Source organism: Malus domestica, chromosome 11, assembly GCF_042453785.1.
Source record: "Malus domestica chromosome 11, GDT2T_hap1".
NCBI lineage: Eukaryota > Viridiplantae > Streptophyta > Magnoliopsida > Rosales > Rosaceae > Malus > Malus domestica.
The window spans coordinates 28,388,053-28,457,845 of NC_091671.1; the positions used below are offsets into that span (position 1 = coordinate 28,388,053).

At 37.7% G+C, this 69,793-nt stretch overlaps 2 protein-coding genes across 2 annotated transcripts; both read left to right on the plus strand.

Annotated features, from left to right (window-relative positions):
• The first annotated feature begins 48,254 nt into the window (after window positions 1-48,254).
• On the plus strand, window positions 48,255-50,243 carry LOC103448336 (probable serine/threonine-protein kinase WNK11). The gene is made up of 3 exons (XM_008387575.4): window positions 48,255-48,370; window positions 48,699-49,196; window positions 49,483-50,243. Exons 2-3 carry the CDS (start codon window positions 48,699-48,701, stop codon window positions 49,867-49,869), a joined length of 885 nt encoding a protein of 294 aa, XP_008385797.2. The 5' UTR covers window positions 48,255-48,370; the 3' UTR covers window positions 49,870-50,243.
• Window positions 50,244-62,495: 12,252 nt separating this feature from the next.
• On the plus strand, window positions 62,496-64,474 carry LOC103430096 (probable leucine-rich repeat receptor-like protein kinase At1g68400). The gene is made up of 2 exons (XM_008368227.3): window positions 62,496-63,675; window positions 63,834-64,474. The coding sequence occupies exons 1-2, from the start codon at window positions 62,496-62,498 to the stop codon at window positions 64,472-64,474; spliced, it is 1,821 nt and encodes a 606-aa protein (XP_008366449.3).
• The last annotated feature ends 5,319 nt before the right edge of the window (window positions 64,475-69,793 follow it).

Genomic DNA, 69,793 nt, shown 5'->3' on the forward strand with positions numbered 1-69,793 from the left:
AGGCCACGGCAAGGGAAGAACCACCCTTTCTGCAGCCCCATATGCCCTTTATGCCGTCCACTACAACCAAGGTAAGCCTAAATTCAATTTGTCCTAACCCTGTTTCACCAAATGTCCTTATTCCTTGCAGGATCATGCAATCCAAGGAAGAAGAGGGTGAGAAAGGCATATTCGAAACCTTTCCAAAGAATCAAAAGCAAGAAGTGGATGGGGAATGTCTAGAATTCATCAAAGAAGATACACTTGAGACGAAAATTCCCAAAGAAGTTGGATTTTATGACACGGGAAAAGTCATAACTCTCAAAACACCAGATCTGGCCAAGTCCCATATCCTTGCAACCTTCAAAGATGTGGTGTTCGTAATTGAGTTTGTGTTGGAGCAAGCAAGTAAACCATCTTCTCCAACTTCGATTTTATTATATACTAACTTGCTGATTTTGATGATTCAGGCACCTACACTAGAATTTAAACCATTGACAGATCACGTCAAGTATCACCTTCCATTCAAGGATCAATTCCATGCTATGGGCCCTATCCAAGTTTAGAAAGAAGTTTCGTCCGGCTGGAAGACGTTAAAGCAAGCGCTTCTTGGGAGGCAACCCATGTATTCAAATAAGGAAGATTTTTGAATTGCTTCACAATCAGTTTTGCATTTCTAAAAACCTTCCCTTTTCTGCAGTTTTATTTTGCCATGATTGTCATTTTTATTTGTTGCTTGTTTAATTGTTTTTCGTGTGGGTTTATTTTTGAAACATTAACAATTATGCAAGGTATTTTTACATTCATTTTCATGAAAAAAAAGAACATTAAGCAGAAAATACAAGAGGGAGCCTTCAAAAAGCCTGCTTAGGAGAAGTCTCAGTAGTCGGCGGAGCCCCAGAAGGAGGAGGCATCGGAGGTTGATCATTTGGAGCTTCATTACGCGGTATAGCCCCAGAAGACGAAGGTAAATGTTGTTGGAACAAACCCACAAACATTTGATGATCAAGTAAAATCTGACCATCAGATTCCTACATCTGGTTAATCTTCCTCTTCATGTTTGTAGCATAGTTATGTGCGAGCTTATGTAGCTGTTTATTCTCATGCTTAAGCCCTCTAATCTCCTGTTTGAGACTCATCACTTCAGCCGCCAATGATTCAACTTGACGGGTTCGAGCAAATAGGCGTTGGGCCATATTAGACACAGAACCTGCGCACTGCATATTGAGAGCCAGAGAATCCTTAACAGCCAACTCATCAGACCGTTTGGCAAGTAGTCTGTTATCTTTGGGAGTGACAAGGTTCTTAGCCATCATCGCAGCTGTCATATCATTCTTCATCACCGAATCCCTAACGGTAAGGGGACCAGTAGGGGATATGAAGGATGGGCGCCATATGTTGTCTGGAGAAGGCGGGACTGCCTCTTCACCAAGGTTTAAGTCAAACCAACGGTCGGAGGGGCCAGACATTTTCAGAGGTGTTAAAGAAAGAAGAGGTCAGACAAGTCAAGATCGTCGAAGTGCAAGAAGGGAGTTTCTACAGGCAGAAATTCAAGTGTGCTTTGAACGTCCTGCGTACCTCTATAAAAATGAGCACTTGATGGGATTTCAGAGATTGAAGAGGCGAGCTCAGAAATCGAAGAGGCCAACTCAAAAATCAAAGAGGCACTAGCTTTCTCAAAAGCTGGGCTTGCTCAGAAACCACGACCAATCTTCTTTTCCAGATTTGTCCAGATTTGTCACATGCAACCTCTGCACTCGACGGGATTTCAGAAATCGAAGAGGTAAGCTCAGAAATCAGAGAGGCATCTGCTTTTCCAGACGTGTCAGCATCTGTCACATGCAGAGTCAGCTTTACAAAAATCACGGGCAGTTTTTCGAAGCGCCGATTCCAGATCTCGGAGAGGCATCTGCTTTTCCAGATGTGTCAGCATCTGTCACATGCAGAGTCAGCTTTGCAGAAATCATGGGCAGTTTGTCGAAGCGCTTTTCCAGACGTGTCAGCATCTGTCATATGCAGAGTTAGCTTTGCGGAAATCACGGGCAGTTTGTCGAAGCATCGATTCCAAATATCGAAGAGGCACTTGTTTTTCCAGACATGTCAGCACTTGTCACATGCACACTCAGCCTTGCGAAAATTACGGGCAATCTGTCGAAGATCTCTTATGAAGTAGAAAGCACGTGAAGTTTACTATTAAATCATCCAACGGTTGCTGGCAATAGTGAAACAATAGTACCGGTTATTAATTCATATAAATGTCACCCTTCACCTTTCATTGCAAGGCATGCATACATAACCCTTCTTCTTCTCCAAGAATGCCTTTCCAATAAACCCTCTCAAGTCACTCAGTGTTCCTTATTCCTTGGGGTACCTCTTCAAACAACTCATCCAAAGCAAAAGTATTTCATATCATGAAGGTTGAAAGCAAAAGTATCTCATATCATGCTTTCTCCTTGTCATTCTTCTTGTCGTTGTTTTGGGACAAGGAGAAAGAGAGCAATCAGCTAGCACTTGGTATCAATCTTCCGATTTGGAACCAACTGCCTGGAACCCCTTCCTGATTGCTTACCTAGCCTTGCTCTCAAGTACTCATCTTCATCATTTTATGCTTCCTCTTCGTCTACCACATCTGCCTGGGGAACAGATAAGGGAAGTGAAAATGATACCTCGAAGCATGTGGAGACAATTTGCCAATTCATCCTCAGCTAGGGACAAGGAGAAAGAAAGCAAGAGGTGGGCACTTGGAAAGATTGAAGAAAGAAACAGACCAACACCTTGACCTCGTGCCTGCCTGCCGTGCAGAAGAAACAAGCAGAGAAGAATGCAGACTGCACAATCAAATCAACCCAGCAGAAGGAGTCTGATTTGAAACCAAGGAACTCTGATATTCCTCACTCAGAATTCCAAACCAGTTCGAGATCAAAGCTGTGGAAAGTCAACAAGATCATCTATCTCCAAAACCAGATTTGCGTTCTTAAACTCTACTTTGTCTGTTTTTTTTTTACTTTGCTATACTTGTCATGTTTATTCATTGTTTGTTTATTTGCTTGTTTTTGTGTGAGTTTATGCTTGAAACATTGAGGACAATGTTTGATTTAAGTGTGGGGGGGGGGGTAACCATTGTTTTGCATGAAATTCGTAGGAGTTTATCACCCATTACTTCTAGTGTTGTTCCTTGCTGTTTTAAGTGTTTTTAAGCTGTTTTGGAGTGTTTTAGTGTGTTTTGACATAAAAATCCGAAAATCTCATAAAAATTTGAAAAATTGTTTTGAAAACCCAAAAATAGTTGTTTTTGTATGTTTATTTGTGTCTTAGGGTACCTTCCAACACAATGATGAGGATTTGGTTTTTAATTACATGACTGTTAAAGAGAGTTATAAACATGGATGAAAATTTGATTTACTCTTTGGTGTATGCTTGGTTGTGGTTATAATTTATGAATTCACATGCAATCATAAAGGAAAAATCAGTTTTGTAACATGCTTGAAAGAAGGAACTCAAATGTACGCTACAACCTTGTGAGACTTGAGCCTAAATGTTTATTTGGAGAGTTAATATTCTGTGCATCATTGTTTTCTAAAGTCGTTGCATGATCTCATTATTCTTTACTTGGTTGCTACTTAGAAGACGTTTCATCATTTAGTTCCAAATGCTAGAACTCATGCCTATTTCATTCAAAGCATGTTATTGATTTGCATAACACATATTCAAGATGAAGTTGTTTAGTGAGCCAAGAGCCAAAAAGCCTATCTCGTTCATTATGTGTTTAAGTTTAATCCCATTGAGCCTTGTGTAGCCTATGTTCTTTGTTACCCACACTATCCTCACCTAGCCTAGATTAGGACCATTCATACCCTTGTTCTTGAAGCATAGTAAAGCATAGTTTAGAAAGAATTCCTTTTGTTGAACTCTTGCAGAAAAACAAGTGTGGGGGAAGTGATTCTTGTGTGTGTGTGTATGCCAAAGTCCTTCATAAGGCACGGGTAGAAAAGAAAAAGAAAAAGAAAAATTCGTGGAAAATGAAATGAAAAGAAAAGAAGTTGTGAAAAGAGTTGAAAAATATATGAGAAAGAACTCTAAAGTGTTGTTTGTTGAAGAAATGGTCCAAAGCATTGAATTCGACCCTAAGTGTTGCATGAATCTTCCCTTTGTGTTTAAAAGTTGATTTTTGCATTCTAAAGTAAATTCCAAGTGTTGATTCCATTACTTTGCTTGCTATTGCTTAAGAACGTTTGTTATCCCTATCCTTTCTTTGTTAGCCATTACCCCCAAGTCCCATTACAACCCTTAACTTCATCTTGAGTGTTATGTGTTTCAATATGTGGAATTTGGAATTGGTATGAGCATATGGTGTCACCGATTCTCGCATCTAAGTAGTAGCGTTCCATTCATGAGATCATATCTAAACATGCTGAATAACTCCAGAAAATTGCCCTCTTTGTTATACATATATGTGAGTGTTCCTTTTCATGTTTACATCAATCTTCTCACATATAACTAGTGTAGGGTGTGTAGTTAGAAAATGTGTGTGAAAATAGATAGTATCTTGTAAGGAATTGAGTAAATTCTCTAAGGAATGTTACTACATTCAAAACATCGTTTTAATTGGTTAATTGTGAACTAGTAAGTGGTGACTATAAGTATGTGCTCAAGTGTAAGGATGACCAAAATCTGTGGGAATGATGATTTTTAACATGTCATATTTCATTAAAAACCCCTGAGGCAATTGTTGGAAGGTCTAGGTTGTGTTTTGTTTTGTTTTGCTCGATGACTAGTAAAAGCTAAGTGTGGGGGAATTTGATAGGAGCATATTTATGCGACTTAGTTAGCTTGTTTCTTGGCATTTATGTTGTTAGTTCGTAGTTATTTTAGTATTTTAAGCTATTTTCGTGTGTTTGTAGGTCCAAAGGGTTAATGTGGCAAAGAAGTGCATTTTGGAGCATTTTTGGGCATGGAATGGATAGCATATGCTTGGAGCAAAGGAAATGGACGAAATTTGAAGTTTGTGCATCATCCTCTCCCTATAAATAACCATTTTAGCACACTCATTTCACCCAACACATTCACCTACCACTACATCCACTCATTACAACCACCTAACACATTCACCTACCACTACATCCACTCATTTCACCCAACACATTCATTCACCTACCACTACATACCACTACATCCACTCATTACAACCACCCAACACATTCACCTACCACTACATCCACTCATTTCACCCAACACATTCATTCACCTACCACTACATACCACTACATCCACTCATTACAACCACCCAACACATTCACCTACCACTACATCCACTCATTTCAACCACCCAACAACACTCACCCACTACACCCATTACATCCACTCATTACAACTCCATACACTCATCTCCCTAGCCTATATATACATCCACCCTTCACCATAACTAGAGATCCATTCAAAAAGACCTTACATTCATCCATATATTCCCACATCCCACAAACACATACAATTCCATTCCCTTACCGTGGCACTCATCCAACCAAAAATAGAACACAATCCACCCATCCACCCTTCACCATAACTCACCTATATCCATCCACCACCATAATTTACCACTCATCCATCAAACCACACCTTGTGCCGCAACAAAGGGAAGAAGGAGAACCCTTGGACGTGCTTGCCATTCAAGTTGGATTGTTGGAGCGTTTTTAGGTGTTTTCATTCTTTTGTTTTCAAGTCTAAATTTGTTTATCTTTGCTTTGTGAGTATGAGGAACTAAACCCCCCTTAACTAGGGGGGAATTCGATACCATGTTTATGCTTGCAATATGATTTGATTGCCTTCAATTGTGATTTCATAAGTTGTGAATTAAATTTGTTTAACTGCTTGATTGATAACTTATTCGTGTATGTTTATTAAGAGTGGACACTTAGTTTGCATGCATGAATATGATGCTAGAGTATAAGGAAGTTTCACCTAATAGTTACAAACTTATATTCACAAATAGTGGAGGTCGCTTATAAACGATCGCGTTAAATAAATTCTTGGCAGGAGTTTCATGTCCATCATAGTAACGAATGCCTCGTCAATACTTATAGTTTTCATGATGTTTAATGATCTTTGATTGTATCTTTATTGTGCTGTTCACGTAAAGAACTTTTGAAGAATGCTTGAATTGTTGTATGCGCTTTCCCATCCAATTCAATAACTTAAGGAGAACTTGAAGGTTAATTTAAGCGGACTTAATTAACCTGGGGTGTTGAGTTTCATGATTGATCGAAAGAACAACTGAAAATTGGTTTGTGTGCAAGTATGTCATGTGTAGAGAAGAACCTCCTAGCTAGCCTTCCATCCATTCAATTTACTCAAATTCGTGCAGATTTCATTAGTTCTTTAATTTATTTGTTTTGTTTTCAAATTCGTCAAAACCAAAACCCCCTTTACTTTAAAGTGTTTTATTAGTCAAAATCTGTTTTGATTTGTGTTTTTAGGTGTCCCAAAAGTGTGTTAGAGTCCAAATCTGCCCAGTTTGTGTTTTTAGGCAGATTTGAGCGTTTTTAGCTTATTTTGAGTCCTTTGAGTTTGTTTTAAGTTCTTTGAGTCTAATTTAGTGTTTTTAACTTTGTTTATATGTTTTTAAGTCAGTTTAGAGGTTTTAGCAAGCCCTCATAATCCCCGGTTTAGAACGATCCCTACTTGCATTTATACTACAATTTGACAACAAGAGGGTTTAATTTGCGTGTTAAGTTAATTTTCGCATCAACCAAAAGCCTCATGCGCCCACGATGAATGAGGGGGGGGAGGGACTTCGACCGAAGAACCTTCGATGTTAAAGTTAGAATTTAGAGAGAAAGTATTTGAGAATTTTAGCAAGAGAGTTGAAAGTAGTTTTTGGAGAGAATGGAGAGCTATTTATAGGGATATGGTTGGCCCTATTAGGAGAATAGGGAACGGCTATTTGGGGTATTTTTTTGGGTGTAATTTGTGGTTAATTAGCCATTAATAGATTAATTAGGTAATAAATCCATTAATGGACTAATTAACATCATTTGAAAGAAATAATTTGGGAGTTATGGAATAATTATCTAATCAATTAGCTAATTAATAGAACAATTACCTAATTGATTAGCAAATCAATACAATAAAAAGGGGAAGATTTGGTGAGTTACCTTGTGGAGAGGATTGGATGAGGATGGATGAGATAGGTTTTAAATGGTTTACCTATTTTGGGCATTTTTGACTTGGTTGAGTGATGATTGCATGCTGCTCGCGTGTAGGAATCTTGGTATGCCTCGAGGATAATTTTGTCTTTTTATCAAAAAATCCATGTGTCGCCTAGTGATTATTTTTGGCTCCACAACAAGTTAATTATATTTATCTACCTATATGACAGATTATTTTTTATAATCAACCTATCACATGCAAATTAATGTGTCTTACTTGTCTGTATATTATGTTTTTCTACCTTTCAGTTAGGTTTCATATCTTGCTTCTAGGTATAACATACATTCATATATTTGTCACTGGAGTTAGTGTAGAATGTTTTGCAGATAGATTTATGTTAGTATATTAGTTTTTTTTGTTATCAGATATTAATTAGATTTTTTGGAGTTGGAAAATGCATAATATTAGAAGATTTTAATTGATTTTTAATATTTTTAGAAAATATAAAATGAGTATAAAAGAATAAAACCATGTAATTAAATAACTGGACTCACTCCTAAACACCATCTATGTTTTTGGACTTGGATCTAAAAGTCCCTAAATCTTATATATCGTTCAGCAAACCTAGTTAAGGGATTGGAAGAGACAATTAAAAGGCCATCATATTACAAGTATACTAAAGCTCAGCTTAAAAACATTGTGGTCTTCATCAATGGTGCTTTGATCATTTTGTCCCTGTTTCAATCTTTCATTTCTTTTTCAATTTTCATCATGTAAAGTAAAATTAATAAAATGCCCTTGTGGGACACATTTGGGTTACGTGGACGCAAAATCTTGTCCAGTACGTCTGATGTTCTTCCCTTTTTTCAACAACTCTCACCTTCTGTGACCAAAACCAACAATTCAATCCCCTTCTGATTTGATGAAAACTCTCGCAAGAGGTCTAGAACCTCTCCGGCCTTTCTCGAACTCTCTCTGTCGCACAAAGGATTAGTTTTTTTTTCTTTCCATTTTTTTAATTTTTTGGTCATTTTTCGATTGAAACCCTTACTATTGTGATATCGAAGAAATCCTAGCTCTTTGTCCCGTCTCTTCTAGTTAAGAAAAAGTGAAAATTTTCAGAATATCGAAATTGATTTCGAAAATTGGAGAATTACGTTAAGGTTTCAAATAAGGAGGTGCGGATTCAAACCCTAATTCATGATTTGTGTTCGTGATCTTTGCGTTTCATTCAAGGAGCTGATGTTTCATCGTATGGTGGTGAAGGTACGCGTGCAATTGAGTTGATTAATTTGAAATTTGATGTGATTTTTTTTGTTTCTACTGAAAGTGTGAATATGTGGAGGAATAGGGTGTGATCGTTTGATTTTATTTTTTTATTTTGGACATTTTTGTGATTTTTTACATTGTTTTTGGTGTAACATAACTGAAAAATGTGTAGGAACATGTATAATGGAAGTGTATTTGCTTAAAAGGATATTAATCCTACACAGATATACAAATCATATGTCAATTCTAGAAAGTTCTCATAAAGCGTCCATCCAAAAAGATTCATATATACATGTTCTCAACAGTTGGATACTGAAATAAATCTTTTGAGTTTAGTTTTTTTGTTTTCTCGTGGAACTGTTATTTTAGTTGTACATTTTCAACAACTAATAACATGAAAATTTGGTAACATATTGTAAACACGGAAATTCCTTAAACAAACGAGACAAGAACACGCGTACAAAATAATATTTTGTATTAATAATTTGGGGTTACAATCTCTTTATAGTTTGATCCTCTGATTCGATTTCCGTAAGGTGTTGATTTGTAGATGTGCAATTGATTCAAGGGTCGTCGAGGCTTGATCTTGGATGAACGGTTAGAAGTTTCTTAAAGGGCCGTTAGGGCTTGATCTTGAAGGTTGAGGGAAGTTTCTTCAAGGGCCTTTGGGCTTGATCTTGAAGGTTGATGGATGGACGGATCTTTAAGGGCTTTTGGGCTTGATCTTGAAGAATGGTTGTGTGGATTTCTTCAAGGGCTTTTGGGCTTGATATTGATGAATAGTTGGATGTGTGGATTTGTTGATGTTGTTGATCCAAAGGGCTGTTGGGGCTTGATCTTAGGATGAACAGATGATGAACAGATGATGAACAATGAACACTTTCTTCAAGGGCCGTTGGAGCTTGATCTTGAATTGGTGGAAGTTTTTCAAGGGCCGTCGGAGCTTGATCTTGAAGAAGGATTTGATGAAGAACGAAGAGAGCTTTCTTGATCCTTCGGGATTTGCTTGGGAGCTTTGGAGTTTCAAAGCTTCAAGGTTTTGGTGTGATGTGAATTGGTTAGGAATTGGTCTTTTTAAAATGAATGCCTTGGCTTCCTATTTATAGAATTCCAAAACTTGATTTTTGGATTTAAATAATCAGATGAAATAAATCATTTCTGCCAAGTGTTGACACGTGTCATGTTTGATGACTTTTCTGATGATTCTCGATTTTTCGTTGAGTCACATGCTATGTGTAAAATTTATGTGACACGTGAATGTTGAAATTTTAATTATTGATCAACATTTATTTCATCGAAATTTTGATGTCTACACATATTTATGTATTCATTTTGGTTTCTTGGAAAATTATTAGTTGTTGTACAACCTGAAAATGGTAATAATGGACATCCAACCTAAGACCTAATATGACAATCAGATAGCGGGAATCTTAGAATACTGTGAGATATGTTGTAAAGAAGGAATAGTGTATGATGTAATGTAAAGTAAAGTTGAGTGTGACATAAAGAAAGATTCATTTCTATTATTGTAAGGAAGGGACAAAAAAGGATGATGCCTTTTGTCTTCTGATTTTTCTAAGTGAGGTTCGGGAGACTTCCTTCCAGGCCTATAAATAGGTGTGTGTATTCTTTGTATTTCTTAGAGTTGGTTATCAAGAGGAAGAGTAGCATCACCTATTTGAAATCGAAGGGGTGTGAAGGAAAAGACTTTTGAAAGTCATAGGAAATCTATCCCCAAGAGCATAATCAATTATGCTTCAAACCATATCCCAAGGTTGTTTAAGCTGATAGGAAAAATTCAAAACATTTAAGAAATAATTTTGAAAGCGCATAATCGATTATGCTTCAAGTCATATCCCAGGGTTGTCTAAGCTGATAGGAAAACTTCCAAAACAGTTTAGAAATAATGTTGAAAGCTGGCCACCACAAGTTGTCAAATAACTTAAGCAGTGGTGCAAGGAACTTCCTCCATTGAAGATTCCTAGTGAATGTGAGGCATGGACATGGCGTAACTTGACAACAAAAAATTAGGAATTGTAGAATAGTGTTTGATGTGTTGTAAAGTAAGGAATAATGTTTGGTGTAATGTAAAGTTGAGTGTGCATAAAGTAAGATTCCTTCCTATTATTGTAAGAAAATGACAAAAGAGGATGATGTCTTTTGTCTCCTGATTTTTCTAGGTGAGGTTTGGGAGACTTCATTCCAGGCTTATAAATAGGTATGTGTATGCTTTGTATTCCTCAGAGTTGGTTACCAAGAGTTGTATACGACTTGGATGAGATATCAATAAAGAATACTTGTTTATGTAAAGCTTCCTTGGTTGAATCTTTATTCTATATTCTAATTTGAGTCATCCTAAAAAGTAGAGATCCTTAGAGTAAAGCTTAGGTAGAGCTTAGATCCTTATTTGGTATCAAAGCCAAACCTCTTGTAGGTGGCTCAAGCTTCTTGATCTTTCAAAGTTTGTGTATTTCTTGTTACTTTGATTCTTAGTATGCTCCACAGTTGCAGCATAAGCCTGATTTTATTTATAATAACCGAATCTCAATAAAGTTCTTTCCAAGAGTCTCCTTAAACCTTTTATTTACAAAGGGTTGGTGTTATAAGTCCCGATGAGTTGTTTCGAGTCTTTCTATTCGTGGTCGCATTGGTGTAAATCATGTTGAGGTATCCAGTGTTGGTAGGAGTCATGGCAGAAAGAACGGCAACTAAGACTGTTGCTTCAGAGTCGCAAGAGTCTCAGTCAGGAGTTGTACCAAATTATCATTGTGAGCTTGAATGGAATCCAGAACCTTCTGGTCCATCTTCTCATCCTTTCAAGTTCTTGGAGTGTGCTGTTCTATCCAGTAGCATTTGCAAGAATACAACAACAACAACAACAAAGCCTTTTCCCACTAAGTGGGGTCGGCTATATGAATCCTAGAACGCCATTGCGCTCAGTTTTGTGTCATGTCCTCCGTTAGATCCAAGTACTCTAAGTCTTTTCTTAGGGTCTCTTCCAAAGTTTTCCTAGGTCTTCCTCTACCCCTTCGGCTCTGAACCTCTGTCCCGTAGTCACATCTTCGAACCGGAGCGTCAGTAGGCCTTCTTTGCACATGTCCAAACCACCGTAACCGATTTTCTCTCCTCTTTCCTTCAATTTCGGCTACTCTTACTTTACCTCGGATATCCTCATTCCTAATCTTATCATTTCTCGTGTGCCCACACATCCAACGAAGCATCCTCATCTCCACTACACCTACATGTTAATGCTTCACCGCCTAACATTATGTGCCATACAACATCGCCAGATGCACTCTTGGCCTACGACGGTCACACAACACGCCGGATGCACTCTTCCACTTCATCCATCCAGCTTGTATTCTATGGGTGAGATCTCCATCAAATTCTCCGTTCTTTTGCAAGATAAATCCTAGGTAGCGAAAACGGTCGCTCTTTGGTATTTCCTAATCTCCGATCCTTACCCCTAACTCATTTTGGAGACAGGAAGCAAACACAAGATGTACGTGGTTCACCCAGATTGGCTACGTCCACGGAGTAAAGGAGTTCTCATTAATTATGAAGGGTTTACACAGTACATAGGTTCAAGCTTTCCTTTAGTGAGTACAAGTGAATGATTTAGTACAAATGACATTAGGAAATATTATGGGATAATGATCTCGTAATCACGAAACTTTTAAGTACCGAAGTGTGGTATCGTCTTCACTTGCCTTATCTGTCTCATAGGTAGATGTGGCATCTTCTTTGGAAGTACTATTCCTCCCTCCAGGGGTGGTATCTTTAACTGGTGGAGATGCACAAGGTAATGTATCAATTTCACTTGACGCTTACTTGTAGTTTCAGGCTTGGTCAAGCACGATACAAACCATGTAGTAGGAGTCTCCTAAGTCGCCGAGCTAGGGGATCTGCTCAAAGAGGTGATAGACAAGCTAAGCAATCAGAGCTCCAAGCAATCAGTCCCAGATTAGAAGTTTGATTTCGAGTTCTGGCTGATTGTTATCCTTCTCCTTATCTTGCAGGCAGCATGAAGGATAAAGAGAAGAAAAGGAGAAAAGGTGATATGAGATACTTTTGCTTTTGAAGAAGTAACTTTCCACAGGCTTATTCTTGAACTGGGCTGGAGGGTTTTCTGGTTTCCGCCAGAGTATAAGGCCGACTGAAGAATTTGAGGGTCAAAACAAGTCCATCAAATCTAGAGTACGTTCAACCCTGCTGATATGGGATACTTTTGCTGTTAACCAAGTAGTGGATGTATCGGCACGTGTTCTGTTGCGCTTGTCTCCACATGCTTCCTGGTATCTTCTCGAGAAACATAAGATGTTGAAGATGAGTACTCGAGAGCAATGCCAGGTAAGTAATCAGGTAAGGGGTTCCAGGCAGTCAGTTCCGGACTGGAAGCTTGATTCCAAGTGCTGACTAATTGCTCTCTTTCTCCTTGTCTTGCAGGTAAGAACAAGGCCAAAGGAAAAGACAGGGAAAAAGCATGATATGGGATACTCTTGCTTTTAACCCTGATGATATGAGATATTCTTGCTCTAGTGTAGCTTGTTTGCAGAGGTATTCTCGGGGGGAAAGAAAGTTGAGTATTTCGAGAGGTTTCGTTGGGAGTGCCCTGTCAAATATGAGGAAGGGTTGAGCATTTTTGCAGGTCTGCCTGTCCGTTGAGGATGGAGGTCGACATATATAGGAGTCTCCCTAACAATAAGGAGTAATGCTATTCCTTTACCGTGCTTGGTCATAGCACGGTAGTGGGAGCTGCCAGCTTCACGTGTTTTAACTCTATCAGAGCACTTTGAAAAAGTGGTCTGTGGTATCTGGAAAGCTGATGTTACGTGTGAAGATTACAGACAAGCTTTATCCAAGAAGATCTGGCTCTCGAAGTTGAGAAAATGGTGTGAGGAGTACAGACAAGCTTTATCTAAGGGGCTCTCGAAGTTGAGAAAGCGGTGCCTCTTCGGTTTTCGAACAAGCAATCATGTCGGGGATCTGTCTCTCGAGATTCGGAGAACGGTGCCTCTTCGATGTTTGAGAAAGCAATCCTGCTAGGAGTCTGGCTCTCGAGATTAGGAAAGCGGTGTCTCGTCGCTTTTTGAGAAAGTAATCATGTTGGGAGTCTGGCTCTCGAGATTCGGAGGGCGGTGCCTCTTCGATCTTGAAGCAAGCAATCTTGTTGGGAGTGTGTTCTCGAATGTGAGTAAAGGTTAGGCCTGTTTGCTAGTCTACCTTGCCACGGAGCACAGAGGTTGACACACAGGGACTTTCCAATTATCCAGCAGTGGTCATGTTCCTTTACCCTTGTGGGTAATAATATGGTAGCTAGACCTTCAAAATTTATGTGTCTAAACTTTGTTAGTACTGTTTCTTTGCTATTCTTTTACCTTTCTTGGTCATAGCGATGTAATGGGAGCTGCAAGCTTCACGTGTCTAAACTTTGTCAGAGATTTTTGGCAAAGTTATATGTGGTACCCGTGAGCTGATGTTGCGTGTGGAAAGTGGATGATTGAACAGTAACATTCACGTGCTTTCTACTTCACCAGAAATCTTCGACAGAATGCCCGTAATTTCCGCAAAGTTGAGTGTGCATGTGACAGGTGCTGACAAGGCTGAAAAAGCAGGTGTCTCTTCGATTTCTGAGATCGGCCCTCGTGGTCTCTGAGCAGCCCAGCTTTTGAGAAAGCAAGTGCCTCTTCGATTTCTGCGATCGACCTTTGTGGTCTTTGAGCAGCCCAGCTTTTGAGAAAGCAAACGTCTCTTCGTTTCCTGAGATCGGCCCTCGTGGTCTCTAAGCAGCCCAGCTTTTGAGAAAGCAAACGCCTTTTCGATTTCTGAGCAGGCGCCTCTTCGATTTCTGAAGCTCCATCGAGTGCAGATTTTTATAGAGGCTGGTATTAAGTTTCAAATCACACTTGAATCTTCACCAGTAGAAGCTCCCATCTTGCATTTCTAAGATCTTGATTTATCCGACCTCTTCTCTCTTCAACACCTTTGAAAATGTCTGGCCCCTCCGACCGTCGTTTTAACTTGAACCTTGTTGAAGAGGCAGCCACGCCTTCTCCAAACAACATATGGCGCCCATTCTTCTTATCCCTTACTGGTCCTCTTACCGTTGGGGATTCCGTGATGAAGAATGATATGACTGCTGCGGTGGTGGCCAGGAACCTTCTCACTCCCAAAGATAACAGACTACTTTCCAAACGGTCTGATGAGTTGGCTGTTAAGGATTCTCTGGCTCTCAGTGTTCAGTGTGCAGGTTCTGTGTCTAATATGGCCCAACGCCTATTTGCTCGAACCCGCCAAGTTGAATCATTGGCGGCTGAAGTGATGAGTCTCAAACAGGAAATTAGAGGGCTCAAGCATGAGAATAAACAGTTGCACCGGCTCGCACATGACTATGCTACAAACATGAAGAGGAAGCTTGACCAGATGAAGGAATCTGATGGTCAGATTTTACATGATCATCAGAGGTTTGTGGGTTTGTTCCAAAGGCATTTATTGCCTTCGTCTTCTGGGGCTGTATCGCGTAATGAAGCTCCAAATGATCAACCTTCGATGCTCCTCCTTCTAAGGTGCTGTCTAGTACTGAGGCTCTGAATGATCCCCCTCCGGTGCCTTCTCTTTCTGGGGCTCTACCGACTGCTGAGGCTTCTCCTAAGCAACCTTTGTGAAGGCTCCCTCTTGTTTGTTTAATTTGACTCATGTATATGTATGTATTTGTAACTTATTGGAGATATCAATAAATAAGCTTTGTTTCATTTCAACGTATTGTGTTAAATACACCAAAGCCTTCTTCGCTAAGTTCTTTGAATTTTTCTTTTGTTGAAGCTTGTATGTTGAAGCTTTGTGAGTAGAGCATGTAGGTTGAGGTAGTGTTCCCTTAATTTCCCGAGTGGGGAAAACTTCTCGATTGGAGACTTGAAAAAATCCAAGTCACTGAGTGGGGTCGGCTATATGAATCTTAGAACGCCATTGTGCTCGATCCTGTGTCATGTCCTCCGTTAGATCCAAGTACTCTAAGTCTTTTCTTAGAGTCTCTTCCAAAGTTTTCCTAGGTCTTCCTCTACCCCTTCGGCCCTGAACCTCTGTTTCGTAGTCGCATCTTCTAACCGGAGCGTCAATAGGCCTTCTTTGCACATGTCCAAACCACCGTAACCGATTTTCTCTCAGCTTTCCTTCAATTTCGGCTACTCCTACCTCAGATATCCTCATTCCTAATCTTATCCTTTCTCGTGTGCCCACACATCCAACGAAGCATCCTCATCTCCGCTACACCCATTTTGTGTATGTGTTGATGCTTCACCGCCCAACATTCTGTGCCATACAGCATTGCCGGCCTTATTGCCGTCCTATAGAATTTTCCCTTAAGCTTCAGTAGCATACGACGATCACACAACACGCCGGATGCACTCTTCCACTTCATCCATCCAGCTTGTATTCTATGGTTGAGATCTCCATCTAATTCTCCATTCTTTTGCAAGATAGATCCTAGGTAGCGAAAACGGTCGCTCTTTGGTATTTCCTGATCTCCGATCCTCACCCCTAACTCATTTTGGCCTCCATTTGCACTGAACTTGCACTCCATATATTCTGTCTTTGATCGGCTTAGATGAAGACCTTTAGATTCCAACACTTCTCTCCAAAGGTTAAGCTTCACATTTACCCCTTCCTGAGTTTCATCTATCAACACTATATCATCTGCGAAAAGCATACACCAAGGAATATCATCTTGAATATGTCCTGTTAACTCATCCATTACCAACGCAAAAAGGTAAGGACTTAAGGATGAGCCTTGATGTAATCCTACAGTTATGGGGAAGCTTTCGGTTTGTCCTTCATGAGTTCTTACGGCAGTCTTTGCTCCTTCATACATATCATTTATAGCTTGGATATATGCTACTCGTACTCCTTTCTTCTCTAAAATCCTCCAAAGAATGTCTCTTGGGACCCTATCATACGCTTTTTCCAAATCTATAAAGACCATGTGTAAATCATTTTTCCCATCTCTATATCTTTCCATCAATCTTCGTAAGAGATAGATTGCCTCCATGGTTGAGCGCCCTGGCATGAACCCGAATTGGTTGTCCGAAACCCGTGTCTCTTGCCTTAATCTATGCTCAATGACTCTCTCCTAGAGCTTCATTGTATGACTCATTAGCTTAATACCCCTATAGTTCATGCAATTTTGTACGTCACCCTTATTCTTGTAAATAGGCACCAAGGTGCTCTTTCGCCACTCGTTTGGCATCTTCTTCGTTTTCAAAATCCTATTGAAAAGGTCAGTGAGCCATGCTATACCTGTCTCTCCCAAGGCTTTCCACACTTCAATCGGTATATTGTCTGGGCCCACTGCTTTTCTATGCTTCATCTTCTTCAAAGCTACAGCCACTTCTTCCTTCCTGATTCGACGATAAAAGGAGTAGTTTCTACACTCTTCTGAGTTACTCAACTCCCCTAAAGAAGTACTCCTTTCATGTCCTTCATTGAAAAGATTATGAAAATAACCTCTCCATCTGTCTTTGACCGCGTTCTCTATAGCAAGAACCTTTCCATCCTCATCCTTGATGCACCTCACTTGGTTTAGGTCCCTTGTCTTCTTTTCCCTTGCTCTAGCTAGTTTATAGATATCCAACTCTCCTTCTTTGGTATCTAGTCGCTTATACATGTCGTCATAAGCCGCTAACTTAGCTTCTCTCACGGCTTTCTTCGCCTCTTGCTTCGCTCTTCTATACCTTTCACCATTTTCATCGGTCTTATCCTTGTATAAGGCTTTACAACATTCCTTCTTAGCCTTCACCTTTGTTTGTACCTCCTCATTCCACCACCAAGATTCCTTTTAGTGTGGAGCAAAGCCCTTGGACTCTCCTAATACCTCTTTTGCTACTTTTCGGATACAGCTAGCCATGGAATCCCACCTTTGGCTAGCTTCCCCCTCTCTATCCCACACACACTGGGTGATTACTTTCTCTTTGAAAATGACTTGTTTTTCTCCTTTTAGATTCCACCATCTAGTCCTTGGGCACTTCCAAGTCTTGTTCTTTTTTCTCACTCTTTTGATATGTACATCCATCACCAACAAGCGATGTTGATTAGCCAAGCTCTCCCCCGGTATAACTTTGCAATCCTTACAAGTTATACGATCCCCTTTCCTCATTAGAAGAAAATCTATTTGTGTTTTTGACGACCCACTCTTGTAGGTGATCACATGTTCTTCTCTCTTCTTAAAGAAGGTGTTGGCTAAGAAGAGATCATATGCCATTGCAAAATCCAAGATAGCTTCCCCATCCTCGTTTCTCTCCCCAAAACCATGGCCACCATGAAAGCCTCCATAGTTGCCTGTCTCCCTGCCTACGTGTCCATTTAAATCTCCTCCTATAAATAACTTCTCCGTCTGAGCAATTCCTTGCACCAAGTCTCCAAGGTCTTCCCAAAATTTCTCCTTCAAACTCGTATCCAACCCTACTTGAGGTGCGTACGCACTAATCACATTGATGAGTTCTTGTCCTATTACAATCTTGATTGCCATGATTCTATCTCCTACCCTACATCTTGTGTCAAGGTCTTGTCCACAATGATGCCAACACCGTTTCTCGTTCTATTTGTGCCCGAATACCAAAGCTTAAACCCTGAGTTTTCTAAATCCTTTGCCTTAAGACCAACCCACTTAGTTTCTTGTAGGCATATAATATTTATCCTTCTCCTCACCATAACTTCCACTACTTCCATAGATTTTCCCGTTAAGGTTCCTATATTCCACGTTCCTAAATGCATTATACTCTCTTGAACTCTACCCTTCTGTCCTAGCTTCTTCACCATCCCCCGTCTAATAGGATCAAAGTACTTCTTTTGTGTGTCCTGTGTAAAGTTGATAGAAGCATATGCTCGCAAACAACTTTGAGTGGAGTCGTTCGAAAAGAAGTTTCTATGGCCCCCTTGCTCATTTAACACTGCATCCGGGTGCCGATGGAGATACAGCGACCCTTGCTCACTTATCACTGTGCTCGGGCCACACAGCGCGCCACTTACGGGTGACGTCCTAGTTTTAGTGCAATTTCGTTCTGGATTCATTGTCATAAGGATTCGACGTAACTGTAGAGTGCCGGCTGTCGACTACCTGACGCCCTCCCCCTCCTCCTTTATCCGGGCTTGGGACCGGCAATGTAAGATAAACTTACACAGGCGGAGTTCCAGTAGCATTTGCAAGAATGAACCCATAAAATGTTGGCAAGTCTATGATTTGTAGCTCTTGTAAACCTCTTATCCAAAATTTTTGGATGTACAACCTTTTCAAGAAATTGAGCTTGTACATCTCCAAAAAGCTTACCACAATTACACACATGGCATCATGAACAAGAACTCTTATATTAGGATGATCATGAATCATGGGAAGATTATGAAGACTGCTTAGAACTTGATGATGAATAATGGTCTAGCTGTACAAGTTGGACTCTTAGTATCAACCGCAGCATCAACTCCTGTTTAGAAAACAAAGTGTTGATGGCAACACCTGTAACTCTATTCTTTGCTGACACAACATGGAGAAAAAAAAAAGAAGACAAATCCTCCACCAAATCCTCAAAGATTTGAAAGTGAAGAATCATCCATGATGGATGGGACTAAAGCATGGTGGAATGTGATGACAAGGCATGGATAAGACGTAACGTTACAACCAGACAATGGAAGAAGTTAAAGAACAACTGCTATTGTCTAAGATAGTAAGCCTTCAACTTAGGGCCATCACAACACTTATTTTGAAGGAATTCTTTTTTTCATGCCCCACTTCTATCTCTTGTACTCCTACAAACTCTTTAGTGACGAGTAAGTAAGGTTGTCATTGGACTTGGTACACTCCTTATGTTCTATTTCATGGTAAATTTTAAGCCAAATCGGTGATGATCGTATCTAGCAATTAAACTTTGGTCGCCGGCCGCCGTGTGCGTTGGTGCACCAGTGTTGCTTGGCCAATGACCCGACTTTGTCTATTTAGGATAATGTTGATGCTCTGAGAGTGAATTAATAAGAAAGGTTAAACAAAAGTTAGCTAGTTGGTACTTTCTCTAAGGCTGGCAGATGTACACTAGTTAAGTAAAACAACACTAGTATGCCAAATCATGTAATGTCTTGTTTTAAGTGTCCAAGTAGTTTAACTACAAAATTGAATAAAGAATGGAGGGATTTCTTTTGGGGAAAAAAAAAATAAAAAAAAATAAAAAAAAAGGGAATCTAGTTGCCTGGAATAAAGTTTGCTCCTCTATGGAGACTGGGGGATTAAGGATAAGGATATTGGAGCATTTTAATGATGCTTGTTTAGCCAAGTTAAGATGAAAAACTTTAACAAAAAATGATAACTAGTGTGTTCAGATTGCAAGGAAAAAAAATTATCTAAGAAAGGAAATTTTCCTTGGCTATAAAGTAAAACAAAATCCTTCTTTGGCCTGGAAAGGTATAGTTCGTTGAAAAAATATAATATGTAAGAAGATGAGATGGATTGTTGGTGATGGTAGGGACACTTTGTTCTGGACCCATCAATGAGTTTTTTCTTACCCACTTTTCTACTTAATCCCTGAAAACGAAAGGTCTTCACTGAATTGAAACATTAATGTTGGAGATTTTATTGTTAATAATTGCTAGGATATGACCAAACTTAATCAGGTTGTGGATTTTAATATAGCAAGGAAGATCTATAGTATTCATATTCCTTTACTAAAACCTCATGACAATTTTGTTTGGAGAGCTAATGCTAATGGTATGTTCACGATTAAGTCAACTACATGGATTCAAAATGACATTCAGCAAGATTATGTGAGACAAAGATTTTAACCAAGACGTGGAAACTAAATATTCCCCCAAAAGTTAAAAATATTTAGTTGGTTACTAATCAAGCGTAGACTTCAAACAAGAAAACGTGTAAGTAAATTTATCATAGATATTGATATGAAATGTCCTTTCTGTGGAATGGTTGAAGAAGATCAAAACCATCTTTTTTTGCACTCTAAGTTCGCAAAATAGGTATGGGGGCTAACTCCAGAAAATCTTTTTAATGATTCTTGTATTTCTTATGTTAATATTATACATTGGTTGAAAACTTTGAGATATTTAAATAATGTTGAACTTTGCGGTTTAAGTAAAATTTTGTTAAATTGTTGGCAAATCTAAAATATGATAAAAATGATTTTGTTTTCAAACATTTACAACAAAATCCTGCTCGAGCAATTGCCCTTATGACTAGCATAGGTTTATCCTTTTTTAAAGCAAATGTTGCGGACAATAACATAAGTCTATGATGACTCTGAAAACATCAAATGGTCTTCTTCGACCTCATCTTTTGTTAAAATTAACTTTGATGGATCTATTGTCCATAACAGTGCGGTAGCAAGTTTTGTTATAAGGAATGATCAAGGCCTACCTATTGTTGCTGGAGCTCTAATTTGGGAGATAATACCATTCTGGTGGCTGAAGCAATGACACTGAGGAAAGCTTTAAAATGTGCACAAACGCAAAGGTTTGATGTGCATCTTAGTGGAGGAAGATTAACTATGTGCAAGGCTTGAGAGGAGTTCCTTACAACTTAAAATCAATTATTAAGGATCAAGTGGCTAGCATTTTTTTTTAGTTTATTAAATAGTCTCATGCTTTCAGAGAAGCAAATTTTGTTGCTAATGCTTTAGCTAGTTATGGGAACAATGTGCAAAAGTTACATATTTGGTAGTACTGTATTCCAAATAAGGTATATGATGCCTTGTTATTTAATTGCATTGGAACTGGCTGTACAAGAGGTTTTTTTGTTTGAATGGATTTCCTTTTTTAGCAAAAAAAACATGCAAAATAATTTACCTACAATATATATATATATATATATATATATAAATGTTATTATATCCAAAGTTAATTTACCAATATTTTACATATTAATATAGGTAAATTATTTTACAAAAAACAAATATATAATTGATAACAATAAAATGCTCCTAATATATGTACTCATACATACAAAATAATATACCTACAAAATTTCTTCTTGCTATTTGATTCAAAACTAATTTACCTATCTTTACATATAAATATAAGTAAATTATTTTTCACATAATAATAATGATGATGCTAATAATAAATAATAATAGTCTGCCCAATATATGTAACCTATGAAATATATGAATGTTACTTTATTTCAAGAGGAATGCTAGCTACCTCCCCATTTGTTCCGTATCTACATTTCTCACTAATTAATTACTTATCATTTGTATTCCACTAATAAATTATAATTCATGCTTTGAGGGTGGAAAATTAGAATTTATGATTCTAAGGTATTAATTATATAGTTTAATTGTTAATGGAATATACATGTCAATTAATGAGTTGGGAAGATAAATAAGAAAAGGCAAATGAGAAAGGTAGATATCATTCCTACATATTATTATATATAAGTTACTAGTTACATGTAATAATGTAGCTCCAAAATTACCCTCAAGCAGAGCCGGCCTTGAGGGTGTGCAAAAGGTGCCATCGCACACGACCCCAGATTCATAATGGCCCCCAAATTTTCAGTACATTTATACAATTGCATGTATTATATATTTGAATGTGCATAATAATACTAATTATGGTTCCAACGCTAGTATTTCAGGACTTCTATCTTTTGGTGCATGTAACAGCCCATCCTTAAAAATTATGATTTTTATAATTGTAATAAGAGAATTTATGAAAATGCCCTTCAAGGTAAAGTGTTGACTTTTGTTGACTGTCGTGTCGTGTCACGTAAGACTCGTTTTCTTGGCATATCCTCGTAGTACTCATCGCTACGGATGCGTGGACGCAAACGGAACTTGATTTGGAGTTATTAACGAATGAAGTCAAGGGCATAATTGTAAATTTATTATTTTCTAGAATGCTCCAGATTTTTGAATAAAAATCTAATGGAGCCACGTGTGTGGCCCAGATTCAAGAAAATGGTGATGGGCGGTGAAGATAGGAAATAAAGAAGGAACAGGGGAGAAAAGTGAAGGACTTAGGAGAGGATAGAGAAAGGAACTGACGAATCAGAAAGAGGGAAAATAGGGGAAATGAGAGAGGAAGGAAAGGGGGAAACAGGCTTACCCATCGACCCAAAATCTATTCCACAACTCCCTATCTACCATCTTACCTCAAATTTCAGGGCCTTTGAGTTCAATTTCATGAAAGATGAAACACGATGTCGACGACATCATTGACGGCGATTCGCCATTTTTGAATGAAATCTTGTCGATCTCCACCACCATTAGATTGCCCTTGAGCTCTGGAACAATGCCCAATCAATTGTAGAGGCGGTGGACCACCAAGGAAGGAGAATCAAAGCATACCCAAACCTAGGATTCCGACAGGTTTTCATGAAATTGAGGTGTTTCCCGGCCAAATTGGACTTGGCCACAGGTATGAATATTGTTCCCCTTACTAAAATCTACTTGTTTGTAAAATTTGGTAATTTTTTGAAATAGTTGATTTTTACGGGCACGTGGGCTAAGACGTCCCCTGACCTACCTAGGTTAAATTTGAATACCCTAATTCCATTTGTGAGGTCCAATTTTAATACCCTGATTCCGTCGTTTGAACGTAATTCCATTAAGGTCCGCTGCTGGATTATTATAGCAATCGACGATCCAACAGTTGGATTGTCCCCAAAATTTAATACATTATAGTACATAATATTTGAGGAGCATAGGAACTTACAGATTGGGAATCCGATGCTGGATCTTCCCGAATTAGAATTGTAAGTTCATAAAATAAAACGTTGACCGGCTCTTGAATTTGCAATTGGCGGAGATCCACCCGTTGGATCATAATGGAACTTTAGTATGATGTTTTAGAAGCATAATGTAGATCTTTGGAAGTTATGGATCTGAAATTCGAGGTGCAGATTTTCCATATCGAGTTACGTAGGGTTGTAGACCTTACCGTTGATCTTTGACCGATGATTGACTTTTCGTCAATGGGTCTCAAATCATTCTAGAACGCCCTTAGTGATGTGTTTTAACGTAAGTTACGTGTTCTGTTGATAAAGATTCTGAGATGTGGTTTGATAATTGTTCTAGGCGCCAATCGTTCGTGACGCCTCGATATTCATGCTAGGGAGTTGTAGCGCGAACTCCAAGTAAGTGGGCTTTTGGTTTTCTATATATATACATATATATGCTTTACATTTTCCCAGAAATTGTTTTAAATGGATTTACATTTTTAAATGCCATGTCAATTGCATTACATTTTAGCATATGCGTTAGTATAGCTATGCATATTATTGCATGACGCTACGAACTCCCAGGTAAGTTTCAGGTGAGCACATATTGATGATAGGGATTGCAGTGTGTATGGTTATGTTTAGATGTATTTAGTGCTCATTATCCTGCACCTCGGTGTTAGTGCTCCGCCCGAGGCCAAGGCCTAGCCTTCTCGTGATCGTTCACCTCCTGCACCACATGCTCACCTTGGATCTAAGGTAGGTGCCAACCTGTCGTACATACCACATTAGGTGGTTCCAACTCGTAGGTGACTTGAGATACTTCGCAAAGCCTTCACGTGATTGTAGCATTTGAGCGTATGTATTTACATCCAGCCTATCGTACAGACCACATTAGGTGGTTCAGACTCATGTGCAAGAATTGGTAGATGAGCTATAGGCTTAGCCATACAGGTCACGTTAGGTGACTTCAGCTGACATATCAGTTTACATTGATTTATTTCACCTGGCTTACTATTTTCTGGGAAATTATACAGGTTTTATGGTGATGGATTATTATTTTTGGAAAGAGAAATGGTTTCAAAAAGCTTTGTTTTTGCCCACTCACGTTTTCTGTTTTTCGCCCCTCTAGGTTTTAGCTGCTGAAAGTTTGTATTGACGAGGATTCTTGGCGAATCTCAGTAGAAGTGGCTACCTCTGAGGGTATGATCCTTATACACACTATTGTACTTTACTTATGCTCTGACATCGCGTGTGAAATGGGTTCATTCCCGCTCACAGGGCACTCTTGTCTTTAGACACTTATAGGTTTAAATTTATTCACATTTTCCACATCACTATACTTTATGGCTTCGTCACCTTTCAGGTGTCGGCCAGCACAGCTCGATTCGGAGTTCTAATAGACATTCTGGGTCGGGGTGTGTTAGTTTGGTATCAAAGCATTAGTTGGGCAGTATTGCATTCATCACATGCGTGATGTAAGCATTTTTAGTTCTTGAGCCTAATGCTCGAATCTTGCCACCTCCTCGAATACGAAAAATGTGTTAGCTTTTCCTAAGTTTTGGGTAGTTTTGTCGACTTGTCAACATTTTAGAAAAATATTTTGGCGAACGCCTCTAAATTATAAGTGAAGAATTCCTCTGCCAAGGAAAGATGTAGATTTGAGATAAGTTGATGGCCCTAAAAAAAGGCTAATGTATCGAACGGTGTATCACTAGGGATCTATAAATCAATCCCATCATTATTTTCATGCCATTACAATCAACCTTTTTTAGATAGGAAAATATAACTGATTTTGATTCCTTGGCAGTAACCGTTAGCATATCATCTATTAGGGTTCCTATGAAGTTACTTCATCAAGATTCCAAAATTGTCTGGAACGACAACCTGGTGCTAAAATGGTAGCACTCGACGAAAGATACATCTGGGGGATAGTCACTTTTGATCCCTGATAGCATTAATCTTTCATACACACTAATGATTATTCTGGATCTTTAGGGGGAAGATCGACTTCCGTTTAAGCCCGTTCTAAAGTAAATTATTAGTAAATTCCTCTTTCCGGCTTTGGGACATCCTAACCAATACTAGTTTCTGAATTTCTTTTGGTGATGTACTCGTCATTTCGATGAATATAGGCACCGAAGTACGAGTTGTTATACCTATGATTAATATAAAATCTCTGTGGTAGTGAGTATTTCCCTTAGAATTATGAAACCACCTCACAGGACCAGTTCCTTATCAGTCGTCCAAAACCACCCACCCGAGTGGACTCTAGTTTGTAATCAGCCTATATCCAGGAACTGTCAACTACTATTCAAACGGCATGATTTCTGATACTGGACACAGGTGCTGGTATCTGGGAGTGATACCTTTATACAGAATGTCGGTTCACAGTTTCAGGGTAACGAACAATATCAAATATCATAAAAATTTTAATTAGCGCGCAACTAATAGGCTGATTAAAAGTGACTGTTGGAGCCGAAGAAACTAAATCTCGGAAAGTAGGAGCAAGCTTTGTATTAGGACAGTAAACTCATAGTTATTTTACCTTATCACTTATCTAGGTAAACATAACTTATTCGATTAACATCTTTCCGATTAGCATGTAGCATGTAGCATAGTGAAAGGAAGTACTATGGTACGTTTTGAGGATGCACATTCAGACATCATATTCCTAAGTCTTACCTGAGATATTATCGTTGATTCACTTTCTCATACTACACTAATTTCCTTGCATCCTTTTGAGCAACTCCTACTGTTTGGAATAACTTAGTTACTAAAGCTTACCAATTAGGAATTTATTCAACCAAGCCCCTTATCTTTGGAACTTCGAACCTTATGATCATATCTAAATTTTAGTAACTTCCTCGGGTTGACGATTAAAAGCCGTTATCCCCTACTTCGAGTTAATGATCTAGCCAGCCCATCCTTTGTAACTCGAGTTTTCTTCAATAACCTGCCTACTTTGTAGACATCATTCCAACGACTTTCTCATTTGCCTTAGCAGTGGAGCCAAATTTCTCAAACATTTGTTTTGTTTAGATTGATACTTATCTCGGGAGACGTGATCTTCGTAGATGATATTCTTTCCTTTTCCAAAAAAAAAAAAAGTTTAGAGGAAGAAGGTTGAAATTTTCACAAAGTGTGGTGAGATTTGAGATATCCTTAGTCTTGTTGAGTTTATCGACAATTGGTTAGCGATTTTTGGCTATAGTGTTTTTTCTCACTTATCGGCCAAGGAAAGTTAGTTAAGCTTGGGGTGTTGATTATGGATAAAGTTTATGACAACCAATCTGTTGTTTTCACCTCACCATCGCTTTACACTTTTCGATGACATTGATCATTTTGGAAATCCATGATGACATGTTCCTTGGATATTTCAATCGTGTAGAGGTAGTATGATGGAGTATCGTTTACATTTCCCGACGGTAGAACCGTTCAAAATGAATCATCATATATATGACCTAGAGTCAACAGTTGTCATTTTCATTTGAAAATCGATTGGTACTTCTTTGCGGAGAAATATGTCCAAAATCTTTATTAACCTTAGAACTTCCTAATTTCACTTACTTTTGGAAAGAGCTAAGTTTCAGACAGCAGCATTGGAAGAACTAAACTAACGTCTATGATTGCACTATCGTGGATCATCCCGGTTGTGCAAACGTAATTATTAAGCACCGTAGTAAGAATTGTTTCTACCCCTAAACATTTTTAGTCTTCCTTATCCCATTCCAGTTGAAGTTCACGAGTATGGATATGACGTTACCTCTAACCCATCAAGAAATCGTTTGAATGATTATAATCACTTTTTGTATCTAAATGCAAATGGGAAATATCCCCATAAGCTCCTGGTATGAGGTATCTTGTACATGTGGAGATTATGATGATGTTTCGATGTTTATAGATCGATTTGACAAGTCAAACCATTTTTCATTGGTCCAGATGGACTATATTTTAGACCACTTGGTAAAATTACCCATTCTTGAATTTATCAAATTTTTTGGCATTTCGATCAGTATTTTTAACTGTGACTCCATATTCACTCCCTTGTGCTGGAAAGACATTCTAGTCAACCTTGGGTACATGTCTACTCTACTGTAATTCGTAGTATTTTGAAGATAGGTAGACTATTTAGAAGAATTACTTGGATATTGAAATCTAGTTATGATCATTAATTCTTCAATCACTTGTCAAATACTCCGTTGGATGGATCGTTACCATTGGTGATTGAATATTTCGGAAGTTGTTTCTGTAGTGGGATGGCAGACAATCAATCTAGATAGCTTCAACTTTAAATTTGATGAACTTGTTTTGACTCTCAAATTCTTGAATGTTCTTTTAGCCTTCTCAACATGGTTTATCGCTCAATCAGTGAGGAATTCACGATAGGTCGACTCGGCGGATGCGTGCGCTAGTTTCATATTGATGCTAGCAGGAACCATTGGAGTATAATTTTCTTGCGAGTTCACCAGACTTCCAAGCAGTTTTGAGGATTGAGCAGTATTTCTGCAAGGTATTGGTGAAGGTACGAACGTAAGATTTGAGCTTGGTGATTGTGGTGTTAATTTTCAAGTGTGGCTCGAAATTGCAACTGTCATTTGAATAAGAGAATTTCAAGGACGAAATTTTAAATTTTCAGTTATTTTAAATTTCAGGAACGAAATTTTCTTAAGGGGGTAGATTGTAACAGCCTGTCCCTAAAAATTATGATTTTTATAATTATAATAAGAGAATTTACGAAAATGCCCTTTAAGGCAAAGTGTTGGCTTTTGTTGACTGCAGTATCATGTCACGTAAGACTCATTTTCTTGGCATATCATCGTAGTACTCATCGTTACGGACCCGTGGATTCAAACGGAACGCAATTTGAAGTTATAACGAATGAGTTATTAACGAATGAAGTCGAGGGTAAAATTGTAAATTTTTTATTTTCTAGATGCCTAGATTTTTGGAGCAAAATCTGATGGAGCAATGTGTGTGGCCCAGATTAAAGAAAATGGTGATGGGTGGTGAAGATAGGAAATAAAGGAGGAACAGGGGAGAAGTGGAGGAATGAGGAGAGGAGAGAGAAAGGAACGGATGAATCAGAAAGAGGGAAAAAGAGGGGAAATGAGAGAGGAAATAAAATGGGGAAACGGGCTCACCCGCCGACTCGTGTACCTGGCGGTGACCCAGTTTGATTCCGGCTGATTTCCACCATTTTTCAGTCGAAATTTACCCTTCCATCACCCAAAAGCTATTCCACAACTCCTTATTTACCATCTTAGCTCAAATTTGAAGGCCTTTGAGTTCAATTTCGTGAAAGAAGAAGCACGATGCTGACGGCATCATTGACGGTGATCCGCCATTTTTGAATGAAATCTCGTCGATCTCCACCACCATTAGAATTCCCTTGAGCTTTGGAACAAAGCCCAATCAGTTGTAGGGGTGGTGGAATACCGAGAAAGGAGAATCAAAGCACACCCATACCTAGGGTTTCAAAAGGATTTCATTAAATTGAGGTGTTTCCCGGCCAAATTGGACTTGGCCACAGGTATGAAAATTGTTCCCCTTACTGAGATCTACTTGTCTGAAAAATTTGGTAATTTTTTGAAATAGTTGATTTTTCCGGCAAGTCGGGGTGGCCAACCACCACCTGCTGCGGCACGTGAGCCGAGACATCCCTTGACCTTCCTAGGTTAAAATTGAATACCCTGATTCCATTTGTGAGGTTCGATTGAAGAATTTTCGTCGTTTGAATGTATTTCCATTAAGATCTGCCACTGGATTATTATAGTAATTGACGATTCGACTATTGGATCATCACCAAAATTTAGTACATTATAGTACATAATATTTGAGGAGCATAGGAACTTACGGATCGGGAATCTGATACTCGAATCTTCCCGAATTAGAATTGTAAGTTCATAAAATAAAACGTTGACCTCCTCTTGAATTTGCAATTGGAGAAGATCCACCCGTTGGATCTAATGAAAATTTAGTATGATGTTTTAGAAGCATGATGTGGATCTTTGGAAGTTACGGATCGGAAATCCGATTTGCGGATTTTCCAGATTGAGTTACGTAATGTTGTAAACCCTACCGTCGATCTTTGACCGACGGTTGACTTTTGGTCAATGGGTCTCAAATCATTCTAGAACGCCCTTAGGGATGTGTTTTAAAGTAAGTTATTTTTTCTATTGATAAGGATTCTGAGATGTGGTTTGATAATTGTTCTAGGCACCGATCGTTCGTGATGCCTCGATATTCGTGCTAAGGAGTTGTAGCACGGACTCTAGGTGAGTGGGCTTTTGGTTTTCTATATATATATACACACATATATATGCTTTACATTTTCCCAAAAATTGTTTTAATTGGATTTATGTTTTTAAATGCCATGTCAATTGTATTACATTTTAGCATATGCGTTAGTATAGATATGCATATTATTGCATGACGTTGCGGATGCCCATGTAAGTTTCAAGTGAGTACATATTAGTGATAGTGATTGCAGTGTGTATGGTTATGTTTAGATGCATTTAGTGCTCATTATCCTGCACCCCAGTGTTAGTGCTCCACCCGAGGCCAGGGCCTAGCCTTCACGTGATCGTTCAACTCCAGCACCACATTCTCACCTTGGATCCAAGGCAGGTGCCAGCCTGTCATACATACCACATTAGGTGATTCCGACTCGTAGGTGACTTGCAATACTTCGCACACCTTTCACATGATTGTAGCACTTGAGCATATCTATTTACACCCAGCCTATTTTACAGACCACATTAGGTGGTTCCAACTCGTGTGCAGGAATTAGTAGATGAGCTATAGGCTTAGCCGTACAGGTCACGTTAGGTGACTCCGGCTGACATATCAGTTTACATTGATTTATTTCAACTGGCTTACTCATTTCAATGCTAAGATACTTGACATGGCATATACTTGGTTTTCACTACTCTCGAGCATGATTTATATATACGTATGTGTTACTATTTTTTGGGAAATTATACGGGTTTTACGGTGAGGGGTTATTATTTTTGGAAAGAGAAATGGTTTCAAAAAACTTTGTTTTTGCCCACTCACGTTTTCTGTTTTTCGTCCCTCCAGGTTTTAGCTGCTGAAAGTTTGTATTGACGAGGATTCTTGGCGAATCTCAGTAGAGGTGGCTACCTCTAAGGGTATGATCCTTGTCACATCCCGGCTCGGGTCCACCACATCCCGGGCCCGTTCCACCACTGTAGCACGATATTGTCCGTTTTGGGCTTACCATTCCCTCACAATTTTGTTTTTTGGAACTCACGAGCAACTTCCATGTGGGTCACCCATCCTAGGAGTGCTATGGCCTCCTTCTCACTTAATTTCGGAGTTCCGATGGAATCCGAAGCCAGTGAGCTCCCAAAAGGCCTCGTGCTAGGTAGGGATGGGAATATACATTTAAGGATCACTCCCTTGGGCGATGTGGGATGTTACAATCCACCCTCCTTAGGGGCCCGACGTCCTCGTCGGCACACTTCCGGCCAAGGATTGGCTCTGATACCATTTTGTCACATCCCGGCTCGGGTCCACCACATCCCGGGCCCGTTCCACCACCGTAGCACGATATTGTCCGCTTTGGGCTTACCATTCCCTCACGGTTTTATTTTTGGGAACTCACGAGCAACTTTCTAGTGGGTCACCCATCCTGGGAGTGCTCTGGCCTCCTTCTCGCTTAACTTCAGAGTTCTGATAGAACCCGAAGCCAGTGAGCTCCTAAAAGGCCTCGTGCTAGATAGGGATGAGAATATACATTTAAGGATCACTCCCCTGGGCGATGTGGGATGTTACAATCCTTATACACACTACTGTACTTTACTTATGCACTGACGTCGTGTGTGAAATAGGTTCATTCCCGCTCACAGCGCACTCTTGTCTTTAGACACTTTTCAAACTCAAGACCTTTGAAGTTAGGAAACAATCCCTGGCCAATCAAACAAACATGTTTTTGGTGAACTAACTTACAATATTTCAATTTATAGGTAGCAAAATTGAAAAATAATAAATAATAAAGAAAATACAGCATTGGAAAAATAAAGGGCCTTCATCTAAGTTTTGCACATGGCTCCTAAATACTCAGGGCTAACCTTGCCCTCAAGAGGAGTAATCAAAATTTAATGCTTACATTATGTGGTCATGATTGAAGCCAAAATTGGAAGATTGTGGGTGATAATAGAAGGGCAGTGGCATAAGTTGTGAACTACTTGAAATAATAGGTCACTTAATTTCTAATGTGGCAAAATATTTGAATTCTGGGTTTATGTTGGGTGTTTAAAGATAGGGGCTTTTTATCTAAGAATCATGAGTTGTACGAGTTTATATCTAAAGAACCACCAAAAAAAAAAAAACCAAAAAAAAAAAAACAAACAAACAAACTCAAACAACAAACTTACTCGAAGATGAAAAAGTTGCATTTATTATTGCAATTTTTATGTCACTATTGAACAAGACTTGAAATTTTCCGTCACCAATGATGGTGGTCGGCGACAACTTCCGACACTGGCGTTATTGGCCTGTGAGTCATGTACAAAGGATGGGAAGAAAAATTTGTATATTCCTATGCTTATAAATATCTTGGCCCAAAGGTAATGGCTTAATCAATTTGATTATTACTTAAACGTTGATAAATATGCTCATTTCTATTGGTAACACATCATTTAGTTTGTAAATTTTGTCTACAAATTTTGTCCCTATCATTACCCTTTTCCTTGACATTAGCATTTTTACTTAACACCTATATTAGAATCGGTATTTATTCTATAAATCTTTCCGAGATCTTTGATTAAAATATTTTGAGAGTGTGATACTTTTCTTGATAAACAATTGTGCACAATGAAGAAACATTGGATTTGTACTATGGCGTGGATATATATCCTGCTATCTCTGCAAATCTCTTAACCTAGTGGGGATGCATTAATAGCAAGAGAAATTGAATAGTTTCTAAGCAACTTTAGTAAGCTTGATGATCACGAAAATATAAGGAACCAGTTGTGATTTCACATGCATAAACCCTATATAGTAATAATGAGCGGCTGCATGCAGTCAACTTGCACGATCAATCACATGGTTTTTCATGTGCTTCATAATTCTGTGCTTGCAAAAGCTTTATATCACAAGAAAACACACACCTATGAGGCCTCTACCGATCCAAATCTGTAAGTTATTGGCAAAACTCTGGTATCTTGAACTATATGTGTGTGTGTATATATATTAAAACTTTTATAAGTCATTGGCAAAGACTTGTGTGACATTAATTAATTAATTTGGTGTAAAGAAAATCGATTAGCTGGAGATCTTATATGTTAAGATGGAGTCGACACCTTTGAAAAATTGTCGTAAAAGAAACTAACGTGCATTTGAATCTGTTTCTTTTTTCTTTATCTAGTGTAAATGAGCTGTAAAAATGCCTGGAATATTTTCGAAATGCTTACATTATTGAATCGGCATCAAATTCCATCTATTAACTTGTCGGAGGTTACTATTTGGACTTGATCGAAAACTTTGTAATGCAATTTTTGTAAGTTATTGTAGGTGCCACACATAAAACATGAACACTTCTCCAGTAATTAACTAACCAAAAATGAAAGAGAAAACAAAGCAAAAAAGTAGGGGATGTTGTAAAATCGACAGTGGGTGCAGTGGAATCAATGAAACAAAACAAAAAATTTACGAGGTTCCTCTACAGTCAGTGTGACTGGAGTACGTCCTCGGGGCAACAGTGGTGCTTTCTTTATAATCTGAAATAATAAGAGTACAAATATAACTCTCTCTATTATCTCCTCTCCTCTTCCTCTCTTTTCTCTCTTCCTCTTCCTTCCTCTCTTTTCTTTCTTTCTTTTCCTTCCTTTCTCTCCCATGAACCTCTCTCACTTCATCTCCTCTTCTTCCTTTATATAAACAAAAGAAAGCACTATTCACTTTACAAATTTTCCATAAATGAATAATGAAAATACTGTGCATAAATAGTAACAAACTATTCATGTGGGCCATCCACATATTATTCACAACACTTCCCCTTGGATGGCCACAAGTCTTTGATTAACTCTTTAAAATCTTGATATGTTTTGAATGCTCCCCATGATGAGTATCTCCCCCTGATTTCAAATCATTTAGGCTGATCGTTGATCATTCTGCTTCAGTCTCTTAGTAAGAAGAGTTGCTGAAAGAGGTGCTTTACTTGTTGTTAACTTTCCACAGGCTTGTTCTTGAACTGGGCTGGAGGGCTTTCTGCTAGACTTGCTTCAAAAGTCTGAATTTACTCCTTTTATCTGGAGCGGAATTTGATTCAAGGGTGGTGGACACTTGATCTTGAATCGGACTTGAGATTTCTTCAAGGACTTCGTGGCTTGATCTTGAATAAAATTGGACCATGAGGAGCTTCACGTGGCAAGTGATCTTCGGTTTGTCGGGGATGAATCAGCACGTGTTTGTTGCACTTGTCTCCACATGCTTCAATGTATCATTTTCACTTGCCTTACTTGTTCCCCTTGCTTAAGTAGTATTTTCCCTGGTTTTCCCCCATGCATGTGTGGCATATTCTCCTGCAGTATTTGCCTTCTGATGCAGAAGTGGAATGCAACCCTTGCATTTGGATGGTTCATCACTTCTTGGTGACTGGAGACCCAGCTCCAACAACAGTTGAAGATGACTACTCGAGAGCTAGGTAAGCAATCAGGAAAGGTTCTAGGCAGTCGGTTCCTTACCGGGAGTTTGAGTGGAGGTTCCGACATATTGCTTTCTTTATCCTTGTCTTTGCAGGTAAGAACAATGACAAAGGAAAGGATAGAGAGATTGCATGATATGAGATACTCTTGCTCTCATCCCTAAAGATATGAGATACTCTTGCTCTGGTGTGACTTGTTTTGAACAGGTATTCTCGAATAGGAAGAAAACTGAGTATTTCGAGATACTTTGTTGAAGATGCATTCTCGGAGATGAGGAAGAGTTAGGTATTCTTGCAGAGTTGCAGATCTGCCTTATTATGGAGAACAGAGGTCGACATATATAGAGATTTCCCAATAGCAAGTGGTGGTGCTGTGCCTTTACTCTTGTCAGCAACTGTGGTGTAATTAGAACAGTAAGATTTACGCATTTTCAACTTTGTCAGAGATCTTTGACAAAGTTGCACGCGATATCAGAAAAAGATGAGATTGCGTCTGAAAAATGCCAACAAACTTTATTCAGGAAAATCTGGCTTTTGAAATTCGGAGAGCCGTGCCGCTTCGATCTTTGAACAAGTGGCTTTGTTGCCTCTGTTGCCTCTTCTTTTATAGAGACATCAATTGTGTTCAAGAGTATGCTCAAAAAGTTGCTACCTGTAGAAATTTTCCCCATCTTGCCCTTCTGAAATTTTATTTAACCTCTTTTTTTTCCTTCATCATTTTTGAAAATGACTTGCCCATATAACATTTGCTTAGATTTGAGTCTTAGGAGTGATACAGACGAGCAACGTCAGGATAATATATGGCGCCCGTCCTTCTTATCTTCTAATGGTTCTCTTACGGTTGAGGACTCTGTGATGAAGAATAACATAACTGCTACTGTGGTAGCTAGGAATCTTCTCACACCAAAGGATAACAGAATCCTTTCAAAACGATCTGATGAGTTGGTCGTTCAAGACTCCTTGGCTCTCAGTGTTCAATGTGCGAGCTCTGTATCCAATATAGGCCAACGCCTGCTTGCTCAAACTCGCCAAGTTGAATCATTGATGGCTGAGGTGGCAAGTCTTAAATAAGAGATTAGAGGGCTTAAGCACGAGAATAGAGTGTTACACATGCTTGCAAATAATTACTCGACGAGTATGAAAAGAAAGCTCGACCAGCTACTGGAATCCGAAAGTCGGACTCAAAGTGACAATCAGAGGTTCGATGCTTTATTCCAAAGGCATCTATTGCCTTCGTCATCTAGAGTTTTACCAAGTATTGAGACTCCAAATTATCAACCTTTGGTGCCTCCCCCTTCTGGGGTACTTCCGAGTACTGAGGTTTCACATGAGCAACCTTTGTGAAGGCTCCCTCATGTTTTCATGTGTATGTACATGTCTGTAATTTCTCGGAGATATCAATAAATAAGCTTTATTTCATTCAATGTATTGTGTCAAATACAATAAAGCATATACTGCACTAAGATGTGGTACTTCTGGACCAAATATCAATTCATATTTTCCCTCACGAAGATAAATGATCATTCTTAGTGTCAACATTATTTAAGTATTTAACTCATAATCTTCAATCCATATGATTCTTTAATATCATAAACATCATGGATAAGATTCGTGTTAGTAGATTGTTCGATCTGCAGCTCGAGACAATATTTCTCTCAACACTTTATAATCTTTCTTGACTATTCAGGAGTCTCAATTTAATATCATCAACTCTTCAGGAGTTCTAATTTAATGTCATTGACTCTTGCAAGAGATTTTAGTATGTTGCAACAATATCATAATGATAGTACTCACTAAGGCAATTTATACCATCCATTGGTATTGAGTACATAGTTTATGCTTTACCCTTTGGGGGCTTACTTCAAGCAATTTGAATCCTTCAAGGATTTTCTACACTTCATGACACATTTTCCTTTGGAATTTATATAGAGCAATTTGCTCCCATGTATACTTGATGGATTTACTTATGGAGATATAATGTGGGCGACTCACAACCCTTCATATATAATTCTCCACTCATATGAACTTGTTTACAAGAGTATAATTTCAGGTTTCAATACCTTGTGTCATATCATGTGAGTGTATTTCATTGTATTATAAATGCCCAATGTAACCTCCTTGGTTCAACATCTTTTGGCTATTTGTATTATATTCAAATATATAGGTCCATTTTTCCACATTCTTACAAAATTGTAATGGAATTGCCTTTTTCCATTTTTGGCCAATAATTTTGTTGACAAAAAAGAACGAGACTCAATATCAACACAGCTCATTGATGAATTTAGTAGCTACTTATAAAAACCAAAATTATCATTGGTTATCATCAATCCGTGATCCCATATTCTCATGTGCATGCGCATGCATAAAAACTTTTCATTTCTTTTGGATATCAATTGCCTATTCAAGGGCATTACACTATCTCTCACAGGATAGTCATAATTTAAAGAATGCGGATCATAACCTCTTCTTGAGCGTTATAGAGCTTGGATTTTAATCTCGACTTCCAAGAGTTGAGTCATTTAGAACTTATACGTCAATCATGCTTCATGCATGAGACATCAATATTCCCATGTCCGCGGATTGTCTTTTTTGGGACGTGTATCCATGCGGTGACTGTCATGCTTCTAACATGCAATAGTTATGCTTCGAGAATGCAATAGTTCAGTAGTGCCATATTCTTCTTCTTTCAAATAACTAAACCTTTTGAGTCTAAAAGTCTGCCACGCTTCAGGCATGCAACAGATAAATCATTTACTGTCTCATTATTTTGTCCAATAGTGACATCAATTCTTGTAAGCACATTTGTAGCAAGTATATATGATTTCATCACTTTCGTTGCATCATTCAATTATTCTTATTTCATTTTCTCATTATTTGCTTCGTGAATCAAAATAAGACAAATTATCTTCGTTCTTCTGGAACAGTATTTTCATATCATTCTTCTGGAATGATATTTTCTCATCGTTCTTCTGGAATGATGTTATTTTCTCCCCCTAATGGTTGAAAATTTGTCTTATCAAAATGATAGTCTGCTAACCACGCAGTAAACATATCCCCAGTCAAGGATTCCAAATATTGAATGATAGATGGTGTTCAACATCAATGCCTAATCCGCGATGATGCCTCATTTCAGTACGTTGTGGCAGTCTTACAGGCACATAGACAACACAACCAAAAACTCGTAAAAGTATAATACTTGGCTGGTTCCCAAACACGAGTTGTACTGAGAAGTATTGATGGTTGGTAACATGTCTCAACCGAATTAATAATGCATCATGTAAAGTTTACATGTCCCCATGTAGAAAACTGGCAATTTCGTTTTCATGAGTAGAGCGTTGGTAATCAATTTCACCCACTTAATAAATACTTCTGCTAAACCATTTTGAGTATGGACATGAGGAACTTCTGGTCCTTATTTAATAGTCTGTGAACTGAGACTCTTATATCCTTTATTACAATTAAGTTGAGGCACTGTGGCACTTCAAACTTACGATACTCATCAAGGAATTTCATGTCCTGATCTTCAAGATCAAGGGACTTCATGCCTGATCTTTTTGCATGATGGAACTTCAGGTCCAATCATTTTTATATGATGAGGATCAAGAAACTGCAAGTTCTGATCTGATCAAGGAACTTCAGGTCCTATATATACTCATTGTAACAAAAAATAAGTACAATAAATAAATTAAAGCAATAGGCGGTAATTCCAGCCATAATGAATAAATTGCATTTAAGTAAATAAAGCTTGTGACAAGAGCTTTAATTCAGCACCATCAAAACTTAAAGCAATAGGTGGTAAAACCGTCCATGGTAAATAAATTGCTTTAAAGTAAATAAAGTTTGTGAAAATGGCTTTAATTCAGCACTATTCACATAAATATCAAAGCTTTAAAGCAAAGGGTAATAATTCTACCAACTGTAAATAAATTGCTTTAAATAAATAGAACTTGTGACATGGGCTTTAAACCAACACCATGCATATAAATATGCCAAAACAGAAAATGCAATGATTAAGTCCTCATCTTTTGCTTTTTCATTTTCTTGGTTCGCCATTTCTTTTATTTCATCCCTTTTATTTTTATTATTATTTCACATTTCGAAGTCATTTTAGTTATCCAATGTCTGTGTGTAAGCGCATTGCTATATCTAGCCAAAAGATTAACAGCGAAAGAGATGTTAAGTCTAGTGCATTGAGCCAAGTACGATAAACACCAATTCCACTTAGGTATGGAACTTCAGGCTCCAAAATCTCTTCCTCATCCTTATTGGGACGGAAATGATCTCGTATAGCATCTAAAGTCTGAATGACCTTATGAGTACTCAAAGGCTTCGCTTTATCCTCATTAAAAAGTCGCAATACCTTTTAGTTATAGTTCGATTGATGTATTAGGATTTCTTCCGAACAATGCTCGATCTCCAGGACGAGACAATATCGAGTTTTCCCAAGATCCTTCATCTCAAATTTCGATTTCAAGTGTGTTTGTACCATTTTTAGGGCCTCCGTATTTAGACCTCGTATAAATACTCGGGGACTCAAATGTAATTATGTAATAAATGAAAGGGAAATATGTAATAACTAAGGAGCCCTTATTCTATAAAAGGACTCATCACTCTCCTCATGAGGGGAGGTGAAGGTTTAGGCCATGGGAAGAGAGAAAACATCTTAGAGGGGGCAAACACAAAAAATAGGCTAGAGAGCACACTGCCTCTAGCCTTCTTGTATATTCACCATTCAGAGTGAAATAATATCAACATCAGTGTGGACGTAGCCCAAACATTAGAGTGAACCACGATACATCTTTGTGTTCTTGGGTGTTTGCATGATTCACGGTCGGATTTACATTGTTCCAAGACCTTCCGGTTTTGTGCATCAACATTTAGCGTGTCTGTGGGAAACGATACGAAAAGTTATGTAGGTTCTCTTTCATTTTTTCACCTCCATCGTGAAATCTGCAAAATCACAAAAACCCAAGAAACCTCCCCCGACTCTCTCTCTCTCTCTTTCTTTCTTTCTTTCTCTCTCTAAAAATATTTCAGAAGCATGCACTGAATCTCAATCGCCATGGTTAGATCTGCCACTACATATTCGCTGTTCTTCATAAATCGAGCTCAGTCGTGCAAGTCAGATGCGAAACCTCCTGATCTTGGTGCCAACATACTCACAGAAGCCTCGAGATCGAAGACGATGGTGGTTAGGCATGAAAGAAGACGGCTGGTTAGAGTGAGGAGTCACTTAAACCCCGCAGCCATGGCGTCCCCAACCAGGAGACGGAAAAAGCCCAATTTGTAGAAAAATATTGAACCGGCGAGCGACCCCTCAGCTACCGCCAATGACGACGTATCAAAAACCGATGCGGCTCTCTCCGGTCGAAAGTCTCGTGCACGCCAGCTCCAAGCGGACGAGAGGGACCCGTCGCTTGATGTGGGACCCAACGGCCAACCTCTGTTCACTTCCACTTCAACACTCTCTCTGCTTCCACAGCTCTCCATCCAAATCTGATCCCAACAACCAAGGGATCTATGAAGAAGTTTAGAGAACATGGGTCGCGTAGTTAGTAGGAGTGGGGGTCAAAGTTCTTTGAATTATCTTTTTGGGATTGGAAAGGTTCCGAAACCGGCTACCAACAACTACATTCGTGCAGATAGCCAGAACATCAGAAACTTTATTACGGATCGACCCTTGACCAAGGTCCATGCTGACTCGGTGGTGGAGAACTGGGTTCTCACCGGCGAGAGACCGCTCAGACTTGCTCACGGCGCTGACAAGGAGGTTTACGTGGTTGACGCAGAAAAGGGACTTGGTGGAGATCCCGTGGTCCGAGAGCAGAACTGAGTACATCGTTGAGTCGATCGACGTTTTCACCGACAAGGAAAAGGTTGCTGCCCATTTGAAGAACTGGTCAGAAGCTCATCTCATAGGTGTGTTGATTTGCGAGAACAAAGAGGTTTCTTCAGATGATCATAAAGAAGAATCAATGGCAGCACAAGCAGCAAGATACCTAATCATGGTGGTTCACGGAATAGCAACTATGGGGCCCTAATGGAACACCGCACTCTCAGTCTCCGTCTCAACGCTTTAAGAGGTTCTCAGTATTAAAAAAATGAAAAGCATCAAAGTGTGCCAGAAAATGCCCACCAACAATGAAACTTTCATCATGAAAAGGCTCTTCTGAAAAAACCACGGAACATAACAAAGGGGCAGCTGTCAGGTACTTGATTGGAAAAGCTTCAAAGGGACCACTTGAGCCTGCACAATAAGAAGTGTCGACAACAAGTCTGGTTGGAGCTGGCAAATGACCCATAACTTGACGCTTTACAGTGCACCACTACATTACACTTTACAATAATCATAAATAAAGCATGCTAAAAAAAAAAGAAAAAAGCATGCCAAAAAAAAAAAGGGGCAAAATGTCGGCAAGCCCAAAATAGTGGGCTGGAATGTTATGTCCCTATGGCTTCAAACTCCAACCTTCATCCCTCCACTTAAGGTTCACCCTCTATTATAACCAACCAGGTGATCAAAAGTACGTCCAGTACTCTAAAATTATTCGGCAGCCTGCCGCTATTATCACCAACTAGGTGATCAAAAGTACGTCCAGTAATCCAAAATTATTCAGCAGCCTGCCGCTATTATCACCAACTAGGTGATCAAAAGTACGTCCAGTGCTCTAAAATTATTCAGCAACCTGCCGTTATTATCACCAACCAGGTGATCAAAAGTACAATCCGTCCTCCAAAAAATCATACATGAGCATCACTCATGTCAATCATACATAAACATTCATGAGCATCACTCATGTTAACATTCATGAGCATCATTCATGTCAACATCTATGAGCATCACTCATGTCAATCAACAAAAACATTCATGAGCATCACTCATGTCAATCAGCTTCGAAAGCTTCATTTACATAGCTCTAGCTTCGAAAGCTTCATTTATAGAGCTCCAGCTTCGAAAGCATCATTTGCAGAGCTCCAGCTTCGAAAGCTTCATTTACAGAGCTCCAGCTTCGAAAGCTTCATTTACAAAAGCTTCAGCTTCAAAAGCTTTATTTACAAAGCTCTGACTTCAAAGCTTCATGTACAGAGCTCCAGCTTCGAAAGCTTTGTTTACAAAAGCTCCAGCTTTAAAGCTTCACTTTTAAAGCCTTACCTATAAAACTTCACTTTCAAAGCTTCAGTGCATGGTATACAAAGACCGCTTCCGAACAACCGCCACTTCAGCCCATACATGGATTGAATTTGAAGTCTTCAACCAACAGACTCTATTGACTGAAGACTTGGGGGACTATGTATCATATATTGGGCTTCCGCAATTGGGCCTCATGAAAAATACTTGGGGGACTTAGCCCATCATTTATGTACTGAGGAGCAAACCCTTATTTTGTAAAAATGACTCCCTCACTTTCATTAGAGAGCACCCATTATTCATGTATTGAGGAGCGAACCCTTATTTTATAAAAATGACTCCCTCACATTCATTAGAGAAAGACTCTTAGCCCATCATTTATGTATTGAGGAGCGAACCGTTATTCTATAAAAGGAACTCCCTCACCTTCATTAGAGAGCATCGTCGCCAGCTGAGCAACCGCCTTGCCGCGAGCATCACTTCTAACCCATCACTTATGTATTGAGGAGCGAGCCCTTATTCTATAAAAGGGACTCCCTCACCTTCATTAGAGAGAGACTCTCAGCCCATCACTTATGTATTGAGGAACAAACCCTTATTCTATAAAATGGACTCCCTCACCTCCATTAGAGAGCATCGCCGCTAGCTGAGCAACCGCCTCACCGCGAGCATCACTCCTAACCCATCACTTATGTATTGATGAGCGAGCCCTTATTTTATAAACCATCATTAGATAGCATCGCCGCCTGCTGAGCAACTGCCTCACCGCGAGCATCAACTCTAGCCCATCATTTATGTGTTAAGGAGCGAGCCCTTATTCTATAAAAGGGACTCCCTCACCTTCAACGCCATAATCCGAGCCAACCAAGGTAACATAAGCCACAAGCCGAGCAGCCTCGCAACATGTGCTACTTCTAGTTGAGCATCATTTCACATTGAGCACCGCCTCATATCGAGTATCAATTCTAGACAACATCTAGTTACTTCGGCCCACACATGGATTTAATTTCAAGTCTCCAGCCAAAAGACTCTCTTAACTGAAGACTTGGGGGACTACTGTTTGTACCATATTTAGGGTCTCCATATTTAGACCTCGTATAAATACTCGGGGGATTCAAATGTAATTATGTAATAAATGAAGGGGCAAATACGTAATAAGTGATGAGCCCTTATTCTATAAAAGGACTCATCACTCTCCTCATGAGGGGAGTTGAAGGTTTAGGCCAGGGGAAGAGAGAAAACATCTCAGAGAAGGCAAACACAAAAAATAGGCTAGAGAGCACACTGCTTCTAGCCTTCTTGTATATTCACCATTCAGAGTGAAACAATATCAACATCAGTGTGGACGTAGCCCAAACATTAAGGGTGAACCACGATACATCTTTGTGTTCTTGGGTGTTTGCATGATTCATGGTCGGATTTACGTTGTTCCAAGACCTTCCGGTTTTGTGCATCAACAAAGTGAACAACAATTTCCTCAAGTTCTGCGGGAGTTCCAATGAGGTTCATGTCGTCGACATAAACTGCAACGATCGTAAATCCCGAATGTGACTTCTTTATCAACACGCATGGGCATAGTTCATTGTTCACATAACCCTAACTTGTCAAATATTCACTCAGACGGTTATACCACATCCGCCCAGATTGTTTCAATCCGTAAAGTGATCTCCTCAATCTAATATAAAGAGTGTTCCATGGTCTAGAATGATTTAAACTAGTCAATGGAAGTCCTTCTAGAACTATCATGTAGATTTATATATCTAGATCCTCATAGAAATACACAATTACCACATCCATAAGCTGCATATTCAGTTTTTTGGAAACTACCAAACTAATAAGGTAGTTGAACGTTATAATGTCCATTACAAGGGAATACGTCTCCTCGTAATCAATCTCAGGCATTGAGAGAAGCCTTACACTAAGAGGCGTGCTTTGTATCACACTGTTTCATTCTTCTCATTACGTTTCCTCACGAAAACCCACTTGTAGCCCACAAGCTTTACATGTGGTGGAGTATGAGCTACAAGCTCAAACACCTTACATTTCACAAGCAAATCGAGTTCAACCTGGATTGCTTGTTTCCAGTTTGACCAATCCGTTTTACATCTGCATTTATCAACGAAATGTGGTTTAATATCATTACTAAGCATGATGTCAATAGCTACTGTGTACGTAACTGCATCGTCGACAATCATCTCATTTTGATTCCAAGCCTCATCCAATACTGCGTAGTGGACCAAAATCTCATGATTCTAGAGAGGTTTGATTGTCTCATCTAAGACATCACCGTAATCTAGAATAACTTCATGTGTTGGAGTAGATAAGTAAGCGATGGTCAGATTCAGACTAAGGTCACTAGTTTATGTTGTTTTCCTCTTTCTGGGTTGTGATTTTTTAAACCAAGAAATTGCCAAACTTCAAGGTAGGAATAGATGATTGGATAGCCGCCAATGTACCAAACTGCATGGAAGGTACAGCCGCCTTACCATCGGGGATGGTTCGGCCTTCCCAAGCAGTATTACGGCATACTCGAGGTACGTCCATCCTTGCAGGTGTGTTTGCAATGGGTATATGTGATCTCGTCACCTTTGCTAGATCAGTAAAAGCATATGCATGCTTTGAGCGATGCTCTGAAGATCTAGAATACGTCGCATTTCAGTTTTAGACTAGGCAGTGCGAGGATCTAAATGAGACATAGTAGGAGCATATGACCATAATTCACAACATTTTACAGGAACGTTAGCGTTCTTATCTCCCTCTAATAATGGGAAGACTATCTCATCAAAGTGGCATTCCGAAAAACGTAAGGTAAAGAGATCTCCTGTCAAGGGCTCTAAGTAGCAAGTAATTGATGGTGAATCATAACCGACATAGATTCCCATTCTTCTATGATGACCCATTTTGGTACATAGTGGCAGCACTATTTGCACATAGACTGCGCACCCAAACACACGTACATGCGAGACGTCAACCTCGTATCTAGTAACCAACTGTAATGGTGAATGAGGTTGGGTAGTGGTGGGCCTCAGGTAGACCAACAAAGTTGCGTGCAATATTGCATATCCCCAGGCAGATACCGGCAGTTTGGTTCGCATAACCAAAGTCTGAGCTATCAACTGAAGGCGCTTTATGAAAGCTTCTTTCAAGCCATTTTGGGTGTGAATATGGGGTACAATATGTTCAACTTCAATCTCAACTGACATGCAATAGTCGTTAAAAGTCTATGACGTAAACTTTTCAGCGTTATACAGTCGAATTGACTTGATCGGATAATTAGGGTGGTGAGCCCTGAGCTTAATAATTTGTGCTATAAGTTTTGCAAAAGCAGCGTTACGTGTAGACAATCAGTAGACATGTGACCAACGTGTTGATGCATCAACCAACACCATAAAGTATCTAAATGGTTCGCATGTTGGTTGGATAGGTCCACAAATATCCCCTTAAATCCTCTGAAGAAACTTAAGAGGGTTGTGAATAATCTTTGTAATTGAGGGTTGAGTACTCAACTTCCTTAAAGAACAAGCTTTGCATGGCCGGAATCCAACGTAAGGATGTAAATGATGTCATGTGATGATTTGAGGATACGATGCATCATGTCACGTTCGAGATGTCCCATACGATCATGTCAAAGAAACAAAGTGCTTTGGAACCCGAACTCAAGGTTGGCCACATGATAGGTCTCTATGCCGCGAATGGTTGTGATGTACAACCCACTTGGGAGACGTTCCAGCTTCTCGTGAATACACTTCTGGCCATACTCATAAAAAGTGATACAAAGAAATTCAGAACCATTCTCTTCCATGGATTCAATATGATATTGATTATCCCGAATGTCTCTAAAACTCATCAACGTTCTTTCGGAACGTGAAGAATAGATGGCCTCTTTAATGGTTAAGATAGTACCATTAGACAACATTATACGAGCCTTTCTGTATCCTTCAATCATGTTGGCTTGAGATGGTTGTTAGAGGTGCTTTCTTAGGTATGAAGTTAGTAAAATCTTGTCAACCACGCAATATGGTATGTGTAGTAGCACTATCAGCCAGACAACTAACCTCCCCACTAGTCATACCTAGAAAGAAATTAATTGAATTGGTCAAATGCATAAATATAATTCCATTCATTCAATTAATCAATTCGAGAAATAATATCCATAATTCAAAACAAACCAGAACCGAACAAATTATTCCAAAGACTTAGAAAAATTGTCCAAAAATTAAACCATAAACCTAAAAAATAAGGGGGGGTGGTTTGGCCACTCCTAGTGGCCAAACCCACTAGGGGTAAAAATACCCTAAAAACATGTCTAGAAGAATAAATCTTATTCGTCCATAGGAGCTGATGCCTCTTGAAAATATGATATCTCCATGGATGTAGTAGCATCTTCGGGATGTTCCACATTGGCAAAGTTAGACTCACGATGGGAATGATACTTGGCAATGGCCTCAGGGGTAGCTCTGCATACGCGTGACCAATGATTCTTTGATCCACAATGATAGCACATATCCATTTCAGTGGAAGTCGATAGAACGTTAGCTTTTCCCTTGTTCTTAAAGTTTAGGGCCTTAAGTGCAAGGGGTCAAATTTCCTCCATTGGGTGGGTATTGGCTCTATTGACCTTGGGCTTGTGGGTGGGCTTACCGCCCATTACCACGACCACAACGATGTTTTCGTCATTTGTGGTTGCTAGAATTAGTCGCATGCATTTCAGAATGAGCGTTCGAGCTAGTAGGTCGAGCTTAATGATTTCTCATCAAAAGCTAGTTCTGCTTTTTAGCGAGAAGTAAAACAGAGATCAAATCTAAAAATTTGGTGAACTTTTGTGCCCTATATTGTTGCTGCAAGACAATATTGATGGCATAGAAGGTTGAATAGGTTTTCTCTAGGAGATCTGCATCTATTAAGTCCATTTTACAGAACTTAAGTAGTGATCGGATTCTATAAACTTCACAATTGTATTCATTCACGGACTTAAAGTCTTGAAGTGTAGATGCTGCCAGTCATGTCTTGCTTCAAGCAAGTAAATGTCTTTTTGGTGATCGAAATGGTCGGCCAAAGCAAGCCAAATGGTGTGTGGGTCTTCCTCAATGAAGTCTACAGTACATTATGGATGTGTCTTTGAATGAAGATCATTGCAGTAGCTTTCTTAGCTTCATCGACCAGGGTGGCGTTGGTAGGTGCCTCGATTGTGGCTCTAATACCTTTTGCAATAAGATGGAGCTTCACGTCTTGAACCCACTTTAGGTAGTTTCTTCCAAAGACTTCCAAAGCAGTGAATCAAGCTTGTTCAAGTTCGACATGTCCCTAAAATGGAGGGTAAAATAAAACGTGGTTAGTCATATGGTAATCCATACACATATATTGTAGAACATTCGGGTTCTATAGACATGTATTAGTTTAATTTAAACATGAAAGCTACAGGTTTCATGTGGTAAGTTTTGAATGAAAACTTCAGGTTTCAAATGCACTAAATATGAAATTGCAAGTTCAATTTAGTTTTATGAACGATTAGTTCATAAAGGAGAGATTCCTACAAGAACACAGAAAGCAATATGCTGATTTAAGTGTAGTAGATTTGAGTTGCTTCGAGAACTCAAGTGTGAGAGCTTTGGGACTACGAAAGGATGTCAACGGTTCAAAGTAGAGAAATAAATTATTGAATCGTTAATGTCCAAAAGTGATATTCAGGTTAATAATTTTGGATTAATTATTAAATTAATGGATTCCAGGTCACTTTTAATTAATTCAATAAATCGGGACCAAACGGGGTTGATAATGGAAGCAAAATATTGACAGACGGGTCATATTAGCTTCAGTTGGTGATAAACCAAGTGATAATTAAATTAGAATTAATTGGCGTAAATCAAAATACCCAAAAAAAAATTGGGCATGATTTATAACGCGGGGATGCCATAAATTGGCATTGGGTCGAAAAATAACGTGGCCCAGCCAAAAGTGGGCTGGCTGTTATGTGGGGATGGGCCCCACAACACAGTTGTGGGCCATTGGGCCGTGTGATCTGGGTAAGCCCAGCAGTAGGTACTACTGGTGTAGGCCTAAAACCGAGCATGAGGAGCAAGCCCAGCCCAAGGCTGGCTTGCGGTTTGGTGCGGGAAAGCCCAACCAAGGCTGGGTTTCGGGTTTTTGGGTCAGGGCAGGTCAAGCCTAGCATCAGAAACTACTTACAAGTTGGGCCGAAGGTTGGCAAATCCCAACAAGCAACACAGGCTTGTTGGCCAATGACGTATGACTAGGTTCAGCAACACATGGGTTACTTGTGATGGGCCATGGGTGCGAGGGAAAAGCCCAGCAAACGACTATAGGTCGTGCTGTTAGGTAGGCTAGGGCTGCAGGCCTAATCCAAACCAATCCTAGGCCAAGAAGGTCGGGTTGTGCTTGCTCGCAGCAAGCCCAAAAGGCTGCAACCATGAGTCAAACGTCAAAACGACGTCGTCCTGAGACGTGCTTGACGCAGCTAGGCTACAGCGACAAGCCGCGGCCATGCCGCATTAAATTCCCTTACTTTAGAACCCTAAATTGCTTCTAATTTATTTATATGCTTTGACTTACAAATTCCACATAGCAAAATAATTGCGTAATGCATGAAACGTGTGTGTGTGTGTGTGTGTATTGGCAAATATATGAATCATATACAATATATATCAGAAGGAAAATATAAATATAGGGGGTTCATGCATCACAGGGAACGTTTTCATGGTTCGTGGACGTTTCAAATATCTTACTTTATTTTAAGTGTACATGATTGGTAGAAAAAAAAAATAAAAGCCTTTGAATTTTGTAGAAGAAAACCTCCTCCTACGATCCTTCAATTCCTTAGCTTCTGGCAAGAGTGTGCTGATAATGCGTTGTAGGCCTATTTGACTGAACTGTATTTAGGACTAGAGAGGGAGAGAGGACAGTGGCAAGAGAGAGAAGAGAGAGATTTAATTGTGAGGTGTGTGTTGTATCATCACATTGTACCTTTATTTATAGCAGTAGGATAAGTTAAATCTTTACCCTAATAGAATTACAACTCTAATAGGATAATAATTACTAAATGGAATATTCAAAGATATCTCTAGATACACTAATATTTACACAATCACATTCCTATTCTAAATATAACTGCAACAAATCCTTTAATTTTTATATAAGGAATTAGTAATTTAATTTATACTACTTTCATTTTATATAAATCTCGTTATCTTTACGAATCCAATCCTGATCGAAAATTATCCAGTAACGGCTCAGTCTTGTTTAGCATCCCAATTAATTTTCACTAACCCTGCATTAATCAGCATTAACCATCCCACCTACTCATTCATTCACTTTAATTAATCCCATCATATCTCTGTCACACCTCCTATATATACCCCCACGCCTCCTAAACCCTTTTCTTTTCATTCCTTTGCTTTTTAGTTTGTTTCAACTTTCAAGTGCGCTTCTGCAGCAGAGAATAGCTTCTGGTAGTTTTAAGGTACCTATCTTTCTCTTTCTTCTCACTTTTCTTTATTTTTATTAACATTCCAGAGAAATTTATCGCTTTAAACGTTATCCTTACTAGTAATATTATCATGGTAATTTAGTTTCTTATTGAAAGATAGGGTTGCAGCTTTAATCTTTGACTTTTATTTTCTGGCTTTGTTCTAATTCGATCTTAGATTCAATAAATATTTATATGTTTACTGTATCAAAAAATCGAGCTTCTATATTAGAACTTCCATTGATTTTGAAGTTTTGAACACACATTTTGAGGCGTTTTTATGGTTTTTGTTCCTGGGCTAATATCTATTTATTCCTGGTAGATGCCGAGTGAAAACGAAGATCAGTCGGACAAAGAACCATTCATCGAAATTGACCCAACAGGGCGCTACGGTCGGTACAACGAGCTCCTAGGGTGCGGGGCTGTTAAAAAGGTGTACCGGGCTTTCGATCAAGAGGAGGGCATAGAGGTGGCATGGAACCAAGTGAAGCTACGTAACTTCACGAACGATCCTGCTATGATTGAAAGGCTCTACTCTGAGGTTCGGCTTCTCAGGTCGTTGATGAACAAGAACATCATCACTTTGTACAATGTGTGGCGGGACGCTGAGCATAACACGCTCAATTTCATGACTGAGGTTTGTACAAATGGGAATTTGAGGGAGTACAGGAAGAAGCATAAGCATGTTTCGATGAAGGCCTTGAAGAAGTGGTCAAAACAGATCTTGGAAGGGCTGGAGTATTTGCATACTCACGAACCTTGTGTTATTCATAGAGATCTCAATTGCAGCAATGTATTTATCAATGGGAATGTTGGCCAGGTATTATTATTATTATTCCTTCTCTTTTATTAGTAGGGTTTTTTTTCATCTTTTTTATATTGGAGGTACGGATGTGAGCGCCATATATTGAGCCAGACATTACTTGAATTATTAGGGTTTTGTAAAGAGAAATAGTTTTGGGGGGTTTTCCATCTTTTTCGTATGTTTTTTTCTCCTGCTATTTTATTTTTCGGATTTTTGTGAGTAAAAAATTGTTTCAATTTTTTTTTTTTTTTACAGATTTGTTTCTATGTATTTTCTAAAATTCTCTCTATGATTTCAATAGGTGAAGATTGGTGATTTGGGATTGGCTGCTATAGTGGGAAAGAACCATTCAGCACATTCGGTGTTAGGGACTCCAGAATTTATGGCGCCAGAGCTGTATGAAGAAGATTACACTGAGATGGTGGACATCTACTCATTTGGTATGTGTGTGCTTGAGATGGTAACCTTGGAAATACCCTATAGTGAATGTGACAATGTTGCAAAAATATATAAGAAGGTATCCTCAGGAGTAAGACCCCAGGCCTTGAACAAAATCAAAGACCCGGAGGTGAGGGTGTTTGTTGAGAAGTGCCTCGCCCAGCCTAGAGCGAGGCCTTCCGCTACTGAACTTCTCAAGGATCCCTTCTTTTATGAAGTTGAAGGTGACGATAATGACGGAGACGTTTAACTATGAGCACTTTTAACTAATATTATATGTTGTTGGGGTGCGTTTAATTGACAGCTAATGTGGATTACTGCTTTGATTTTTATTTTTAGCTTTTGTTCAATTTGTACACCGATTTGTAGGGATATATGGGGAGCGACCAGAAGGTGGGGTTTTTACTTTGAATTTGTTCCTTGTTTTTAGTAGGGAACTAGATAAGGATTGAGTTTGGGGGAGCTTTTGATTGGAGATCATGGTGTTGATTTTGTATATAGGATTTTTACATTACAAATTCATTGTTGTAGACTCATAATGAATAGGTCTCTTCTTTTGTTGGTTGCTTGAACTATTCAAAATTGGAATAATGCTATACAACTACGGCAATTTCGGTTTTATAACTTCGCTACAATGCTTGTATGTATTTATTATTTGTGGAGGTCCTAATATTGTTTTTCAATATCTTTGTCCTTCACATAAGTTTATGTGCATATCATATACGATGATTTAATATTTATAACTAAAAATAGATTTTATAGATTTTTTTTTTGTGACAAACGATAAGCGAAGTCCTTTAATGTATGTATTTCTAAAAGATTTGAGACTCTTAATGAATAGGTCTCTTCTTTTGTTGGTTGCTTGAACTATTCAAAATTGGAATAATGCTATACAACTACTGCGATTTCGGTTTTATAACTTCGCTACAATGCTTGTATGTATTTATTATTTGTGGAGGTCCTAATATTGTTTTTCAATATCTTTGTCCTTCACATAAGTTTATGTGCATATCATATACGATGATTTAATATTTATAACTAAAAATAGATTTTATAGATTTTTTTTTTGTGACAAACGATAAGCGAAGTCCTTTAATGTATGTATTTCTAAAAGATTTGAGACTCATAATGAATAGGTCTCTTCTTTTGTTGGTTGCTTGAACTATTCAAAATTGGAATAATGCTATACAACTACGGCGATTTCGGTTTTATAACTTCGCTACAATGCTTGTATGTATTTATTATTTGTGGAGGTCCTAATATTGTTTTTCAATATCTTTGTCCTTCACATAAGTTTATGTGCATATCATATACGATGATTTAATATTTATAACTAAAAATAGATTTTATAGATTTTTTTTTTGTGACAAACGATAAGCGAAGTCCTTTAATGTATGTATTTCTAAAAGATTTGAAAGACGCAACTGATTGAAGAAGCCAAAGCAATCCTTCACTTGAATTTCTAATAGATTTAAAAGACGTTTGCTTGTAGTGTTGAATCAAATTAAAACAAGCATAAATTAGATTTCAAGTTATAGTAATTAATGAAAATATGTGTCTAAGTCAAATGCTTGAATGAGCAATGGCCCGCATAATTGGTTTGATGAGCCAACCTAGATACGAGATGATTGCCTTCACAAGCAAAAAATTGGATTTGAAAATTTGAAAGGGGTCTCTTTTTTTTTTTTTTGGAAACTTTGAAAAGGGTCTCTTGGCGTGAAGCAAAACACAACGATGAAAAGTGTGAGTGGACAATTTCCCCTTTTGCCGTTGTGGTTTTTTGCTGTCATGCACACTTTCTCTTGTTGGAAAAGACATGGCTGTGGTTTGTGGCCTCGCTGGCAGAACCTTCCGTTTATTCCAAGCCAAAACAAAAGGGTCTTGTAGTTTTGCATCAAGAGACCCCTAATGGTTTGGGGCAATTCTAAAAGGAGATACAATTTTCAATTTCTTTAAGATTATTACTTTGAGATATTAAACTGCTAAGAATTTAAGGAAAACTAATGAAAATGATTTAAAAATTTTAAGTTTTAATGATAAGGACAAAATAAAGAGTAAAATGAATAGTATCAGGTTTGACTTTTTAGTGTAAAAATGTGGTTTTTCGTTAAAATAAACAGTACCGCGGGCTTTTCGTTAAAACTCCTAAAAATTTAAACTATACTAGAAGCATTTGATTTCTGTTTGTCAAGAGTAGAAACATGTGATTTTTGTTAATAGTTAGTTTAAAAATATAAACATAATACTATCTTTTAGTACTACTGTCTAGTTTATTTCTCTTTATTTATAAGTGAGAGGTCTTCTGTTCGAATCTTGATGGTTGTGATTGTATTTAAAAAAAAAAAATATATATATATATATATATATAAAGAATACTATACTAACATAACCCATTTATCTCATTTCTTTAAGAAAATAATGGATTACAATTAATGGGTATTCATTGAAATTTCAAAAGATTTTAAAAGGGTTATAAATTCATGGAGTTTAATGGTCTTCAATAGAATCCGTATGAATTTAGGTGAATTCATTAGAAATCTTTGGAGGAGAAGCGTACTCCATTTCTGCTCCAATATCCCCACCGCTACCACACCATCTTCGTCCCCCCTCCCCCTCTCTTTATGTGACACCCATTCCACTGGCGTCATATCTGGAGGTCGCTGATGTCCAACTCCAATCTTGAAAATTTTGGGCACTTTCCTCTCCGCCATTACCAAATGTCACGCCTCGATCTCAAGAAACGCATGAAATCGCCATGTGATGGTTGAACAGTAGTCGTATAATGTTAAATAAAATACGAAAAATTAGTATCCGGTCCCTAGTTCTTACTGTTCATTGAGTAAAACCTTATTAGTTCTTAAATTTTGATTCAAGTCCCTAGCATTAATGTGATAATGAATTTACATGTTTATTATATAATTTTTTTAATATAAAAATTAGTAATTAATTTAGGGTTTAATACTCACACCTCTATTAAACTTCTAATTAATTTTCAATTCAAACATTTCCAAAATAATAAAAAATTAAATTAAATTAAGTTTGTACCTATTAGTTTTTTTTATATATATAAAAAGATTCTCAATTTTTAAATCTTAAATGTACCCATTCATATAATTTTTCAATTTTTTTTTATCTTAAATGTACCCATTCTCAAATATATCAATTTGTTATATGTAAATTGTACCCTTTTTTTAATATAAAATCAATTCAAATTTTTTAATCCATGTTTAAACTTATATGGGTACATTCTTTTTCGTTGATTTGAGAATGTATCCACGTTTTGGTACAATAACTTTTTTGTTAATTTTGGTTAATGTACCCATACATATATGTGTATACACACACAATACAATAGAGAGTATAATTTATATTTTATTATTTTTAATCCCATAAATTATGGATTTTATTTAAAATCTCATTAATATAAACAGTTACAAATTTTAATTTTTAATTTTTAATTTAAAAAAATATAGTAACTTATATTAGTACATTAATGTTAGGGACCTCAATCAAAAACTAAAAACTAACAAGATTTCAATCAAAGAATATTGATAGTTAGGGATCGCATCCAAAATGTCCCAAATATACCAAAATATAGATTATATCTAAAAAAATAAGATACCTGCCACAAAGAATAAATTGCCGAAAAATATCTGAAAAATAGCGAAAGACGCTGAAAAACCCTAGAACTTTCGAACTTCAACTCACCATTATCAGAGGTCTAACGGTTTGTTGGGTTTTGTTGCTGGGGTGGTGAGTGTAATTAATGATGGTAGTGGTTCACGCCGGGCTGGCCAAAAAACGCATACCGCCGGCCAGGAAATTCTAGAAACCGGTGGATTTTGAACCACCTTCTACGGTGGGTGAAACTTGAGTGGGATGTGATGTTGGGAAGGAGAGGAGTCGAATGGTGGTGGCATTGGGTTACCAGGCATATTATTGGATTAGTTTAATTAGAATTATTAAGTACGCAACGAACAATAATAAATAAATAACATGTTATCTCAATTATATATCTAGTTGATTGTAGAGCCGGTCTTGAGATTTTTGAGATCCGGGGCGATGCAAAAAATGTGTTCTAACTTTATCTAAGAAAAATTATTTCTTTTCACACGTAAGACTTCGATAAAGTTATATTTAGAAAGACACCTCAATCTAAATAATTTAGAACAAGGAAAAACTAATGTATTTTGTATTTGAGAGAAGGGAACCAAAAAATCCCGGGCTTACAAGTAAATAGATAATGAGTTTTGTTTCTCTTCTATCTGAATTTTTAAAGTGTTTTATACATAAATAGTGAGGTGTTTTTTTCTTATTTACTAACTTTGTCGATATGGGACTTTAATTGACATGTATAAGTAATGAATGAGCACTAAATTAAATCTATTGGTGACATGTCATATAATTTGCAAATTTGGTTTACACATTACTATTTGTTGAAGGCTAGTAATTAAAAAGAAATTAACAACCAAATAGAAATTCTCAAAACATAAACTAAACCTATTTAGCCCTTAAATTACCTAGCTCGCAAATCCTTCGTTAAAACTCCGATTCACGAACAATTTTTGCCTGCAAGTTTATGGGTTTGGGCTCTGCACAAAAAATCTAAGAGTGACCTTGGAGGTCCACAAATCTCTAATGACTAAGTACGGAAAACTCAAACTTAAAACTAAGCTAAACTCTAAGGGTGCGTTTGTTGCGCCGGACTGTCTCGGACTGGACTAGCTGTAGGGACTAAGCTGGACTGGCTTAGACTAGACTAAGCTGGATTGGCTTAGACTAGACTAAGCTGGACTAACTTAGTGAAACGTTTGGTGCAGTGTCGGTCTAAGAAGCAGGATAATAAAAACAGTACTGTTCACTAGATTTGTGTTTGCTTAGACTAGGACTACAAATTTTTGCCATTGTGTAATAGAGTAATGCTACAAATCTCATGATATTGGTTAATTGGAGCATATTTTTGCCATGTATATTATGAATCTTAAAAAAAGAGGACAATTGTTTTGTTTCTATTACCTGCTAATAGAATTAGGACATATTATAGTTGGGACATACTATTTATAAATAGTTGAGTTTAATTTGCAAATGTAGCTTGGTTTAAACTCTATCACCCAAAAGAAGAAAAAGAATAGTGCCCAATACATGCAACTTCAACAAATACAAGTACATAAGAAGATACTTGTGACAAGTCAATCTTTGCCATTGATTGACTCTTGAAACATCATTCACTAAACTTTCATCCAGGATATTTTACAAATGCCAGTGAACTATAGTATAGCATTCCAAAGTAGATCTCCATAATTTACAAAATCCTAGTTAACATTAGTCAAAATACTTTATAGTGCAAAGCTAAGTTATAAGCCATAACATAAGATTGTACGATTAAAGTCAGTTGCATCATAAAATTGGGAAGAAATGGTTTTTCATTTCTTAATTTCATTTCAGTCCCCTGTAAAGTCAGTTGCATCATAAACTTGGGAAGAATTGGCAAAGCTGGCTGGAGTTGAAACAGGACAAATACAATCTGAGCGCCGTGGAGTTGGCCGCAAGGTTCATTTTCTGAAGACACCAGGGAGTTGAATTCAATTTTTTATAGAAAGAAAGAATCGACGTGTTTTAGTCTGTTTTTGTAACTAATGGAAAAACACTCTTGTCTTGATCTAAAGTCATCTATTGTTGTACAAATAACAAAATTCGAAAGGAATATTTGGATGAAACACGAAACTTAATTCAATCTTTCAAACATCCTTTGAATTATTAAGTCCATCAGCTTATAACAAAATGGTTGAGACCATGTCAATCATGATAAAACAGACAAGGACACTGAGCATTTCATTACTATAAGACATCAAACACAATTTCAGACTACAAAATTTGCAAATTAATTGAACAAATGAGGGGTTCCTCAAGTTCCCCCATCAACAACAAGCTCCTAGTTTCTCTTCTACAAACTGCACTGAAATCCTACTAATTGTGAGGTTACTTGATCTATTACGAGCAACTAATCCTTGCCAAAGTGGCTCTTCAGAGTCAAATATTGTACATCATCGAGTTCAAGACTTGGCCGAACACCACAGAAAAATGAGATTTCACCAAACTCATCATGAAAAACAGGCAGAAGGCTCACCTTCGGTTTTCTTAAAGGCAGCAGCGGAGGCGTCGTTTCGCCTTTAAGAATCCTTGCAGCTTCCTTCACCATTGGCCTCTTCAAAAGGTTTGGGTGCACACAAGCAAGTACAGTCATCAGCATCCTCTCCATCTCTACCGTATCAAACTTCCCCATCAACCTTGAATCAGCAGCTTCGATCAGTTTCCCCTTTTTCCACATGCTCCAAACCGAATCAACCACTATTGTTCAATCATCTTCCACCAACTTTCTACCCCTTGCCATCTCTAACACCACCACACCAAAGCTGTAAACATCAGTTTTAACAGTTAGAACACCTGAATAAACGTATCCCAGAGCAAGATATCCCATTGTTCCAGCTGGTATAGTTGTTTCTCTTGCACTAATGGAACCTGCATACACACACACACACACACAGTACACAAACACACACACACACAGAGTACTCCCATTGTTGAAACCCCAAATTTTAAAAATCGAAAACAGCATGTGGGTAGGACTTCCAAGTTTGACAACTTTGACATCCTAAATTCCCAAGTTCCATCTCATCTTATGAAAAACCCAAATTCTAATCTCAATTTCACCTAAATATCAAAACCCTAATTTGTTCAAGTGCAGAGGTCTATGATTGAAAATTTCTCAAACCCAAAACAACAAAATCAAATAAAGCTCAGTTAATATCACAAACTAATCCACACAAATCGACGAAATAAATCGAAGATTCGAAGCTTACCAGACAACTCGAGGCAGATGAGGGCGAGCAGATGCAGATGAGCGAAGACGCAGCGATGAGGGTGAGGAGGACGACGATGAGGGAGCAGGGCAAGAACGACGATGAGGGAAGACGCAGAGATGAGGACGATGAGGGAAGATGCAGAAAATCTCTCGTGTTTTCTCTGGCTTACGAGTCCGCCCAAATTGGGGATCCTTGTTAAGAACGGCTAAGGAGGTCTTTAATCCGAGCGAATCCCTGCTAAGCTCATTAAAGCTAATCCTGGTGCACACCAAACAAAGGACTATAGTCTAGTCCAGTCCAGTTCTTCTTAATCCTGTCAAACAAACGGGCCCTAAAATAACAATAAAATAAAATCGCGTATATACAAAATACGAAATATAAATAGTGAAATCTGGTGACATGATTTCACACATAACCTCATTTAGGACATTACTCCCATACCTTTAAGTCTTGTGGACTCATTCATTGTACATTATCACTATAGTATAAAGTCAAACTCATCAATGAATATACTTGCCTTATTATTAATTCATTAATATGAAGTTATTATATAATATCCAATATTAGATAAATTGGCTTGTAGGGCATAACTCCAAAAGGGGGTTGTCGAGATTAGTTCACAAGAAACACCGTGAAACGGCGTCGAAAAAATTTTAGAAAACCAAGTCAATTCATAGGTCTCATTACGTAATCTGGGTTGGCTTGCAGGTTGGTTCTGAAATGGAATGGACCAGTCCAATGGATGGGCCTGATATATAATAAAGCGTTAAATTACCAATTTGCCCCTTACTTTGTTTGCTTACAACGTTTTCTTTATAACTCTGTTTCGTGAACAGTTTTCGCTTACGTGCTCATGGGATCAAGTTTTATCCAAAAAATCCAATAGTGATCCTAAAAGGTATATGAACTTTTATTGGATAATTATGAAAAATCAAATTTAAACTAACCAATCAAAAATCCAAAAGTATCGAAAATAAATTAAACATCTTCACAAAAATATGAAACACAGTAATGAACAGTGAAATACGGACCAGATGTGTTTTGAAGTAATATTTATGGAGCATGTAAATATAGCGCTAAATGAAAAGATTGTAGTTGTATTCTCGAATCAAAAGGAGCATTAGAATTTCATATGTTAATGTTTTGTAATCTAGTATGAAGATTTTTTTCAATTGATTATTTATTGAAGGAAATTTTTATTTGAACCCATATAACCTCTTTTTACACCTAACTTACTCTCTACACTTATATTATTTTTAATTAAAGAATTAATATCTCTCTAAACCCAAATTTACTACCTAAACTACCCTCACAAGTCCAATTCAAAATGTAAAGTTATCTTTACACCCATTTAATAAATAAAATCCAAAAAACTCATCTTCTCAACTTTGATGATTTGAAACTCACGAGGACTTTGATTTTGTCGGATTACTTACTAAAATGTTATTTTGACTGGCTAATGGCATAGATTTGTAACTATTGAGGACGTTCCAAACTTTTTTTTTTTGCATGACCTTTACCATTGTAACTCACTTTTTCTCAAAAGAAAAAAAAATGACAACTTTTGAAGAGGTTTTACAAATTTATTGTTACTTACAAATTAAGGAGAGAAGTCTATTAACAAGTTAGCTTTAACAAGAAGACTAATGATGAATGAAAATTAAGCTGATTGGGATAGAGGAACGTTTTTACTAACAAACTCTGCCTTTAAAGGAGAGATGGGTACAAGTTCCTAATTGTAATGGTAACATGTTGTGTAGTTGCAAAACCCAAAAACCCTAGGAAACTCAAAGACCCATCTTCCAAACTTCAAAAATAAAATAAAAAATTGAAATCAAACTAAAAAAAATTGAATAAATTGATTCATACCTGAGTTGGAGGGTTCAAAACTGCAAAATCACTATCCATCGATAAAAAAAAACTTGTTTTTCTATATGGGAGCTTTTAGGATTTTATGTAACATCCCACATCAGCCAGGGGAGTTGATCTTCTATGCCTTATATGTACATGCCCATCTCTTCCTAGCACGAGGTATTTTGGGAGCTCACTGCTTTGGGTTCCGTAGGAACTCCAAAGTTAAGTGAGAAAAGGGCCAGAGCATTCCCAGAATGGGTGACCCACTGGGAAGTTCTGCTCGCGTGAATTCCTAGAAACAAAACCGTGAGGGCGTGGTTGGGGCCCAAAGCGGACAATATCGTGCTACGGCAGAGTCGAGCCAGGGATGTGGTGGGAGCCCTGGCCGGGATGTGACAATTTGGTATCATAGCCAATCCCTAGCCGGAAGTGTGCCGATGAGGACGTAGAGCCCCTAAGGGGGGTGGATTGTAACATCTCACATCGCCCAAGGAAGTGGATCCTCTATGCCTTATATGTACATGCCCATCTCTTCCTAGCACGAGGCTTTTTGGGAGCTCACTGGCTTCAGGTTCTGTAGGAACTCCGAAGTTAAGCGAAAAAAAGGTGAGAGCATTCCCAAGATGGGTGACCCACTAGGAAGTTCTGCTCGCGTAAGTTTCCAGAAACAAAACCGTGAGGGCGTGGTCGAGGCCCAAAGCGGACAATATCGTACTATGGCGGAGTCGAGCCTGAGATGTGGTGGGGGCCTGGGCCGGGATGTGACATTTTAGCCGAAATGAACGTAGGATAAACATTGTGTGATGGTGGAGTTTAATTATTGAGTATGCATTTATTTATAAATTTTAGTTTTGTGGTTATTTTCACCTTGTACTTGATAGTAATTATGCAATAGGATAAAAAAGACAATTCACATTTAAAATTTAAGTTGGGTGTAGAAAGAGGTTATATGAGTTCAAATAAAATTTCCTTGTATTAAAATAATATATTGTTCTTAATGGGTGCAACGGATCGGGGAGGGTAACACGTTATATTTAACAGGTCATGTTTGGGTTTGAAGTTTTAAACCCGTTAAGGTAATAGATTTGACACGACTTGTTTCATTAAGATAATAAATCCACGTTATATTTAACGGGTCATGTTTGGGTTTGAAGTTTTAAACTAAAGTAATGGATTTGACACAACTTGGTTCATTAAGATAATAAATATGAAACAATAACGATACAAACACGATCCGTTTGCCAAATCTAGTTTAAATACCAATTGAATATCATTCATGTAAATAGTGATAAAGTTCAATTTTAATACATACTGGTAACGCATGCCCGCGCGATGCTGCGAGTTTTAAAATTGTTTTAAATGTGTGAAATTATCAAAATCTATTTACATCCTTATGTTAAATAAGGAACAAACGATAGGTGCTTGTAGAATATATTACATAGCAAAAGTTTGGAATTAAGATGTTCATATGGATATAATACACATAAAAATAGGAAAATATATTGTTTTTCATGTCCCAACTTTTCACTTATTCCTCAATATTTCACTCTTCTTTCTTATTCGTTGCCAAACAACTTTTGAGTTTAATTACTACTACTTAAACATCTTAACAAATCCATCAGCTGACTAATTCTAATTAGCCTCATCATACAATTGCTATATACTTACATGAAGAAGAATTAGCCAATTCTAATTGGCAACTGCTAATCAAACTGCAAAAGCAACATATGAGTTTTTCTGACTTAAACATGGAACCAACAGAGTAAAATGCCTTGACATGAATTATGAGAACAAACCCATTACAGTATCATAAATCATAACTCAAAGCTAAATTAGAAAAGTATGACACACATAGTTGATTTTTTTTATATGTTGTTGGGAGTATAAATAAATAAATAAATTCATTACATAAAGGTATTTCACATTTTCCTTATCGACTGATGGCTATCTTCTTCTCTGGGTCCAACATCCTCACAAATTTTGAATCTAAGACATGAAATGATCAGAAATCATACAAAGCTACACTGAAAAATTTAACACGATCCTGGGCCAATGAAATTATTACAATAGTAGGGAAGAATAAAAAGGAAAAACTATGGAAAAATTTGATAAGAATGCATATATATTCAGCGGTTTAGGTTGGGTTTAGTGTTCAGTTGAATGTAAAATTGTCTAATCCTCGTACGCTATTCCTTCTTCTACTTTAATAAAAATGTCCCTAATGAACTGCAATTCAAATAGAACATCACTAATCCCCTATTGGTCTCTTGGGGATTCAACTGAACAATAATACAGTCACACAAAACCCTCAATCACTATAAAAATATCTTTCCTCCCATTTTATCATTTTCCCAAACGATTAACCCTTCGATATCAAAATCTACAATTACCACTTTTTTGCCAAAACCCAGAAAAACAAATCAACACAAACTTGGGGTGGAAAATATCACAATAGTGGTAGAATAAGGTGCAAGAAATTTGGGCTGCATCCTCATGTTTGTAGCAACAAAAATGGGGAATTTAATCCAAACGTTGTCGTGGAGGAAGTTGGGGGAGGAGGAAGAGAAGGAAGAGAAACATCTGGTTTAGAGAGAGGGCATGCGAACATCTCGAACTGAAGCCGACCAAACTGAATAGACATGGCAGACCTGTAATAATACAAAATAAGCGAAGGTAAAATAGAAAGGACACTGTTCTTATGAACACTGTTTTAGTATATATTAAATTTGCCACGCAAACATTAACCAATAACTCCGACGAGATTCTCCTCCAACGACCACCATTATCGGCCAACTTTGGCTGGACACGACCATCATTCACCAATATTGCCAGCCAATTTCGTTGTCCACCACTAGTAGCCCATGGCCAATCAAACTCCGACGAGTCCCTCCGCTCTAATGATCTTGAAAAAAAATTAAGAGAATATGTGACATGGGTGGGATTACAAACTTCCACCTCAAGGAAAACATAACACCCATAACCACTACATCAATCATCCAACTATGATTAGAAGCACTCTCAATTATATCTGTACTTGAAGTATCTTATCATTTTTCACTTTTTATATGTTGACTTATTTTAACTCCAATTCACACAGGTTTGGACCAAAATGCTCATCATCTCAAGCTTTACATGGATTGACTAATTTCAAGTCATAAATATACACAAGGGAACATATTACACATGAATCACAATTTTTAGCAATCAAACAAACAAATACAAAATTTAAAACAAAAAATTTAAAAGTTACCACCACTACAAACCACTCCACAAAAGTTAACTTGGTTTAGGATTTAGAAATGGACATCGCCAATTAGACAAAAGTAAAAACTACAAACCAACGAATCCTAATCTTTCTAAATTCTTGTTTCTTTGATGCATAGAGATGTCCAACTTTTGTTTGTAGTCATAAGCAAATTTCTTAGATGATCATCCTAATCTTGGCCACTCCGGAACAGCCACAGTTTGAGTTCAGAGTTTCCGAAAGACTTACATTGGTTTTTACTCACGCCCTGTCAATATATTGGCCCCTGATTATGATATTGTGCGTACAATTTAGCCAAAAGTCAAAGGAAAGTAATATTCGTTCCCATAAATTAATAATCTTCACGAAGACAAATTATAGATGTACCCGTCGAAATGATTAATCCAATATTTAGTTCCTCAATTTGTAAATGAATAAAAAAATATGAAGAGATGAGTTGTTCATACCATTTTCTCATGTATATTCTTGTTGATGTTTTGAGTTGAATAAATTAACGGAGAAAAGAGACATAAACAAAGAGGGATTCTGAAAAAAAAAAAAAAAGGAAAAGGGTGTGCCAGGAATGCAGACTGGTTAACTGACTTTATGCAAATTTTTTTGTTTTTTTGTCAATTATGTTTATGGCTGTAGTTCATCACATTGAAGGTAACGGATTAACAAATTGTTCAAAACATTGGTTATCTCACACAATGGAGAAAATACAAAGAAAATCTTTGTAGTATACGAAATATCCTCATCTGACGCACCAAATAGTAGAACCATGCACCTTGATATTGTAAGTTATAATCCTGCCTTGAGATACTTCAATATTTTCGGGAGAAACAAGGGGGGAAAGTAGACAAATGGGAACATAGTTTATCACAGTTCACTCAGTTTCTGATGAGTCCAACAAAAATGCCGAGCAGGAGAGGTTTCAATCTGTTTCTGAAGGGACTGATATGCATTGGGGTGTTTTCTTTCTCAATCGCGGTATGCATGGGAGGCGAGTCACCAGAGTTTGAAGCTTTGCTGCAATTCATTAGAGCTGTTGATCCTCAAGATGTACTTAAAGTTGGCCAGAATGCACCTATGCGGCAAAATCCCTGCATACATAAGTGGAAGGGTGTGACATGCAACTCACTCGCTACTTCGATAACAGAAATCAGGCTTGAAAATTTGAATCTTAGTGGCATACTTGATGTAAGTTCACTATGTAATCTCCCGAATCTTCGAGTTGTTAGCCTAGCAAGAAACCAAATTGGGGGAACTATTTCTACCTCAATATTGCACTGCACAAGGCTAACATATTTGAATATAAGCAGCAATGTTCTGAGTGGAAGGATACCCAAGGCTCTGACTAAACTGAAATATCTGAGGAGACTGGACATCTCCAACAATCATTTTATTAGCACCGCCTCACGCTCTGAAGAGGGAGTTCAGCCGATTCATACATACGTGAAGAAATCGAGGAGATTACAGAGACATGGTGCCATGAAGCAGGAAAAGGTAGTAAATTCAGTGGCCGTAGAGACAGAGTCCGAGAGACCAAGCAGTGGCAGTGGAAGTGATTCAGATACATCTAGACCGTGGTACAAGAGATATGAATGCATGATGCCATTAATTGTGGGGCTTGGCTTCTTTCTCTTGTTCATGTACTTTGCGGGAAGGAAGGCTGCTAAGTTAGCTGAAGAGAGGGAGATTCTCAAATCGCTTCGAGACTCGCCTCAGAATATGCCGCCTCCTAAGGTTCAAGAGGGAGAGAAGCCAGTGGAGAACCGGTCGGAGCTCGTCTTCTTTGTTGAAGAACATGAAAGTTTTAAATTGGAAGACCTCCTTGAAGCCACAGCTGACTTGAGAAACCAGTCCTTTTGCAGCAGCCTTTACAAGGTAATACTGAAAAACAATGCCCTATATGCAGTCAAAAGATTGAAGAAATTGCAAGTACCCTTTGAGGAGTTTGGCCAAACAATGAGACAAATAGGGATTATAAAGCATCCCAACATTCTACCACTCGTTGGTTACAATTCCACTAATGAAGAAAAACTTTTGATCTACAAGTTTCAAAGCAATGGAAGTCTGCTAAACCTGCTTGAGAGTAAGTTCACATCAAACTATTCTATGTACTATTCTAATCTTAGGGGTGGGGTGGGATTCGAACTTGGGTGCAAGGGTGTGGATCTACATATTCCTTGCACATTTTCAATCACCTAGAATTTACAAATGCCCTTAACTGCTTCATATATTTATGTGCAGGCTACACAGAAGGTAAGAGGGATTTTCCATGGAGGCTTCGGCTCTCCATAGCACACGGTATTTCAAAGGGGCTAGACTTCATATATCAGAGGTCTGATGACTGCATCCCTCATGGGAATCTCAAGCTTTCAAATATCCTCTTAGATGACAATGATGAACCACTGATTAGCGAGTACGGTCTTTCAAGTTTCTTCAACCCCAAGAAAGGGTGTACCATTTCCTCCAATGGTTACACAGCCCCAGAGAAAATGTTATCAGAAAAGGGAGATGTTTATAGCTTCGGCGTGATTCTTCTGGAGTTACTAACAGGCAAAACTGTTGAAGGAACTGGGATAGACCTTCCTAAGTGGGTGACTGCCATGGTTAAGGAGGAGTGGACTGGGGAGGTCTTCGACAAGGAGGTTGCTAAAGCTGCAAAAGAATGGGCATTTCCTCTTCTTAACATTGCCCTCAAGTGTGTATCAGCTTCACCTACAAACAGGCCAACTGCGGAAAATGTTTACGGAAAGATTGAAGAGGTTATAAATGACACTCCAAATTCATCGGATTGTACTACAGAGTGTAGTGGCTACCAAGAAAACTGCTGTATGCTTCACTCCATCATACCTGAGACCTGGGACAGTCCTGGATCAAATTATTAACTGAGGCTTCTACTTTACGTACGTATTTTTGCGTACTTTTGTATCGGATTGTAGGTCGTACAAGCTTTTTATCTACATTCAACATAAAGAACAACTAGCCCTGTTGAGTACTTTCTATATAGAAAATCTGTGTATGTGCTATATATTGTTAGATTAAAGAAGGCAGCAGCCGATTTATTTATTACTTATTAGGTAGAGAGAGTACAACAAACTTATGATATATATCATGTCAAGCTGTGGTTCATGATCAAGCAGCTTCTTGTCTTGGTAATTACTTAATTTTCAATCTTAGTCACTCACACGTATATATATAAAAAGGTCGTACCCAATGCACAAGGCTCCCGCTTTACGCAGGGTCTGGGAGAGGTGAATGTCGGCTAGCCTTACCCCCATTTATGGAGAGGCTGCTCCCAAGTCTCGAACCCGAGACCTACCGCTCATGGGCGAAGGCACTTGCCATCGCACCAAGTGCGACCTCTACTCACACGTATATATCAAAGAATAAATTTTTTATTGTTACCAGAACATAGGTGGTTCATCATGTGTTTTTATATAAGTGGTGGGAAATTGTATTTTTTAAGTTATTAACATTTTAACACACATATCTCACTATTTGTATAATAACACGTGGTACACCATCCCGTATTCCGGTCACACTGAAAAATCTCTCATATCAAAGACTAGTAACCGTGTATGATTTTGAGGAAAAGCAGTTTACATAACCATTACATGGGCAAAATAAATAATTCTTTCAATTCAACTACGAAGGTTTATATCATCATTGTTATTAGTTACCCATGAATTCTGTAAACCAAGGCCTCGTTTGTTAGAGTGGATGAGCTTGGATATGATTATTCATTGTATTGAAGGTATTTTGAATGAAAAATGGATGAGAACTTTCCATATTTTTGTCCAAGTTGAAGGCTCTTCATGAGAAAAAGATATCTTTACTAATCCCTCTAAAATGGTAGGACTAATAGAGACAACTTTTCTTCAAGTGTAACCTTTAACTTGGACAAAATAAGAAAATTGACATCCAATTCTTCCTTTAGAATGCCTTCAATATAATGAATAATCATATCCAAACCAATCTTCTTGAGGCCTAAGAGTCCGCTTGATAACTACTTCATTTTTTTTGTTTTTTATTTTCATTTTTATGTTAGAGATAAATGAGAGATACTTGGAAAAATGATGATATAGAATAGTGAAGGAAGGATGGTAAGAGATAAGTAGAAGAAATGAATAAGGAAAGATGCATAAAGTAAAAACCAAGCGGATGTAGAATCCTGGATTAAAATCCGAGGGTATGTAAAAGAAAAGTATTATAAGTTATACAAGAAAAAAAAAATATGTAGAAGAAATGTACAATGGATGTATTTTTCACTCTTTTTTATTTAATCCCCTCTCTCCCACGCCTAAATTAATCTTAGCATTTAGGAATGCCTCTTTTGTAACTAATGTATAAAGTGGTGATTCATGCTACATGTGACCGGGATTGCAAGAGCAAATTACCTGTCTTATTTAATCACCTAGTTAGCCGCTTCGTTACATCGTCGAGGAGCATACAATTTTTTGTTTTTTGTTATTACAAGTGATATTCATACTCTAAATACTAGACTAAGGGGAGAGTTTGAACCTGTAAGCCACCACTTTCCATACAAAAACTCTATTCACTCCATCTATTTTGCAAGGTGCAGAATGTCATGTAGGCATGTTTAGAAGTGTTTTGAAAAATCATGTCACCAAAAGCACTTCTAATAGAGTTTGGCAAAAAAAAAATTAAAAAAATTAAAAGTGCTTCTGAATTGAAAATAGAAGTGTTTTCGAAGAATATGCATGATGTGTGCCTCGTTAAAAATTTTGCTGTACTTCAAATAAAAGTGTTTCTGCCCATTTTGTGTACATTTTTTTATATATACATTTGCTTACATATTTATTCATCATCCTTCAACTTCTCTATATACTATATCCGTGAGTTCTAACATGTATTTTCCCACCCTATCTAGCACAAAAATAAGCGTTTTTAATTACTGAAAACGTTTTTAATGAAAGTGTTTTTGAAATCAATTCTTAGGAAAAAATAGTTAATTATAGAAAAACACTTGAAGTGTTTCCTACAAAAAGCACATAACTGGTACTTCTTTTACTATGCACTTCAAGTGCTTTAGGTAACCAAAAACCCTTTCACCAAAAGTGCTTCCAATTAATTTAAAAGCACTTCCAAGCATCAATTTTTTGTTTGGGGTAGTGTTATCTACACATCAATTTTTACTTCTCACACACCCCTCTCAATATTCGGCCGTCCGATCAATAAATTGAAAAATTAATAACAAAAAATTAGTAAAGATGTTTGAGAAGTAAAAACGAGTGAGAATAATGCTATTATGTAATCAAACCATAAAAATGAAAACCTATTCTCGTCCACTATTTATTGCATGCATGGACTAAGAGGGACGTGCTGGAAGCCTGGAGCTCAAGTCCCAATTGCACTTGGTTTAGAGCACTTTTTAGCGTTGGAAGCCCCCCACCCACAAAAGAACAACTGCCTATTAAATACCCTTCAATGAATAGTAACTGTCTTTAATGAACAGTAATTATCTTTTGCATCTTCATCCTAAACTGCATAGCTATGACAATAAGCAATAAAATATTAGTATTTTTTATTTTATAAAATAATAAAAAAATAATTTTATTTGTAATTTCGGATAAGATTTTTAATCGATCTCGTTGTGCCACGTGTCATTAAATAAGAAATTACAATCCAAAGTATTTGAGAAAATATAAAATTATGGTGTAAAGAGGAAGATAATGATAAGATATTTATAGAGAAAATTTTCGGATTTTTTTTTTCATTTTTTAGTATTTTTTACATTTTTTATTAATTTTTTACATTTTTTTATTAATTTTTACATTTTTTATATATTTTATTAATTTTTTAATGTAATTGATGTCAGTCTTGCATCAGCACATCCTCAGACGGTCGAGCCTTAGATTCATGCCTCCCCTTAGCCCAATCACCCGCATGGGCTGGAGCGAGGAAGGTTGGCGATTTGGGTTGCTGAGCAGCCGGTCCCATGGCGTTTAACAACGCTGGACTTGCACTTAATACAGAAGGCAAGGTCAAGTCGTTGGATGAGATTTCCTTATCCACGACCGTGACTAACAAGCCATTATGGATGGGACGTTTTGTTTACTTTCTAGGTTGTATTTGGTCACTTATTGGCGTTGCCAGGTAAGTTTAATATGTCAACATCCAGAAATTATCATCACTTTTATATAGATATTACTGTTGTATTTCCAGACCTACTCTCTAAAATGTAACTTATATCGGAATAGGATTATCTCCCCTTCTATTCTCATCATCTTTCCTCCTCTTCTCTCACACTTTGTTTTTTAATTTATTATCTCTATAAAAAAATCAATATAAAATGTTGACATGGCTTAACCGTAACCATTCAAGTAAGAGGGTTGGAAAGGGAAGAGATATTAGAAGGGAAAAGAATCATCCTCCACTTATATAAGGGTTGTGGGCTGAAATGATCTAGTTTCAGCTCTTACTTGTTGAAATGATCAAATTTTAGTGTGTTGTCAATTATGATTTTTGATCGGTTCAACAATTAAAATTTAATTTTAAATTATTTTAACGGAAAGATGTAATGGTAAATTATGAAGCATAGCCCCATATTTGGGCTTTATTTTGACCGTTGTCAACATAAACGTCCTCAAGTGTTATGTGACCCTGGGAACTCAAGAGAAGGTAGAATTCTTTTAGGAAATATTTGTTTTAAAGTTAGTTGTCTTGGTTCTTTTTATTAAAAAATTCAAGGGTAGAGGAGAAACAAAGTTGGAATCTCCTCCAACTTTGGAAAGACAGCCATCATAGACCAAGACCTAGTTTTTTTTCATTTTAAAGAGAATTTTTGTGTCTAGGACTAGTCCATTTAAGTAAGAGTTATGTTAAGGAGACTAAATTTGTACATAAAATTTTGTAAATTAAATGACATAGAAGTTGATAATTAGATTATCATTTAAACGTTGATAAACGTGTTCGTTTTCTATTGATGACACGTCATTTGATTTGTAAAATAGGGTGTAACTACCAAAAAATTCAATTAAATGTAATGAAAAGTTTTTTGGGTGTGAATCGAATTCTTGTCTTTAAATTTTCTGTCGAAGAAGGGTGAAATTTAAGAGATGGTTGGAGTATGGAGAAAATAGGTATAGAGAGAAATATGGATGATATCATAATTTCTGATTTAGAGATGCAAATTAAGGTGTTGTATGTAACCGATGATGATCAAGATACATCCGGTCTAATGTGATTACTCAAACTTTGCAAGTGGTGGATTACTATAGTGGATATAGTCTCCCTCTTTAATGAGAGATATATCATAATACATATAACTGGACGACAAAGTTGACATGTCCCCTTTCTGGTTATATTTTTCAGTGTTCATCTATTTATATAACGACACATGGTGTACCTTTTTATATGCTGAGTACATTGAAAAATCTCTTCTCTTTAACCACTGTAATTTGAGTTCAAATTATTTTCTTTTTTATCGTTTAGATGAACTTAGTGTAGATTATTTATCATTTGTAAAAAGAAATTACTCAAACTTTGATGTTGTAACTCATGAGTTTCAATGTACAGCTAGATTTTGTCTTGTATTATTATGTAATTAGACATTTTATAACATGCTTTGCTCGAGGCCTCCAGCTTGGTCTGTAGATGAGGCAAATAATTTATAAGTTAAATTACTGGCGCACTATCAAGCCAATACCAATGTGTCCGACATAAGCTTCCATGTCAAATCATTATCCTTTTCTTGCCCCTAAAACCACACTCTCAATTATGATCATGTTCCTGAATTCATACTCTCAAATATATTAGGCATGTAATTTGTTATTGCTAACCACTAAAGTATGAATTCATTACCAGCTATTCCTCTTAAAATACATGCAATAATGTGTCCTTTGCCATTATAAAATGACTCCAAGCAATCCCTACTAAGATGGGAAATTATTGTGCCCATCTACTCCGTAATGTGTTATATTTTACAATGTATATCGAAACCACTTATATTGTAACACGTGTACTATTATTAATGATATATATCAAAGCTTTTAACCCAAAACAACAAATTTAAAATTTAATACACTTTATAATCTTTCTTCCTAATGACCAGAAAAAGGAAACAAATATATATTTTTTTTTTCGTAATTAAAATCCTACGTAATTTTTTTTTTCAATTAAATTATATGTAATTAGGTGAAACATTGCAGGATATCTACTGCGAGAGAAACAAACATACGGAA

What these genes read in the sequence shown, in the direction of transcription:
- LOC103448336 (XM_008387575.4), top strand. Translation starts at nt 48,699, where the DNA reads ATGCCGAGTGAAAACGAAGATCAGTCGGACAAAGAACCATTCATCGAA. An exon ending in TCAATGGGAATGTTGGCCAG is followed by an intron (nt 49,197 to 49,482) that starts GTATTATTATTA and finishes TGATTTCAATAG; the next exon opens with GTGAAGATTGGTGATTTGGG.
- LOC103430096 (XM_008368227.3), top strand. Translation starts at nt 62,496, where the DNA reads ATGCCGAGCAGGAGAGGTTTCAATCTGTTTCTGAAGGGACTGATATGC. An exon ending in TCTGCTAAACCTGCTTGAGA is followed by an intron (nt 63,676 to 63,833) that starts GTAAGTTCACAT and finishes ATTTATGTGCAG; the next exon opens with GCTACACAGAAGGTAAGAGG.